At 34.8% G+C, this 72,089-nt stretch overlaps 1 protein-coding gene across 2 annotated transcripts; it reads left to right on the forward strand.

Moving 5' to 3' along the window:
* The first annotated feature begins 14,394 nt into the window (after window positions 1–14,394).
* On the forward strand, window positions 14,395–44,077 carry LOC139863066 (signal recognition particle 14 kDa protein-like). Of its 2 annotated transcripts, none has more exons than XM_071851711.1 (3): window positions 14,395–14,483; window positions 14,585–14,694; window positions 43,897–44,077. In XM_071851711.1, exons 1-3 carry the CDS (start codon window positions 14,432–14,434, stop codon window positions 44,062–44,064), a joined length of 330 nt encoding a protein of 109 aa, XP_071707812.1. In that variant the 5' UTR covers window positions 14,395–14,431; the 3' UTR covers window positions 44,065–44,077. The 2 variants fall into 2 exon arrangements, with proteins under 2 accessions (XP_071707812.1, XP_071707813.1); XM_071851712.1 differs by having other exon boundaries at window positions 14,466–14,483; window positions 14,596–14,694.
* The last annotated feature ends 28,012 nt before the right edge of the window (window positions 44,078–72,089 follow it).

A 72,089-nucleotide genomic window follows, 5' to 3' on the forward strand; every position in this document is an offset into this window, starting at 1 on the left:
ATAAGTATGTCATCAATGAAAACAATGACAAACTTGTCAAGATATGGCCCACACACTCGGTTCATGAGGTTCATGAACACAGCTGGTGCGTTAGTCAATCCAAACGGCATAACCATAAACTCGTAATGACCGTAACGCATCCTAAAAGCAGTCTTTGGAATATCATCCTCCTTCACCCGCATTTGATGATATCCAGAACGTAAATCGATCTTCGAATAAACAGACGAGCCTTGTAGTTGATCAAATAAGTCGTCGATTCTTGGTAGTGGGTAGCGGTTCTTGATGGTAAGTTTGTTCAACCCTCGGTAGTCGATACACAACCTGAATGTACCATCCTTCTTCTTGACAAACAAAACAGGAGCTCCCCACGGTGATGTACTTGGTCGAATGAAACCACGCTCTAAAAGTTCCTGTAACTGACTTTGTAATTCTTTCATTTCGCTGGGTGCGAGTCTGTATGGAGCACGAGCTATTGGTGCAGCTCCTGGTACAAGGTCTATTTGAAATTCAACGGATCGATGTGGGGGTAATCCCGGTAATTCTTTCGGAAATACATCGGAAAATTCTTTTGCGACGGGAACATCACTGATGTTCTTTTCTTCAGGTTTAACTTCTTCGATGTGTGCTAGAATGACGTAACATCCTTTTCTTATTAGTTTGTGCACCTTCAAACTACTCATAAGATTTAATTTCGCGTTGTTCTTTTCTCCGTACACCATTAAAGGTTTTCCTTTTTCACGCATAATGCGAATCGCATTTTTGTAACAAACGACCTCTGCTCTCACCTTTTTCAACCAGTCCATGCCAATTATTACATCAAAACTCCCTAACTCGACTGGTATTAAATCAATCTTAAACGTTTCATCACCCAGTTTAATTTCTCTATCCCGACATATATTATCTGCTGAAATTAATTTACCATTTGCTAATTCGAGCAAAAATTTATTATCCAAAGGCGTCAATGGGCAACTTAATTTAGCACAAAATTCTCTACTCATATAGCTTCTATCCGCACCCGAATCAAATAAAACATAAGCAGATTTATCGTCAATAAGAAACGTACCCGTAACAAGCTCCGGGTCTTCCTGTGCTTCTGCTGCATTAATATTGAAAACTCTTCCACGGCCCTGCCCATTAGTATTCCCCTGATTTGGGCAATTTTTAATAATGTGGCCCGGTTTTCAACATTTATAACAAACAGCGTTGGAATTACTTGCTCCGACACTATTCGTTTCGGCATTACTTGTTCCGATATTATTTGTTCCTTTAGTTCTGTTAAACTTTGGTCTGTAGACCTCACACTTTGTCGCGCTATGACCATTTCTTTTACACCTGTTGCAAAATGTCGTGCAAAATCCCTGATGATTTTCTTCACACCTATGACATGCCTGTTTTTACTTTTTGTTGCCGTTGTTGTTATTGAGGTTGTTTTTGGGATTGTTATTGTTGTTGAAACGATTGTTGTAGTTGTTGTTGTTGGGCTATTTATTGTAGTTATTGTTAGAATTGCGGTTATTGTTGCGATTGGTGTTGCGGTTGTTGGGATAGTTGTTGCGATTGTGGTTGTAATTGTTGTTGTTGTACTGGTGACTCTTGTCACCGTTTTCCTCCCACTTCCTCTTGAGTTGTTTCGTGTTGGCTTCTTCAGCCGCCTATTATTTAATTCTTCCTTCAATCTAATTTATGAGTTTATGAGCCATTCGACTTGCCTTCTGTATAGAAGCGGGCTCGTGTGAACTCACATCTTCTTGAATCCTAACTGGTAACCCTTTTACAAACGCGTCGATCTTCTCTTCTTCATCTTCGAATGCTCCCGGACACAATAGGCACAACTCTGTGAATCGTCGTTCATATGTGATAACGTCGAACCCTTGTGTTCGTAATTCTCTAAGTTCTGCCTTGAGTTTATTAACTTCGTTTCTAGGACGGTACTGCACGTTCATCAATTGCTTGAATGCCGACCATGGTAGTGCGTAAGCAGTATTTTGTCCTACCTGTTCAAGATAGGTGTTCCACCACGTTAACGCAGTACCTATGAAGGTATGCGTAGTGTACTTAACTTTGTCCTCTTCAGTACACTTACTTATGGCAAACACCGATTTGACTTTCTCAGTCCACCGTTTCAATCCAATTGGTCCTTCGGTTCCATCAAATTCTAAAGGTTTGCAGGCAGTGAATTCTTTGTAGGAGCATCCTACACGATTTCTTGCGTCGTTAGCTGCATTGCTAGATTCAGAGTTATTGTTGGTATGTAGCGTAGCCTGTACTGCGGCTATGTTTGCAGCAAGAAAGGTACGAAATTCCTCTTCGCTCATATTCATGGTTTGTCGAGTAGTCGGTGCCATTTCCTTCAAAATAGCCAACTGAATCGAGTTAATCATATAGAATGTTAAGAGTAGTCAATAGTATTTCGTAGCATAATATGAACTCATTTATAAAAGCTTTTTTTTCATATTAGCATTTTATAAGTTTAAATTCGGGTACTACCTACCCGTTAAGTTCATACTTAGTAGCTAATATACAATTCAACTACTATAATTCCATATGAAAAACTGATTATAATAATATATCACATACAAATATTCTTCAAACTTACAAATTCGCTATGTTACATATAGCATGAAATATAGTACACTTTGATACAGGACAGTTTTGAAGATAAACCTAGTTAATACGCAAGTTGTTCAGCAAAGGAAATAAAGACACGTAATTCATAAGTCCAGAAACAAGTCATGCATTCTGGTTTTACTAAGACGACTTCCCATCCTTGGTCTTGTGGAAAATAACCATTATGACCATTGGCTAGGCAGCATGTTGTAATGTCGTCAAAAGGACGAGGGTTTCGTAATGTCCAACAGCCCCGTAATAATCTAAAAAACTTGTTTCTCACCCCAACTACTGAATCCGTCACTTGTGGGAAGGTCTTATTTAAAAGCTGCAATCCGATGTTCTTTTTCTCACTTTGGTAAGAAGCTAACATCACTAACCCGTAAGAATAACATGCTTCTTTATGTTGCATGTTAGAAGCTCTTTCTAATTCACGAAATCCTATGTTAGGATATGTTGAGTCAAAATAGGTTCTTAACCGGTAGCATAAAATTGCATTTGAGTTCCCCGCATTTAATGCTTTAAAGAAAATACGGCGTAACTTACGGTCTCCCCAATGTGATATACCCCACCTATCAAAGGAAAGCCTTTTATAAACTAAGGCATTTCTGGAAAGTCTTTCAAATGTTTGACAAGTTAATTTCGCCATAACTAAATGTGCTGATGAATTCTGACCGACTCTAGACAAGATTTCCTCAATCATATCCTCTGGTAGGTCTTCTAAAATATTCGGTTGTCTACCCTTAACGTCCATTTTGTTTTTATACTGTAAAATAGACAAGGATTAGATTCGTAAAAGATAATTAACAAACAATACAAGCAATTTTTATATAGAACATAAAAGTACAAGCACACTACAATACATATAATACACAACATGATTACAACCCTCTAATCTGAATCACTGGTTTCTTCTTCTTCGGACTTGGTTCGTTTTCCTAATTTTCTAGGAATATATGGTGTTCCTCTAATACGAGCCGTCATTTTCCATAATGGTTTAGAAAAACCTGGTGGTTTAGAGGTTCCCGGGTCATTGTTACATTTTAGGAAATACGGATGTTGTCGATACTTATAAAGTTCATCGGGGTTGGAATCGGGTTTCTCTATTTTTATACCTTTTCCCTTATTATTTTATTTCGCTTTATTAAATTGGGTCGAGGTAATTTCTATAACATCATCGGAATCCTCATCGGGATCCAATTCATCGGAAAATTGGTAATCTTCCCAATATTTTGCTTCCTCCGCGGAAACACCATTGACCATTATTAACTTTGGTCCGTTGGTTGAGGATTTTCTTTTATTTAATCGATTTACTATAGGTATCAATATTTCTTCCTCCGGAACCTCTTCCTCTTCAGGTTCCTCCTCTTCTGGTTCTTCCTCTTCCGGTTCCTTCTCTTCCGGTTCCTCCTCTTCTGGTTCCTCCTCTTCCGGTTCCTCCTCTTCCGGTTCTTCCTCTTCTGGTTCCTCTTCTTTCGATTCTTCTTCGGGAATTTGTGAATCTTCCCAAAATATATTTGACTCTTCATTATTATTAGGTGAATCGATGGGATTTGTACTAGTGGTAGACATCTATCACACAATATCAAACACATTAAGAGGTTAATATATCACATAATATTTACATGTTAATAATATAGAGTTTCCAACAAAAAAATGTTAAGCAATCGTTTTTGAAGAAAAGCACGGTCAAAGTCCAGACTCACTAATGCATCCTAACAAACTCGATAAGACACACTAATGCAATTTTCTGGTTCTCTAAGACCAACGCTCGGATACCAACTGAAATGTCCCGTTCATATTGATTATAAACGTTCCATATTAATTGATTTCGTCGCGAGGTTTTGACCTCTATATGAGATGTTTTTCAAAGACTGCATTCATTTTTAAAACAATCATAACCTTTATTCTATCGATAAAGGTTTAAAAAGCATTACGTAGATTATCCAATAATGATAATCTAAAATATACCGTTTACACACGACCATTACATAATGGTTTACAATAAGAATATATTACATTAAAAATAAGTTTCTTGAATGCAGTTTTTACATAATATCATACAAGCATGGACTCCAAATATTGTCCTTATTTTAGTATGCAACAGCAGAAGCTCTTAATAATCACCTGAGAATAAACATGCTTAAAACGTCAACAAAAATGTTGGTGAGTTATAGGTTTAACCTATATATTATCAAATCATAATAATAGACCACAAGATTTCATATTTCAGTATACATCCCATACATAGAGATAAAAATCATTCATATGGTGAACACCTGGTAACCGACATTAACAAGATGCATATAAGAATATCCCCTATCATTCCGAGAAATCCTTCGGACATGATAAAAAACAAATTCGAAGTACTAAAGCATCCGGTACTTTGGATGGGGTTCGTTAGGCCCAATAGATCTATCTTTAGAATTCGCGTCAATTAGTAGATCGGTTTACTAATTCTTAGGTTACCAAGCAAAAGGGACATATTCGGCTTCGATTATTCACTCATATAATGTAGTTTCAATTACTTGTGTCTGTTTCGTAAAACGTTTATAAAACTGCATGTATTCTCATCCCAAAATATTAGATTTTAAAAGTGGGACTATAACTCACTTTCACAGATTTTTATTTCGTCAGGAAGTAAGACTTGGCCACTGGTCGATTCACGAACCTATAACAAATATGTACATATATATCAAAGTATGTTCAAAATATATTTACAACATTTTTAATACGTTTTAATGTTTTAAGTTCATTAAGTCAGCTGTCCTCGTTAGTAACCTACAACTAGTTGTCCACAATTAGATGTACAGAAATAAATGGATATATATTATCTTGAATCAATCCACGACCCAGTGTATACACATCTCAGGCTTGATCACAACTCAAAGTATATATATTTTTGGAATCAATCGCAACTCTGTATAGCTAACTCCAACATTACTGCATATAGAGTGTCTATGGTTGTTCCAAATAATATATATACATGGGTCGATATGATATGTCAAAACATTTGAATACGTGTCTATGGTATTCCAAGATTACATAATATATTAGAATACATGTATAATACAATATAAGTTAGCTAGGATATGATTTGTATAGAATTGTTACAATAATTCCAGTAGCTACAATAATCAAAAAATATCCAATCTTGTTTTACCCATAACTTCTTCGTTTTAAATCCGTTTTGAGTGAATCAAATTGCTATGGTTTCATATTGAACTCTATTTTATGAATCTAAATATAAAAAGTATAGGTTTATAGTCGAAAATATAAGTTACAAGTCGTTTTTGTAAGAGGTAGTCATTTCAGTCGAAAGAACGATGTCTTGATGACCATTTTGAAAAACATACTTCCACTTTGAGTTTAACCATGATTTTTGGATATAGTTTCATGTTCATAAGAAAAATTATTTTCCCAAAAGAACAACTTTTAAATCGAAGTTTATTATAGTTTTTAATTATCAAACCCAAAACAGCCCGCGGTGTTACTACGATGGCGTATGTCCGGTTTTACGGTGTTTTTCGTGTTTCCAGGTTTTAAATCATTAAGTTAGCATATCATATATATATATATATATATATATATATATATATATATATATATATATATATATAGGACATGTTTTTAGTTGATTTTAAAAGTCAAGTTAGAAGGATTAACTTTTGTTTGCGAACAAGTTTAGAATTAACTAAACTATGTTCTAGTGATTTCAAGTTTAAACCTTCGAATAAGATAGCTTTATATATATGAAATGAATAATGTTATGAACATCATTACTACCTCAAGTTTTGTGGATAAACCTACTGGAAAAGAGACAAATGGATCTAGCTTCAAAGGATCCTTGGATGGCTTGAAAGTTCTTGAAGCAGAATCAAGACACGAAAACAAGTTCAAGTAAGATCATCACTCGAAATAAGATTGTTATAGTTATAGAAATTGAACAAAAGTTTGAATATGAGTATTACCTTGTATTAGAAAGATATCTTACTGTAAATAAGAAAGATTTCTTGAGGTTGGATGATCACTTTACAAGATTGGAAGTAAGCTAGCAAACTTGGAAGTATTCTTGATTTTATGAAACTAGAACTTATTGAATTTATGAAGAACACTTAGAACTTGAAGATAGAACTTGAGAGAGATCAATTAGATGAAGAAAATTAAAGAATGAAAGTGTTTTTAAGTGTTTTTGGTCGTTGGTATATGGATTAGATATAAAGGATGTGTAATTTTATTTACATGTAAATAAGTCATGAATGATTACTAATATTTTTGTAATTTTATGAGATATTTCATGCTAGTTGCCAAATGATGGTTCCCACATGTGTTATGTGACTCACATGGGCTTCTAAGAGCTAATCATTGGAGTGTATATACCAATAGTACATACATCTAAAAGCTTTGTATTGTACGAGTACGAATACAGGTGCATACGAGTAGAATTGTTGATGAAACTGAACGAGGATGTAATTGTAAGCATTTTTATTAAGTAGAAGTACTTTGATAAGTGTCTTGAAGTCTTTCAAAAGTGTATGAATACATATTAAAACACTACATGTATATACATTTTAACTGAGTCGTTAAGTCATCGTTAGTCGTTACATGTAAATGTTGTTTTGAAACCTTTAGGTTAACGATCTTGTTAAATGTTGTTAACCCATTGTTTATTATATCTAAAGAGATGTTAAATTATTACATTATCATGATATTATGATATATTAATATATCTTAGTATGATATATATACAGTTAAATGTTGTTACAACGATAATCGTTACATATATGTCTCGTTTCGAAATCATTAAGTTAGTAGTCTTGTTTTTACATATGTATTTCATTGTTAATACACTTAATGACATGTTTACTTATCATTTATCATTATTAAACATAGTGTAACAATATCTTAATATGATTCATATGTATTTAGTAAGACGTTGCTATAACGATAATCGTTATATATATCGTTTCGAGTTTCTTAATTCAATAAACTCAATTTTATGTATATAACTCATTGTTAAAATACCTAATGAGATACTTACTTATCATAATATCATGTTAACTATATATATAATCATATATATGTCATTATATAGTTTTTACAAGTTCTAACGTTCGTGAATCACCGATCAACTTGGGTGGTCAATTGTCTATATAAAACCTATTTCAATTAATCAAGTCTTAACAAGTTTGATTGCTTAACATGTTGGAAACACTTAATCATGTAAATATCAATTTCATTTAATATATATAAACATGGAAAAGTTCGGGTCACTACAAAAGACTTGGGTTTATTTTTTAGCACATAAAGGTGAAACCTTTGAACATTTCAAGCGCTTCAAGACACTTGTGGAAACCGAGTGTGGAAGCCGAATTAAGAGCCTGAGAAGTGACAGGGGAGGGGGGTGAGTTCACCTCACATTTGTTCAATGAATTTTGTGAGTCAAATGGCATTAAAAGGCAGCTAACGGCTTCGTACACTCCTCAACAAAACGGAGTGGCGGAACGTCGAAATCGTTGTATCAGTCGAAGCTTGGATAATAAGGTACCTGAAGAATTCTGGATGGGTGTGAAACCAAGTGTCACACACTTTCGGATATTTGGATGTGTCGGTTTTGTGCATATACCTTCCCAGGTGAGAACAAAACTTGATGATAGAAGTCACAAATGTGTTTTTCTGGAAATTAGCTCTGAATCAAAGGCTTATAGGCTATATGACCCTGAAGCGAAAAATATTATAGTTAGTCGGGATGTAATGTTTGATGAGGATGCTAAATGGGACTGGAAAATGGATGATTCTGAAATTGGAAAATTGGTAATTGAAAAGAAGAGGGTGGTGGTATTATGCATATAAGTGATGGCAATAACACTCCCCTAACAGATCAAAATTCAGCTAGTAGTGCTCCTGCAGTCAGTCCACCAACTACAACATCTGAGGATGAAGAGTTTGCTAATGATAAAAGTCAGGATAACACAACATCCATTGAGTCCCAAACTGCTGCATCACCAACAACTGAGGAGCCTGTACAAGCAGAATCATCTACCCGTCATAGAAGAGAACCTATTTGGATGAGAGATTACACTTCGGGTCAGGGTCTTTCTGATGATGATGTTCTAGAAGATGAGGTAGGCTATGTTATGTACAGTTCTATTGATGATCCAACAACATATGAAGAAGCGGTTAAAGAAGAAAAATGGGTGAAGGCAATGGAAGATGAGCTCACTGCTATCCAACGAAATAACACGTGGGAGCTAGTTGATGCACCAGAAGGAATCAAGTCTATCGGTGTTAAATAGGTTTACAAGACAAAACTGAACGAGCAAGGAAAGGTAGATAAATATAAAGCAAGACTGGTTGTGTAGGGTTATGCTCAGAAAAAGGGTATAGACTACAATGAGGTTTTTTTCCCGTGGCTAGATGGGATACCATACGCGTATTATTGGCAGTTGCAGCTAAAAGGGGTTGGAGTGTGTTCCAACTCGATGTAAAAATGTGTTCCTACACGGTGAACTCAAGGAAGTGGTGTATGTAAATCAGCTTGATGGTTTCATTAAGAAAGGAGAAGAAACGAAGGTTTACAGGTTGAAAAAGGCGCTTTACGGGTTGAAACAAGCTCCCCGGGCTTGGTTTCATCATATTGAAGGATACTTCAAGCTTGAAGGATTCAAACAGAGTAGCTACGATCATATATTGTTCATCAAAAGGGTATGGCACAAACTTCTTTTTGTAAGTTTATATGTTGACAATTTGATCTATGTAGGAAATGATCCGATGATGTGTGAGAGTTTCAAACGTTCCATGCAAAAATAATTTGAGATGGCCGATTTAGGTCAAATGAAATACTTTCTTGGTGTCGAAGTACAACAAACTGCAACTAGCATTTCATTATGTCAGAAGCAGTATGCGAACTATGTGTTGGAACAATTCCAGATGTGGGAGGCTAACCCTGTGGATAATCCAATAGTGCCCGGGAATGTGCTTACCAAGATTGGATTAGGGGAGGAAGTTGATGCTACAAGTTACAAAAGGTTGATAAGTTGTCTCATGTATATAACAGTAACTCGTCCCGATTTGATGTATGTGGTGAGTTTACTGTCACGTTTCATGTCCAATCCAAAAGATGAACATTTGCTTACTGCGAAAAGGGTTTTAAGGTACCTCAAGGGTACATGTGATTATGGTTTAATCTATGAAAAATACTCTGATCAAATGCTGAAAGTGTAAACGGACAGTGACTATGCTCGAGATTCGGAGGATCGAAGGTGCACTTCAGGCTATGTATGTTTGTTAAGTGGTGCTGCAATATGTTGGAGCTCTCGTAAACAAAGTATTGTCACACTCTCGTCTACAGAAGCTGAATACGTTGTAGCGACTGAATCTGTGTGTCATAGCAAGTGGTTGAAGGGTCTACTTGGTGATCTAGATGAGAACCCTGGAACAATTACAATCTGGTGTGACAACAGTTCAACGATTAAGCTATCTAAAAATCCAGTAATGCATAGGCGTACGAAACAATCGATGTAAGGTTTCATTATTTGAGAGATCGCGTTAATCAGGAAGAAGTGAAGCTAGAGTTCTGCAAAAGTAAAGATCAGGTTGCGGATGCCATGACCAAACCTCTGAAGCTTGATACTTTTGTTAAATTCAGGAATGATGTTGGAGTTGTGAAGATTAAACAAGATGACTGAGTTGTTCTTGTTTAAGGGGAGGATTTATTGGGCCAAGTTATTCTTCTCTGGGCTTCTATTTGGTTATTAGAATAAATGGGTTTAAAGTTCTTTGTGGGCTTTAATATCCAATATGTTTGCAGTTAGTTTATGTAGTCTTAACCTAGAACGAGTCATATGTATTCTGGAGTTTGTTTCCAGTATTTCAGGTTAGTTTGAGTCATGGTGAACGTGTCTATTGTTTACGTTAGTATGCAGTCGTATTTGCTTATTGTAATCGGCTATATATAGCCTTATCAGTTAATGAATAAAGTATCGAGTGAGTTTGCTGTCTTTCTGATATTGTCTTGTAATCTTACAGTTTTTGCCTTATATTCAACTTGAAAATTGACTTTATTTTTGAGTCAACGGCGAGAGACCGTTGATTTATTAGCGTTGACTGTCGTTTAAAGTCTAAATTAAATTCCATGCAAGATTTAAAACCCATGAAAATTTGATTCTACCAATTTCATGGCGTCTCAATTTTATTTTAATTTTATTTTACTATTTAAAAAAAACTATTTGTTGGCCGGAGGTCCACTCGGAATCAATCTCTTTATCCGTCGAATAGAGTGTGATGACTTTCTCTACTTGTGAGAGTTGTTTCATTCGGGGTAGATACATGACTTGTTTTTATTCTAAGATACTGTAAGGATTGTCTACATCTCACCTCCTCATACACCACTCATGTGGTATTGGGTTTTGTTATTGTTGTTGTTGTTGAGAATTTTAGGTTTTCTATATATGTCCAATACCAAGTTCAATACGGTTTAGACCGACTTTTTAAGATGGTGATTGTTTTGATTCTATCTCTTTGATTCAATTGAATGACATGTACTTTCGAGTATAGATAAGTGCATTGAAATACCTAATCATTATTTTCGCTTTTTCTTCCTCATCATCTTCCACTCTAATACTCTATGTTTCAATTGTATCAACATGAATCTTAACCCCTGTTGATTCAATTTGTAAAAACCACATTAATTTTTAGAACTTGGCTTTTTGAACAACCATTTAGTTGTTGCTGCTGGTAGAGCACCACAAACCTTAATACATGAGGAGAAGTTTGTGTTGTTTATGTATTTGTTATATTTTACTTATGAATACTACAGAAATGTCAACAAAAATTGGTGCCAGAATTAAAATCATTGAGTAAGATTTTTTTTTTTAGGCATATTAGAACTAGAATATAAAGGCTTAAGAGCCATAGTTTTTTTTTTTTTAATCAAAATGTAGTATATATTTATTTTACAACAATATATCCCTTTACATGGTATTTGATTTTGACTGCATAGTTGTACATTGCATTATAGTTTTTATATTTCCCCGTCATACTTACAAGTTATTCGATGGTCTGTATATGTATCTACGTATATCTGTACCTATGAATATATGTATACGTGTATTTGCCTTTGTAGCTATGTATATGTATTTAGATTTTATATATATATATATATATATATATATATATATATGTTGATATCTTTATATGTATGTATGTATCTAAGTGCATGTATCTAGGTATATGTATGTATATGTACCTATGTATATGTTTGTATCTATATATGTATATATATGTATGTATGTTTTTATGTGCATGTATCTAGGTGTATGTATGTATGTCTGTACCTAGGTATATATATTTATGAAAGTATCTATATGTATATATGTTTAGGTATGGGTATTTATACTTGCTTATGTGTGTATGTATCTAAGTGCATGTATCTAGGTGTATGTATGTATGTCTGTATCTGTACCTAGGTATATATATCTATGAAAGTATCTATATGTATATATGTTTAGATTTGGGTATTTATACCTGCTTATGTGTGTGTGTGTGTGTGTGTGTTGGGGGGTATATATGTGTATGTGTGTGTGTGTGTGTGTGTGTGTTGGGGGGTATATGTGTGTGTGGGTGTGTGGGTGGGTGTGTACTTTGCTTGTTTGTACGCCTACTTAAAATTACATGTCTCTGCGCACTATATTATCCATGCTATATGTCCCACTGCTGTGCATTACTGCTATATATGTCTTCTTTGTTTGGATACTTTGTATGGTTGCATCTTCCTAGGCGCACATAACTCTTACAGGTACGTATCATTTGCCCTCACTATTTCGTTTTTACGAGCATTTCTGGCCGGAGGTCCTTTAGGAAGCAATCTCTTTGCTCTCGAGTAAAGAGTGGGACGACCTTATCTAGTTGCGGGTTCTATACTCGTGGATGGAGTAGTGACTTCCTTCTAATCTAGGGTACGAGGAATGATTGTCTGCACCTCACCTCCCTCATACCCTACATTCGTGAGATTGGGTATTGTTGTTGTTGTGGTGATATATCATCGGTGGAAATGCCATAAATACTCGACGAGGCTTCAGTCATGATTAGACTTAAAATGCATGTTTTTATGTATGATGAATATGTTAGATAACATGTAAGGCCCAAGTCTATTATGGGCTTAGGGTCTTTAGGGTTTGATTATGTTATGCTGATGTACTCTATAAATAGGGTTTACAATTATCAATAAGAGATATGAGTTCTATTCTATAACATTGTATCAGATGTCAGGTTCCTACCGTCCCGTCAAATAACCTAATCCCTCTATCACTCCACCACAGCCGTTATTATTATCATTATCTTTTTGTTTGTTCAGCCGCATCTAACACATCAGAACTACTCTGACTACAGCCGCTCAACTTTGGGCCCACTTGAGCATCGTCGCTAAAAAATAAAACCATATCCACCGTCATATCTATGTGTTAAACCTTCTTCTATTATTTAAAAAAAAAAAAAAAAAACATGTTAAACTTTGATCGGCAGCCTCCACCTTAGTGCTGCACGTGTATGTTCAATGTTTTGCAACACCACTTCAATTCCTACTTCGTAGTCTTGTTTAATCATTTACATATGTTTTTCAACTTCTTTAATTCGAAATCCAATATCACGTCATGTTTTATTGTTCTTTTCTATTTTTTTTACTAGCTAATCTTTAATAAATAATCGGCGTGGGGCTGAGCCGCCTAGCGTGACTAGGTTCCAAACTCCGAAAAAAATATATATAGTCAAAAATCTTATTTGCAGCGTTGATGAAGATTCTGATCGTCGACAAAGTTCCTTGCCAAGTCCTGCTCAATCCTTAGGCAAAGCAAACGCCACGACGTAAAAAAAAAAAAAAAAAAAAAAGACGTTACGGAAAAGGAAACGCAGTCAAGCAAGACGCAACGATATCAGCGAAATCAATCAATTCGGTGCAACAAATGAGAAAAAAAAAGTTTCTTTTTATGTCTTTATTTAATGTTTATTATTTTGTTCCAATCCGAACTTTCGCGATTTCGTCGTTCGGACTGCGGGGGAGTGTTAGATAACATGTAAGGCCCAAGTCTATTATGGGCTTAGGGTCTTTAGTGTTTGATTATGTTATGCTGATGTACTCTATAAATAGGGTTTACAATTATCAATAAGAGAGATGAGTTCTATTCTATAACAGAATAGACGTTATTCAATTCACATCCCATTTGGTTCTATAACTGAGTTTTAACTAACTTCAGAGAATGACTCTGCTTTTAGAGTGAGCACTCTGATGGTTTAATACGCCAAATGAAAGCTAACATTGGAATTCATTATACAGACATATATACTCTTTGATATTATGCATATGGATATCCATATATTAAAAGCCAACAACTTATTTTGTTAAATTATTTTTTGGAAAGTTGGGTTTGGAATCACTCTCAGGAATTCTAAACTTATATAATACGGAGTATACAAAATAAAGGACTTAAGGTTATTGATGGAAGTGCAAAATCAGAGCTCAATGATCAACAAGATTTGGTTTCAATAACCTATATATATTTTACTATTAGTTTTTAAATTTAACTTTTTTGTCTTACATAAAATAATCGTACATACATTAGTTATGGATAGAAGATTTTGAACAATTGGATAAAATGGGTTGCAGATTAACCTGATCCATGTTTGGCCTATTATCCAATCCCCCAGTTTGTTTATTTGCTTATTGGTATGAGATTAGTAGCTTTTGTACCCTTAATTGACCCGAATGGCTTGTTATGTGTATTTGTAGGTACGCTTACAGCTCGACTCATTTCTAAATGAACTGACTAGCATGTTTGAGCACACCACAGAAAAAGGTTCTGTATGGGTTACTCTCAAACACTGTAAGTTTATTCTTTATGTTTATCTGATTTCAAGTATGTTGCTTTTATTACTTTGGCCATCTCTGTTATTGATTAACAAAATTTTGTTATCGATCCCTCAACATCTGACAAGTCATTGGTCCAAAGGAATAAGATGGCAAGTGCTGGTAAGGAACTTGAGTACAAATGTCTTATTAGGGCAACTGATAGCAAGAAGAACATATCTACATTGGTAATAAGTTTAAACTTATTATTTTATCTTCTGTATTATTGTCGTTTTCAATTGCTAACTTAATTTCGTCTTGCAAGCTATGTTAGTTGTCTATTTTGTTTGGTTGTTGTTTCTTTGTTTGAGGCCCCCTTAACAGTGTTGCAGAACCTGGAATTACTCGACGAGTACTCGGTTTTTGCATCTCGGGTAGTACTCGGTCAAACTTGGTTAATCTCAGTCAAACTTGATCAAACTCGACCAAAACTGGGGAAATCAGTCAAAATTGGTCAAATTGGTCGAAGTCAAACTTAGTCAACATCCAAGTACTCACTGAGTTTCCGAGTGCTCCCTAAATAATCCATATCGAGAACTCCCCGAGTAGCGATGTTTGCAACCTTGCTCCTTAATGGCGGGGGTTTGAGTTTAATCAATCTAATTATCTATAAAGTTGGTGGTGTATTGATGTTAAAGCTAAGGGGTACGTGATAGTACTATATTTTACTACGAAATACGTTACAAATTACACAAGTTTTAATTATTTATTTACAAATGGGATATACCTAAACCTTGCTACAACACTATAGGCAGTGTACCTAATCGTACAGTAGTGTAGTTTTTAGTAAGTCCGTTTCGTTCCACAGGGAGCGGGCTTATTGCACACTATATTTTTAAACAACTATATTTGTACAAAATATATATAATTATATATAATAATATATAAAAGGGGGTTTACCGTTTAATGACCGGTTTGTCGATTTATATTTTAAGCGAAGCGTATAGTAAATGACGATATTTAAATAACAATATAAAATAAATAACAATAATTAAAATGACAATAAATAAAAGTACGAGGAAATATGAAATAAAATATATTATGCTTATTTAAACTTCCGTAACCATGATGGTTGACGTGTTGATTTTAGTTTTATGCCCATGGGTTAATTGTTCTTTGTCCTGGATTATTTAATATGTCCATACGGATTTGCCCATAATAGTCCATCAGTCATAAATATAAAGAGTGAAAGCCTTCGTCAAATTATTCTTATTCCCGAAGTCAAATATTCCAACTAATTGGGGATTCGAATTGTAACAGGGTTTTAATACTTTGTTTAATGAATACACCAGGTTATCGACTGCGTGTAAATCAAGGTTTTACTACTTTGTTAACAATTACACCAATTACCCTTGAATGTAATTCACCCCTGTTTCAACAAGTCTATTAACTATTAATTCAGTTCCGTGTCCGGTAAAATGAATAATTATTGGTATTTATAGATATCCCGCCCACCGTACCCAGTCAAGCGTATGTGGTTATATATAAATACGTCAAATTATAAGTTTGTATATTAAATTAACAAGGTATTGTTTAGTTAATATAAAACTGTGACGATCGCTCCAAATCCATATGGACGAACACGTCATTCATTGATTTCATTGCGAGGTATTTGACCTCTATGTGATACGTTTTGTAACATTGCATTCGTTTGAAAAGGTATTTCATAAATGAATATATAAATTCCAGTTTTTTTTTACATCTGATGATTCCTACGTATAGACAATCACCATTTAAATGGTTTACAATAATACATCTGTTGACAATACAGTCAAAATAAGATACATGGTAATGGTTTGATGAATGCAAGTTTCTTGTATATAGCATGTATGACTCCAAGCACATAACTTGTATCACGTATGAGCAAACAGCGGAAGACTTCTAGAAACCTGAGAATAAACATGCTTCAAGTGTCAACACAAAGGTTGGTGAGTTCATAGTTTTAATATTACACATAATCCGTATATCAATGTGGATTACAAAAGTTCAGTTGTTTTATTCAAAACGTTTATCAATATGTTTTAAATAAAAGGTGGACCACAAGATTTCAGTTGTTTCATCCGAAACGTTTATCAATCGGTTCTACAAAGTTGAGCACCCTGGTAACTAAACTTTAATGTTTATATAATTTGTACCCTTTGTATAATCATCTTAATAATACACGCAAACTAACGTGTACGCTTCTCAAATAGCATACGTCCGTTAAAAGGCTAGTGCTCTAGCTCGGACGGGGATATCAAGCCCTATGGATCCATATACTACTACTCGCGCCCACCAGTTCTTATAACTGGCAGTTAACAGTTACCAAAGCTAAGGGATTTTCGGTTCAAACTCGGTGTAGAATTTAGTATGTACTTGTATCCATTGCGTTTAAAATAAAGTGCATGTATTCACAGCCCAAAAATATAAATAAAAAGGGATCGTATGAAACTCACACATATAAATATTGTATATCGGTTAATAAAGCATTTGCATGTATTCTCAGCCCAAAAATGTAGAGAGTAAAAGGGATCATATGAAACTCACTGTTTAATATTGATATACATTATTGCAGGAAAGCACGTAGACGCATCGGAGATGATAAATACGAGGTTTGATTCACAAAAATACCCCCGAACATTACCCATAACCTCCATGGCAATAACCCATAATTTCCTTAACTCTATCCCGCTTGAAAACATATTTTGAAAGTGACACGCTCATGACCTCGTCGTAGTATTTTAGGTATAATACTAATAATAATAGATTAATATTAATCTTAATAATAATAATAATAATAATAATAATAATAATAATAATAATAATAATAATAATAATAATAATAATAATAATAATAATAATAATAATAAATAAATAATATTACGGAGTATATATATATTTGTGTATGTGTGTGATTTAAATCGAGCAAAAACACTGGAATTTATAGATGTGGCCTGAAATCTGGAGTCATGCGACTCGCATGGAAATGGCCTTCTGGCCATGCGACTCGCATGAGGACCAGGGACAGCTCACATTGTTTTGGCTCCTAGCTTGTCGACATAATATAAATATAATATATATTATATTTAATTTATATAATTATTTATATATTATATTATATTTACGTGTATAGTTAACTTGTAACTTTTATTCCGATAAGTCGTACGTTGTTACTTGACTTATGTCCCGGTTCCGGTTTCTCGAATGTCCTTTCGTACGCTGAGAAAACTTGCATTTTACATTTCGTGACTCGTACCTTCGTTAAAATATAGCCTTAAATTATTCCTAAACTATACCACTCAAAGTATATCTTAAACTTTCGAGTATTTTGGTCATTTACTTCTATAAATCATCGTCTCACTATTTGTTAAAATACATTTTTAAAATAGTGTTTTACTGTAGCAAAGTAAATTTTACTGTAGCAAATAGTGATTTTCGAAAACACTGTAGCATTTTGGGTACTGTAGCAATTTGAAAATACTTTATCAAATTAGTGTTTTACTGGTTCATCTTAAACGTTTTAGTTAACTTATCTAAATATCAATCAAATCAATAATCGAATGTTACTATCGTTTACTAAATAACTTGAAATCATATATATTCAAATAGATATATAAACCAATAAGTTTAATGTATGGTATCATGCAATTAAAACTTTGTTACGTTTTCAAGTTATAGTATATATATGTATCTATTTACATATAATGGTTCGCGAATCGTTGAGAACAACCGAAGGGTAATTGAATAGTTCAAAATTTTGAGATTCAACTTCATAGGCTTTGCTTATCGTGTCGAAATCATTAATCATTTAAGATTAAGTTTAAATTTAGTCGAAATTTCTGGGTCATCACAAAAACTCATTAATAGCCCATAGTCTAATTTCCACAAGTGTCGTGCTTTTATCCAAACCCCAATTATGGTACAAAGCCCAATTACCCAATTTTAATATTTTCAGCCCAACATCATGATTACTTCGGTATTAAATAAGCATAATAATAACTTAAGTATGAGACATTAATTTAAAAAGGAGAACATAACTTACATTGAGTATTTATCGCGTAGTGTTACACGGACAGAATTTCGACTTCAAAAACCCGTAAACTAACCTTTACATAACCCGGACTAATCTAATATAAAACTACCCTATACTATATATATATATATATATATATATATATATATATATATATATATATATATATATTATATATTTATTTATTATTTATTACAGAGTATTATTATTATTTTTTTTTTTACTCGGCAGAATGCATGGCCTTTTATAGGGATTTCTGATTTTTCAAACTCCGCGAGTCGTGGAGTTTTTGGCCTTCAAACTCCGCGAGTCGTGGAGTTTGATTTTCCAGCTCACATCAATTTGGATCTTAGCTTTGCCGACATAATATATAAATAAATATAATATATAAATAATTTTAAGAATTATTTAAATATTATATTATATTTATGTGCATAGTTGACTTGTAATTTTTAGTCCGTTGCGTCGAGCGTTGAGAGTTGACTCATGCCCCGGTTCCGGATTTTCGAACGTCCTTGCGTATTATTTTATATCGTGTACTTTGCGTTCCGCAACTTGTACTCTTGTCATTTTTAGATGTTTCTCATCAATAAATTGAACCACTTGGATTGTATCTTGTACATTTGAGCTTTTTGGTCATTTACGTCTTCAAATCGTCGTTTTCGCCTTTTGTATTCGCACTTATTTAATATAAACGATTACAACTTAAAATAGGACAATTACAACTAAATAATTTACATATTGGGAGGATATTGCTACTAAATATATGTTCATTTAGAGCACTATCAAATATCCTCACACTTAAACGTTGCTTGTCCTCAAGCAATACATAACTTGAAATAATATGATACATCACACAAATCACTTCTTTATTCTTCACACTTTATACATCAGTGATTTTGAGATGGCAGTATAAACAATGATAGTAACGATAGAACCATGGTTAAAGGTGGGTGTGTCATCCACAGTTGCCTCGGGTTTAGGTCAACGACACTTGCAATCAAATAGCCGATTTACTTTCGGTTTCCAAAGCAAAGTGCACATTTGAAAGGCGGTTTACAGTCCCACATGACTATGAAAATGTAGATCCTTAAGGAAATTGGATCTTTATGAAAATATTTGATCTTTTGAAAATTCAATCTAGCTTTTACCCTAGATAAGTTTTCCGGAATAACCCTTCACCGGTGTTGCAAAATATTTTTGTGGGTTTTGTGGGTTTCATATTTGAAAATTTTAGCTCAACACTTGCGGTTTTGTGTTACCCACTTGCTAACCTTGTATTAGGAAAGCAACACGTCCAGTATACTTGCTCCGTATATTACCTTTCGGTAAACTACCGTCCGGTTGTAAAGGAAAGCAATGAACAAGCAACTGTTAAGGCAATGTCTAATGACATGCTTTTGATTATGGTCTATAAACGTGTCAGATGCTAGTACTATCCTTTGTAGGAGCAATAGTAAAGATCATCCTATGATTTTTCGGTCTGGCACAAGGTCCTGTCTTCGACCATGCTATGCAACCACCGTTCTTACGGTTGACACCCGATTTGGTTCAGGTGACCTAATGAATTCCAGGTGAATTCCTAGGATTTTACGTTCAATGGTAATGAACGCATTGAAAATAGGTTTTCAGAAAACAAATCGGTTTGTAATTTGATCAAAATATTTTCTCGTTCAAGCTCGACATTGAATTCCATGAGTTTGAATTCTCAATCTTTAAGGCCAATCTCAAGGATTGAGTAATATCAGGCTTAAAAGCTGATTTTTAATCTTTAAGGAGATTATCCTCTCCGGGGGTCTGATTCATTAGTCTTATCAAGCTAATTTTCACGGCGCCCTCCCCATTTTACGAGACAGATCCTCTCATGGTTAGGATAAGTCTGACCACTTGGCGACCCTGTTTGATGCTGAGGTCCGTGGATTTTCTGCTGATTTTAGTGATGACTTTTCTAGATTTTTCGTCAACCTACAGCTGGTCTGGACGACAACTTCCTGACCTAAATCAAGAAGCGCGTGTCTTTTTCGGAAGACTTTACTTCCTTTTAATGATGGAATTGATTCATCGTGTAGATCCATCTTTTCTTTTCTTTCATCGGATAAAATAGTTAATTTAGTCCAAAACAAAAGCACCTGCAATAAACTTTACAGAAACATGTGCTAGATAGTTTTTAATTGAATAACTAGGTACATTCTCCCCACACTTAGTTTCTTTCTTTGCCTTTTTATTCTTAAATAAATAAATTCAAGCGTTTTAGGGTATTTCTCAATTTATGTCCTTTCCGAGGTAACGATAATTTCGGTATTAACACCTAATTTTCACCGTTCATAAATATATATAAACATGATTTTAAATTCATTTAGTTGAAAATTTTTCAAATTTTCATAAAATTTGGCGTATAAACCCGAGAGAATTTATAACCCTTCCCCACACTTGAGATCATGCAATGCCCTCATTTGCATGAAATCAGACTCTAATTATAAATTCATGAGGGAGATTAGTGTAGAAAAGTGATTGAAAATACCCAGTTTGTAATTACAAAGCTCGTCAAATGATAGATGGCGCGCCTTATCGTTTATTCCTTCTTGTTTTATCACACATATTTTTCTTCAAAAACGGTTGCTTTTCTGAACTGTTTGCTAATCTTTGAATATACGTATTTTACCCTAAATTATCATGCATTTTTATTAACGAGTTATGCACTAACCCGAACCCCGAATTTAACGTTAAGTGGGGTTAGACTTCCCCACACTTAGCTGACGACATGTGAAGTCGGTAGAATAAGTTCCACGAATTAAAATAGTGAGCCAGTTATTTACATCTCGGGTGGTATAAAATATATCAATGGGTTTAAAGTTTAGACCCACCCGAATATCACTACTTAATTCTTTTTTAAGTGTAGCTTTTAGTAAATGGATATGTCTCTTTTCTGGTTTTTTGGTCAAATGGATCGATATACACCGACATACTTATTTCTATAGGGTGGACAATTCCTAATATTTCCTTCCTTTTATTCTCAGGATCAAAGTTTTCACCTCTATTACCCAATTGGGTGAAATTCGAGGTGTCATTATCTATTACAGCTCGTAGTTCATTTCTGGTGGATGACTCGTCTATTGAGAATATTGGGTTGGAAGGTTGTGGAATGGTGAAGTTCGGTTTGGCCTCGGGGGTAAAATTTTCAGCGTTATCGTATTCTCAAGAGTACCAATTTGTCACCCTTACTTCTTCTTTATCCATTGATGGATCGATGATTTCGTCAGTAGAGACTAATGTGTCGATATGTTGTGAAATTTGTAAGACTGAATAAAAAGTATCATCGGGATAGTTGGTGATTTCGGAGCTCTCGAATTCATCAAAATTCGATGATATGAGATTTTCTTGCACACGACTCCTCAGATCAACAGTTGTGTAGTCTGATAGAGTTTCAGCTTGCCGGTTTACAAACTCTCTCATTTGTTCATTTTGAGCATTGAGTTCTTCGAGTTTGATTTTCATATTGTCTAATAAATTTTCAGACACGTAATTTTCCTCGTCTACTGGTTGTTGAGTTTGGAAATATTCTTGGGAATAATCCCAATTTGAATTGTATTCTTCATAATCATTCCATTCAGGTTCCGTGGGTGCGTAATTTTCCATAGGAACGTAATAATAACATTCCCATGTTGAGTGATAATCTTCACAGATTTCACAACCAGTTATTGTTTCGTCATTCGTGATCCAAGATTGACCGAACGAATTGTCATCAACACCCGTTTGAGAGTATTGATTTAATTGATTTTGGATATCAAAAAGAGTTTCCATAGCCTTGTTTTCAAAATTTTCCATTTTATTGCGATGGCCAAATTTTAGCTACAATGTGGTGCATTTACTAATTATCCTATTAATTATAAAAATAGAAAAACTTATATAAGTTGTCCAATTAATAGACTTTTCTGCTTTTGCCCACGTTTCGAATAGCCAAAAGATGCAGCAGGGAGCCAGAACCCTTTAAATCGGAAGCTCACAACTCAGCCACTAACAAATCCAACTATTACTACGAAGCAGAAAATTGTCAACGTCCATTAATTTAACCACTTAAATAATTTTTCTTTCCGTTTGAGATATTAGCTAAGAAATAGAGAAATTTTCTAAGTCCTAAAAACTAAAGCGTCGAGAAATAAGAAAGAAAAAGAATGCGCGTCGAAAAACGTCGAAAAATAAAAATAAGAAAGTAGCGAGTCGTTACTTAAAAGGCACTAAAATTTTAAAATCGTCGCAAAATTCTAAAGCACCTAAATCTTAGTCTAAAGAAATAGCACTTAAGAGATTTAACGGCAAAGCCTAAAAATCTAAAAATAAAAATAAGCTACGGCAAAATACTAGAACTTAAAACTAGCTACGAACAATAAAGATACAAATACTACACTAAAAAAAATACAAAATATAAAAATAAACTTAAAGTTGTAAAAAGTACAATTTTTATAAAAATATTATTTTTATATTTTTATTTTATAAAAGTATTAATTTTTATATATAATAAAACTAATTAAAAGTAATTATTACAAATTTAATTAAAACTAAAAATTAAATATTAAATTAATTAAACCTAATTAGGGTTTTAAAATAATAATAATTAATATTATTCCGTAATAAATGCGAAGTAGGGTTCCTGGGTGCGCCTGTCATGGTGGCTCCGCGAGTCGTGGAGTTTTAAGCCTGCAAACTCCGCGAGTCGTGGAGTTTGAAAAAGGTGTTTTTTTTTTAAATTTTATATTGTTTTTCTAAAAATATATATAAATATATTTATACAAAAATAAATTAAAAATATAGCGTTTCGCCGAGTCCCCGGCAGCGGCGCCAAAAAGTTGATGTTAAAGCTAAGGGGTACGTGATAGTACTATATTTTACTTCGAAATACGTTACAAATTACACAAGTTTTAATTATTTATTTACAAATGGGATATACCTAAACCTTGCTACAACACTATAGGCAGTGTACCTAATCGTACAGTAGTGTAGTTTTTAGTAAGTCCGTTTCGTTCCACAGGGAGCGGGCTTATTGCACACTATATTTTTAAACAACTATATTTGTACAAAATATATATAATTATATATAATAATATATAAAAGGGGGTTTACCGTTTAATGTCCGGTTTGTCGATTTATATTTTAAGCGAAGCGTATAGTAAATGACGATATTTAAATAACAATATAAAATAAATAACAATAATTAAAATGACAATAAATAAAAGTACGAGGAAATATGAAATAAAATATATTATGCTTATTTAAACTTCCGTAACCATGATGGTTGACGTGTTAATTTTAGTTTTATGCCCATGGGTTAATTGTTCTTTGTCATGGATTATTTAATATGTCCATACGGATTTGTCCATAATAGTCCATCAGTCATAAATATAAAGAGTGAAAGCCTTCGTCAAATTATTCTTATTCCCGAAGTCAAATATTCCAACTAATTGGGGATTCGAATTGTAACAAGGTTTTAATACTTTGTTTAATGAATACACCAGGTTATCGACTGCGTGTAAACCAAGGTTTTACTACTTGGTTAACAATTACACCAATTACCCTTGAATGTAATTCACCCCTGTTTCAACAAGTCTATTAACTATTAATCCAGTTCCGTGTCCGGTAAAATGAATAATTATTGGTATTTATAGATATCCCGCCCACCGTACCCAGTCAAGCGTATGTGGTTATATATAAATACGTCAAATTATAAGTTTGTATATTAAATTAACAAGGTATTGTTTAGTTAATATAAAACCCATTAATAGCCCATAGTCTAATTTCCACAAGTGTCGTTCTTTTATCCAAACCCCAATTATGATACAAAGCCCAATTACCCAATTTTAATATTTTCAGCCCAACATCATGATTACTTCGGTATTAAATAAGCATAATAATAACTTAAGTACGAGACATTAATTTAAAAAGGAGAACATAACTTACATTGAGTATTTATCGCGTAGTGTTACACGAACAGAATTTCGACTTCAAAAACCCGTAAAATAACCTTTACATAACCCGAACTAATCTAATATAAAACTACCCTATATATATATATATATATATATATATATATATATATATATATATATATATATATATATATATATATATATATATATATATATATATATTATTTATTACAGAGTATTATTATTATTATTATTTTTTTTACTCGGCAGAATGCATGGCCTTTTATAGGGATTTCTGATTTTTCAAACTCCGCGAGTCGTGGAGTTTTTGACCATCAAACTCCGTGATAATGCTAAAAACGAACATATATTTCATAGCATTATTCCCCAAGAAAGACAAGCTTTTAGTTGCAATTGTTCTATTTACAAGTGATATTCGTTTAAATATTAAAAGGTGAAGACAAAAGACAGATTCGACGAATTAAAGACGCAAACGACTAAAAAGCTCAAAAGTACAAAATACAATCAAAGAGGTTCCAATTATTGATAAGAAACGTCTCGAAATTACAAGAGTACAAGATTCAAAACGCAAAGTACAAGATATTAAATTGTACGCAATGACGTTCGAAAATCCGGAACCGGGACCAGAGTCAACTCTCAACGCTCGACGCAACGGACTAAAAATTACAAGTCAACTATGCACATGAATATAATATAATATATAAATAATTCTTAAAAATTATATATATATTATATTTATAAAATAAATCGTCGGCAAACAAAGAGCCAAATGTGGGTGAGCTGTAAAAACAAACTCCGCGACTCGCGGAGTTTGAAGAAGGAAAGGGCCGCGAGTCGCGGAGCCCCAAATATTGAAACTGCCTATAAAGCTCGCGCATTCTGATCGTAAAAAATATCAAAATTCAATCTCTCTCTATATATGTATACGTAAATATATTTATATTTATATTTTAATTTTAATTTTAATTTTAATCCTAATAATAAGGGTATGTTAGCAAATGTTGTAAGGGTGTAAGTCGAAATTCTGTCCGTGTAACGCTACGCTATTTTTAATCATTGTAAGTTATGTTCAACCTTTTTAATTTAATGTCTCGTAGCTAAGTTATTATTATGCTTATTTAATCCGAAGTAATCATGATGTTGGGCTAATTACTAAAATTGGGTAATTGGGCCTTGTACCATAATTGGGGTTTGAATAAAAGAACGACACTTGTGGAAATTAGACTATGGGCTATTAATGGGTTTTATATTAACTAAACAATACCTTGTTAATTTAATATACAAACTTATAATTTGACGTATTTATATATAACCACTTACGCTTGACTGGGTACGGTGGGCGGGATATCTATAAATACCAATAATTATTCATTTTACCGGACACGGAACTGGATTAATAGTTAATAGACTTGTTGAAACAGGGGTGAATTACATTCAAGGGTAATTGGTGTAATTGTGAACAAAGTAGTAAAACCTTGGTTTACACGCAGTCGATAACCTGGTGTATTCATTAAACAAAGTATTAAAACCTTGTTACAATTCGAATCCCCAATTAGTTGGAATATTTGACTTCGGGAATAAGAATAATTTGACGAAGGCTTTCGCTATTTATATTTATGACTGATGGACTATTATGGACAAATCCGTATGGACATATTAAATAATCCAGGACAAAGGACAATTAACCCATGGGCATAAAACTAAAATCAACACGTCAAACATCATGATTACGGAAGTTTAAATAAGCATAATTCTTTTATTTCATATTTAATTTCCTTTATTTTATATTTTATTGCACTTCTAATTATCGCATTTTTATTTATCGTTATTATATTTAATTGCACTTTTAATTATCGTACTTTTTAATTATCGCAAGTTTATTTTATCGCACTTTTATTATTCGCAATTTCATTATCGTTATTTACTTTACACTTTAAATTAAGTCTTTTATTTATTTAATATTTTACATTTTGTTTTAACTGCAACTAAAGTTTTTAAAATCGACAAACCGGTCATTAAACGGTAAAAACCCCCCTTTATAATAATAATATTACTTATATATATATATTTGTATTTTTATAAAAGTAACTAATATAGCGTTAAGCTTTGTTTAAAGATTTTCCCTGTGGAACGAACCGGACTTACCAAAAACTACACTACTGTACGATTAGGTACACTGTCTATAAGTGTTGTAGCAAGGTTTAAGTATATCCATTCAATAAATAAATAAATATCTTGTGTAAAATTGTATCGTATTTTATAGTATTTCCTGCTAAAATTTTATAGTATTTTATACCCCTTAGCTTTGACATCAAGTACTTTTGGCGCCGCTGCCGGGGAAAATCTAGCTTAAAAGCCGGAAGCGCAACGCTAATAATTATAAAAAAAAAAGATTTTTATTTTTAGTTTACTTTTATTAAAATTCACTTTTGTAAAAATACGTTTTAAAAATTCGAAAATATAAAAAGAAAAACAAAAATATAAATATTTTTAAGAGTTTGTAAGTTATATAAAAGTTTCTTTATTAGTATTTTATAAAAATATAAGTTTTATTTAAATATTTTGTGTTTATTTAGAAAATAAAAAAAACTGAAAAAAAATTAATATCTATATAAATTTATTTTTAAGATATTTTTAAAATTATAAAGTAGTTCTATTTTTATTTTAGTTTTTAAATATAAGTTTTTATTATATAAATATTTTTATTTAAACAAAAAAAAAGTCGAATTTTAAACAACATGTCATTTGAATTTCGGAACCCCGCGACTCGCGGAGTTTACTGCTTCGGGCACCGCAACTCGCGGAGCCACCCTGACAGGCCAGACCAGAACCCTAATCTCGCATTTAATACGGAGTAATTAATTAATTATTATTATTTAAACCCTAATTAGGGTATTATTAGTATAATATTTAGTTTTAATTTTCTTATTTTATTTAGTTTTAATTAGTTTAATATATATAAAATTAATAGTTTTATAAAATAAATAATATAAAAATAATATTTTTATAAAAATTGTACTTTTTACAACTTTTTGTATATTTTTATATTTTGTCCCTTTTTAATTGTTTTAGCGTAATATTTGTATTTTTCGCTAGTTTTTAGTTTTAAACTTAGTTTTTGCCATAGTTATTTTTTACTTCTAGATTTTTAGGCTTTGCCGTAAAATCCCTTAAGTGCCTTTTCTTTAGACTAAGATTTAAGTGCTTTAGAATTTTGCGACGCCTTTTTAAGTTTTAGTTTCTTTTTAAGTTATTGCCATTTGGGATATAGTTTTTCTTGTAAGCTTTAATATTTTTAGACACCTTTTACTATGTATCAATTATCATTCCAATTAGTAATCTCAATTTGCGATTATAATTTTAAGTTAGTGATAGTAATAAGGTTGGGTTAGTCAAGTGTTTTTAAGTTTTATAAGTTTCTTTTATTTTTCCGTCGCCTTTTATTTTTCTTTCTTATTTTTCTTTTTCGATCTTTTTCCGACGCACTCTTTTTCTTTCTTATTTCTCGCTATTCTAGTTTTTAGAACATAGATTTTTTTTTTTTCTACTTCTTATCTAAATTTCTTAAAATTACGAAAATTTATTTTAAGTGGTTAAATTGATAGACATCAAAATTTTCTGGTTCGTAGTAATAGTTGGATTTGTACGTGGACCGGGTTATTGGAGCCAAACAGTCCTCAATTATATTGAGACCAAACGAATCCTGCCCCTCTGCTGCATCTTTTGGCTATTCAAAACGTGGGCAAAATCAGAAAAGTCTATTGATTGGATAACTTATATAATTTTTCTTTCCTTTTAAAAACTAATAGGATATTCAGTGAATGCACCGAGCAAGACGTTCACCACCTTTTGTACGTTCACCACCTGTAACTAGATCAAGACATTTAGCAAATATTACCGTCGTTGATTTTTCTTTAGAATCGTCATCCAGTCGACCAAGTACTCCAGTTCAAATTTCCGATAATCCATTTTTTGAACCCGACCTCACAATTGAGAATCCGGAGAATATTCAGGGATGATTCATAGATCCTGAACCATTAAATTTTCCTCCGGAACTACCAATCATTCAAACAGAGATTGTTGAGGAACGAACCATTAAATCAGAATCCTCTAGTGATTCCGATTCAACAAATTTAATTATGGAAGTAACAGAACCATTAAGTATGGAAGACCGAATGAGAGCTAAATGCACTGGCCAAGGTCACGCAATTACTCATCCAGAAATTAATGCGCCAGATTATGAAATCAAAGGACAAATTCTACACATGGTGACTAATCAATGCCAATTTAGTGGTGCGCCAAAGGAAGATCCAAATGAACATCTTCGTACCTTTAATAGGATCTGCACACTATTTAAAATCCGAGAAGTGGAGGATGAACAGATATATCTCATGTTATTTCCCTGGACTTTAAAGGGAGAAGCCAAAGATTGGTTGGAATCGTTACCTGAAGGGGCGATCGATACATGGGACGTTTTACTTGAAAATTTTCTTAAACAATTCTTTCCGGCATCTAAAGCCGTAAGACTTCAAGCAGAAATTGTTACGTTTACACAGAAACCGAATGAAACTCTATATGAGGCGTGGACTAGATTTGGAAAGTTGTTGAGAGGATGTCCGCAACATGATTTAGACACCTGTCAAATAGTACAAATATTCTACCAAGGATGCGACATCACTACAAGGAAAGATATAGATATAGCAGCTGGTGGTTCTATTATGAAGAAAACAGAAACTGATGCTTACAAAATTATTGATAACACTGCTTCCCACTCACATGAGTGGCACCAAGAAAAAGATATCGTTAGATCATCTAAAGCAGCTAGAGCCGATTCTAGCCATGACTTAGATTCCATTTCCGCAAAGATAGATGTTGTCGAGAGACGAATGGAAAAGATGACTAAAGATATTCACTCAATACGAATTAGTTGTGAGCAGTGTGGAGGACCACATTTGACAAAAGATTGTCTCAGTATTGAATTAACAATGGAACAAAGAGAGAATGTTTCATATCTAAACCAAAGGCCTGGAAATAATTAGCATAATAATTATCAACCGCCAAGACCTATTTACAATCAAAATCAGAACTATAACCGAAATATTCCATACAACAACCAACAAGGTCCTAGCAATCAACAAGTATCCAATAATACTTACAACCAGCAAAGACCTAATTTTCAAAACAAACCACCACAACCCGATGATAAAAAGCCGAATTTAGAAGATATGATGACGAAGCTAGTTGAAACTCAAACGCAGTTTTTCACATCTCAAAAACAAACCAATGAACAAAATGCTCAAGCATTTAGAAATCAACAAGATTCTATTCAAAATCTGGAACAAGAATTAAGTAACCAAGCAAGGTTAATAGGTGAAAGAAAACCGGGAAGTTTGCCTAGTGATACAAATGCTAACCCCCGAAATGAAACAGCTAAAGCCATTACCACAAGAAGTGGTACAACACTTAAACCACCTGAAATACCTGTAACTTCTGATGAAGCTATTCCTACTCCACAAGAACCACAACCTGATCAAGATAAGGAAACAGAACCGGTAGTTGAAAAGGTAAATGAAGATAACACAGTTAAGGCTAAACCTTATGTTAAACCATACCAACCACCACTTCCTTACCCGAGTAAAATGAAGAAAGAGAAACTTGAAGCCGAGCAATCCAAATTCTTGGATATGTTTAAACAGATAAATGTAAATCTTCCTTTCATTGATGTGATTTCAGGAATGCCTAGATATGCTAAATTCTTGAAAGATCTAATCTCAAATAGAAAGAAAATGGAAGAACTCTCGGCTGTTACTATGAATGCTAATTGTTCAGCAGTGCTGTTGAATAAGATACCAGAAAAACTATCTGATCCAGGAAGTTTCACAATTCCATATTTTCTGGGTAGTCTTAGTTCAATAGAAGCATTGGCAGACTTAGGTGCTAGTATAAATTTAATGCCATTTTCACTATACACTAAACTAGACCTTGGAGAATTGAAACCAACCAGAATAAGTATACAACTAGCCGATAGATCAATAAAATATCCTAGAGGGATAATGGAGAACATGCTAGTTAAAGTTGGTACTTTAGTATTTCCAGTAGATTTTGTTGTTCTGGACATGGAAGAAGATTCTCAAGTTCCTCTCATATTAGGAAGACCATTCTTAAACACGGCTAAAGCAATGATAGACGTGTTCGGTAAGAAATTGACCCTAAGTATAGAGGACGAGAGTATTACCTTTTCAGTTGATAGAGCAATGCAACAACCACAATCTGCAGATGATACATGTTATTATATTCAAACTATAGATGCACATGCAGAATTGTTAGAAGAATTTCCAGAATTACAAGGAACATGAGAATGTTCTTTAGGAGAAGGTAATGAACCAATTGATGAAGCTGAAATGTTAGCTACACTTATAGCTAATGGATATGAACCAACAACAGAAGAAATTCAAATGCTAAAAGAAGAAGACAGATATCGATATAAATCATCGATAGAAGAACCTCCGAAATTAGAGCTAAAGCCACTTCCAAACTATTTGGAATACGCTTATTTACATGGTGAATCTGGATTACCTGTAATAATATCATCTTCTCTTACTGAAAATGAGAAATCACAACTCATTTCTGTGTTGAAAGCTCATAAACCAGCCATTGCATGGAAAATTCATGATATTAAAGGAATAAGTCCTTCATATTGCACACATAAAATCCTTATGGAAGAAGGTCATAAAACGTATGTACAACGCCAACGAAGACTAAATCCTAATATGCAAGATGTAGTTAAAAAAGAAATTATTAAACTGCTAGACGCAGGTCTAATTTATCCAATTTCTGATAGTCCATGGGTAAGCCCAGTTCAATGCGTGCCTAAGAAGGGTGGCATGACTGTCATTACAAATGAGAAAAATGAGCTTATTCCTACTAGGACTGTAACAGGATGGCGTGTATGTATTGATTATAGAAAATTAAATGACGCCACCAGAAAAGATCACTTTCCCTTACCTTTCATTGATCAAATGTTGGAAAGATTAGCCGGAAATAGTTACTATTGTTTTCTAGATGGATTTTCTGGATATTTTCAAATTCCAATAGCACCCGAAGATCAAGAGAAAACCACATTCACGTGCCCTTATGGTACTTTTGCTTACAAACTCATGCCATTTGGACTTTGCAACGCCCCTGCAACCTTTCAAAGGTGTATGATGGCAATTTTTCACGACATGATAGAAGAATGCATGGAAGTTTTCATGGATGACTTTTCAGTCTTCGGTGATACATTTGAATCATGTCTAGCTAATCTTGAACGAATGCTTATTAGATGCGAACAATCAAATCTAGTACTTAATTGGGAGAAATGCCATTTCATAGTTAAAGAAGGCATCGTTCTTGGTCATAAAATTTCGAAGGAAGGAATTGAAGTGGATAGAGCTAAAGTAGATTTAATTGCTAAACTTCCACATCCCACCAATGTTAGAGGAGTTAGGAGTTTTCTAGGGCATCCCAATTTTTACCGACGTTTCATAAAAGATTTTTCTAAAATTGCCACTACTATGAATAAAATCCTAGAAAAGGATGCTCCATTCATCTTTTCAGATGAATGTATCAAATCTTTTAATATTCTTAAAGAGAAACTCACTAATGCGCCGATCATGATAACACCAAATTGGAATCTACCATTTGAATTAATGTGCGATGCAAGTGATTTTGTAATGGGAGCCGTTTTAGGACAAAGGATTGAAAAACGATTTCAACCTATATATTATGCCAGTAAGACGTTACAAGGAACACAAACGAATTACACAACTACTGAAAAAGAACTCCTTGCTATTATCTTTGCTTTTGACAAATTTCGATCATATCTCGTTCTAGCTAAAACGGTGGTCTATACCGACCATTCTGCTCTTAGATACCTATTTTCGAAACAAGATGCTAAACCACGATTAATCCGCTGGATCTTACTCTTACAAGAATTCGATATTGAAATCCGAGATAAAAGAGGAGCAGAAAATCTCGCCGCTGATCATCTTTCTCGTCTTGAAAATCCCGAATTAGAAGTTCTAAATGAATCGGCCATACAAGACAACTTTCCTGATGAATATCTATTGAAGATAGATTATAATGAAATTCCATGGTTTGCAGACTATGCAAACTACTTAGTTTGTGGATTTCTTGAAAAAGGATTATCGTACCAAAAATGAAAGAAATTCTTCAGTGATATAAAACACTATTTCTGGAAAGATCCACATCTGTTTAAAAGTTGTCCCGATGGAATAATACGCCGATGTGTATTTGGAGATGAAGCTAGTAAAATTTTAAACCATTGTCACACAGGACCAACAGGAGGGCATTATGAGCCTCAACTAACAGCAAGAAAAGTTTACGATGCTGGATTCTATTGGCCTACAATTTACAAAGACGCACACCTTCTTTGCAAATCCTGTGATGCTTGTCAAAGGGTCGGAAAAATAAGTCAACGTGATGAAATGCCACAAAATGTCATACAAGTATGTGAAGTATTTGACATTTGGGGTATTAACTTTATGGGTCCATTTCCAAAATCTCATAATAATCTATATATTCTCGTAGCCATTGATTATGTATCTAAATGGGCGGAAGCACAAGCTCTCCCAACTAACGATGCACGAGTTGTAGTCAACTTTTTAAAACGTCTTTTTGCAAGGTTTGGAACACCGAAAGCTTTAATAAGTGATCGGGGTACTCATTTCTGTAATAATCAACTTGAGAAAGTTCTTAAAAGATATGGAGTAACTCATAAAATCTCCACCGCATATCATCCACAAACAAGTGGACAAGTTGAAAATACCAACCGAGCTTTAAAACGTATTCTAGAGAAAACCGTAGGATCAAATCCGAAGGAATGGTCCATTAAATTGGAGGATACACTCTAGGCTTTTAGAACAACCTACAAAACTTCAATTGGAACCACACCTTTTAGACTTGTTTATGGAAAAGCATGTCATCTTCCAGTAGAAATTGAACACAAAGCATTTTGGGCTTTGAAGACATGTAATCTTGATTTACATGAAGCTGGACGTCTACGATTAAGTCAACTAAACGAATTAGAAGAATTAAGACATGAAGCATACGAAAATTCGTTAATCTATAAAGAAAGAACGAAGAAATGGCATGATAAAAGAATCAGAAGTTCAAAAGAATTTAAAGAAGGAGACAGAGTTCTTCTTTTCAATTCACGATTCAAGCTATTTCCTGGAAAATTGAAATCAAGATGGTCTGGACCATTCATAGTCAAAAGAGTTTTCCCATACGGAACGATAGAATTAATAAATTCAAATGGAATTGAATTTAAAGTTAATGGTCACAGAGTTAAACATTACATACATGGTCCGATGAAAGTTGACAACGAAGTTAATCACAATTTCGACACCACAGCTAACTAAGTGTGGGGAGAATCAAGTCTTTAAAGGATAATATGTATTTCTGTTAGAGTTAGATTGTCTGTTTTTGTGTAGTTCTCGAAAATGGAACTCGAATGGTCTTTCCCTAGCAGACCCTAAAGAACTAGTCTTCTCCCCCCATTCTGAATTTTTATTTTTTTAGGTTTTTACGATATGAAGACTGCCTGTGAACTAAACCATGGTCTAATGCTACACGCTTTGATCACTAAACGTAATAATGACACACTTCCGAGTGAAATAGTATCAGTAATCAGAGAAAGATTGGACGGAGTAAGAAAAGAATCCAGATGCGAAGATAATAAGTTACAATTTGGTAAAGGAAAATCAAAATCCGCAGCGAAAAGAAGAGCACGACACCTAGAAAGATGTCACAAATGCGGAAAATGGTCACATGGAGGTAAATGTTCAAATAATCAAACCTATTCAAATACCGAATTTGTTACTTTATGCAGAGACGGACCGTTCATATGTTTAGAAGAAAAAACACTGAATGCTCGAGGTTACGCCTATGTAGCCATGGAAAACCAATTAAACCGACTATCTTATGAATGAGATAGATCATATAACTAAGAATACTATCTCACAGGTAAGTCTGTACAGTTTTTATTTTTATTTTTATTTTTAACCTTTTGATAATAAACGCTAATTTGTTCGCTATAAAGTATTAAATTGGTATTAAATAAAATTAGGTTTGGCGACCGAAATTATTGATATCATACAAAAATTTATTACATCACTGTGAAATTTAACGTTTATTCTTAAGGTATAAATATCTTTAATCAATCAACCCAAAATATTTCAAAAATTCGTCATGAGTTAAATTAGGTCTTGGAACCGAAATTACTTTACCGAAAAGAGGGGCGCATATTTTTGATAATATTTGATTGATTAAAGTGGGATAAAAAGCCAAAAAGATTTTTTAATTTTATTTTTACCATGTTTTTAAAATTAATATATAAATCTTAAATTAATATTGTAAACTTTGTAAACACAATATATTTAAAATTGTAAATATTTGAAAAATTAATATAAGTTTGGTGTGAATTTATAATATGAATTTTTAAATTAAGTTTGGTGTGAATTTTTAATTTTTAAAATATGAATTTTATTTTTATGCATTTTAAATTTTAAGTTTGGTGTGAATTTTTAATATTAATTTTGAATTTTATATTTAAGTTGTGTGAATTTAAAAACAAAAATTTACTTTATCTCATTAAGTTAAAAATATGATTTTTAAAATTCGTCGTAAGTTGAAGACTAGGTCTTTGAACCGAAATTGCTTTACCCGAGGGAGGGACGAGAACTTTTATTATCATTATTTTTAATCTTATTGAATTAAAGTATAACAAAAACATTAAAAAACTAAAAAAAAAAATCTTAACTTTTAAAACAATCGCTACAAAAAGACAAATTTTAAAATTTTGTCGAAGGACGGACTAGGACATCGATCCGAAACGACCTCGTCCTAAATAACAAGGGAAACAAAATTTTAGAATTAATTACTTAATTGTTTTAATTAGTTAAGATATATAAAAAAAAATACAAACTCCGCGACTCGCGGAGTTTGAAGGGTCAAACACCGCGACTCGCGGAGGGACCGAATTACAGAAAAAAAATAAAGGAGCTGGAACAGCTCAGTCAACCCAACACCCACGAAAACACTGCGATAAAACCCGCAAAAACCCGAAAAAACACCCCCAAATTCACAATTTTTGACCGTTAATCATCAAATATTTTACTAAAATCATGTTGAGAAGGATGCTATCAAGGAATTACTCAAGAAAAACGGTAAATTTCTACACCTAAACACCATTTAATCCGAAAATTAGTGTTCTTGAGCAATTTTTTCCCCAATTTGATTTTGATGCTTTTTAGTGTAATTATGCTTAAATTGTTTATGTATTATGCTTGTATAACCTAGATTGATGCTATTTAACATGATTAGAAGCCTTAAACTTCAAATTTTGAGTAATCTAGGGTTTGTGTTCTTGAGCAATTTGGGGCTTTTTGATATAAACAGGTTATGGCCGATTTTTTTTCATGAATTGTTGCTAAATTAAGTAGTGTAACATGTTTAGGTAGTTAAATGATCCAAACTTTGAGCCTAAACATGATTTTGAGAATTAAAGTGGACTTTTTCAAGTCTAAAATTCATGAACTTGATTTTTGAAAGATAATGCCATTTGAAACTTGTTTAATTGCTAGTAATGATTATTTTGACATGTTATTTGAGTTGAATGCTTATGAACTTGGCGAACATTTTCGTATATGCTTATTTGAAAAAGTGTAGATTTGATGAAAATATGAAAATGAGCTTAAGTTTGATATAAATTGATCATGTCATTGTAATTATTTTGATTGATGATTTTGCTGACACTAATGCATATTTGGATGCACAAAAATTGTGTTTGATGTGTTTTGCAGACTGAAAAGGGTGAATCTTCATCCCAAGCTCGCAATGCTCCTGCTGAGAATGCGAAACAACAGGAGGTGGATAGCTACTACAAACAAGATATACCTCATCCAGTCATGACATTTTCAGATATGCACTTGGAAGATTTGCACCCGAACCTGAGATTTGACAGACTTTGGATAGATTATCCAAAATACCAAAGGGGTTTGTATACTCTTCATTCTAAAGCTGTTGAGGTACCTAGGGTCATAGAATGGGGACCATTAGAAGCTGTAGAATTGGCCGGGCCAATTAGGGAATTACTTGCACAGAGGTATGGTAATTCTACTTTTAACGATTGGGTACGGTTATTCAACATGCGTAGACCTGTATATAAAGTATGGTGTGAAGAATTGTTGTGTAGTATAGAATTAAATGATCGGGTAGCTAGTTTAATCGATCGATCTTTTATTAGATTTTTGTTAGGAGGTTCGATGCGCCACATGTCTTTACTAGACATGGCTCAGGCTTTACGTATATATACGCCTGAGGAGTTAGCATCTGCCGATTGTAGAGGGTTGATACTAAATGGTAGAAAGATAGACGAAAATTTTGAAACGCATGGTGTATGGAGTCAAATGACTAGCCATCACCGATTTAAAGGGGGAAATTACTCTTATTTAGATATAGATAGAGCTGAATTAAGAGTAATTCACAGGTTTTTAGCTAATTCGATTACACAAAGAGGTAAGAACAAGGAAAAGGTAAATGAACAGGATTTGTTTTACCATATGTGTATTCGAGACCCACAAAGCGCTGTAAGTATACCTTATTGTGTGGGTTATTATTTATCAGCTATGGTTAGGGGGATGAGACCGCATAGCATAATAGGAGGTGGTATATTTATTACTTTGATTGCTGAATATCTCGGTGTGGATATAAGTCGGGGGGGATTATTAGTCGAAGAACCAGAACCCCGCGATACAATAGGTTTAAATGTATACCATGGTGCGAAAGTTTTGAAGAGGCAAAATAACGCCGCAGTACAATACCATGGTAGACATCCACAAGTTGAGAGAAACCAACAGCAAGGTAATGTAGGAGGGGGAAATGAAATGGCAGAAATGCAAAAGTTTATAGCTTCACAAGAGTATGAAAATGCTAGACATAGAGCATTTGAAGATTGGCAAGTTCATCAAAACCAAATCATAGCTTATTGCCAACATATAGGTAGAAACTATATTCCTACTCCATCGCCCGTATTCCCTCCCTGGTCTATAGAGATTCAACCACCGTATCCTACATATAACCCAGTCGAAGCATTTTATAGCACCTATGGTTATGCATGGAACCCCTACTGGTATCAGTATCATCCCTAGTCTACTTAGTTTTATTAATTTTGTAATTTGTAATGTTGATACGTTTAATACTTATGTTAATATTGTAATAGTTTTTATAATTTTCTAACTTTTATTCTTAGATTTCAATAATTTTTGAATGTGGGGTAATATACCAAACTTCAAAAATATGTATATATGTTTGCAGTTTATCTTATGTACACAACAGGGTAAAACAACGCATTTTCAAAGACTGGCATTAAGTTCAGCAAAAGCAACTAATTTTGACGACAAGATGCAAAATATATGTGAAATAACAACAAGACGGAATGAACAAATGATGTGCACCATTTATCATTCAGCAAACAAACGCCAATATATTTGGAAACTTTGGTAAAATTTAATCATTTTCACACAAATCACCCTCAATAATTTAAATTGTTACTGATTTCTTGCAAATGAGGGCATTGCAAGATCTTAAGTGTCGGAAGGGGTTAAATTCTTTCAGATTTTTAAAATTTTTTATCTTAAATACTTGGTTACCATTAAAAATACTAGTAAAGCAGTAGTTGTATTAGAATCTAGTGCTCTCTGATAATAAAGAATAGCCCTAGTCTTATATACTGACTACCCAATTCTAGTAAAATTTTTCAAAATTTTCAATTAAATGAACTCAAAATCATGTTTATACATATTTATGAACGATAAAACTAGGTGTTAACACCGAAATTATTGTTACCTCGGAAATAGTGCTCTCTGATATATATATATGTAATTCGATTGAGAGAGTTTAGAGAAATATATTTTCAAGTTTCTATGAAATAATGAAACCTATTGAATTCTATTTATAATAGATTTTTGAATTATTAAAGTGAATTATTAAAGTATGAATTATTAAAGTGAATTATTAAAGTATGAATTATTAAAGTGAATTATTAAAGTATGAATTAAAGTGAATTATTAAAGTATGAATTATTAAAGTGAATTATTAAAGTATGAATTATTAAAGTGAATTATTAAAGTATGAATTATTAAAGTGAATTATTAAAGTATGAATTATTAAAGTGAATTATTAAAGTATGAATTATTAAAGTTAAAGTAAAGTAAAAGTAAAGTAAAGGTAAAGTTAAAGTATAGTAAAAGTATAAAACTATGTACATATAATACGCGTATAAAAATATATATAATATTAATTTAAATCGTTATATATATATATATATATATATATATATATATATATATATATATATATATATATATATATATATATATATATATATTTAATAAAATAAAATATAAATATCGTTATCTTTATCATACTGGTTAAGTAATGAGTTGTCAAAAAAATAGATTTCTTAAATCACAGTGGACCTCATAACATAGGCCCGTAATCATATCATAATGTATCTGATAATTCAATCATTTGATATTATCTCTTAATTCTGTCGATAAATATATAGAAACAAATATGTTTATGTAAAGTATCATATATCTAATACTTTGTTAATGTTTTCAGTTAATATTATATATTATATATACATATCTATATACACATAATTGTTCGTGAATCGTCGAACACGGTCAAAGGGTAATTGATTACATGAATGTAGTTCCAAACTTTTTGAGATTCAACATTACAAATTCTGCTTATCGTGTCAGAAACATATAAAGGTTAAGTTTAAATTTGGTAGAAAATTTCCGGGTCGTCACAGTTGACGAAAAATTAGAAAAGTCATCACTAAAATCAGCAGGAAATCCACGGACCTCAGCATAAAACAGGGTCGCCAAGTGGTCAGACTTATCCTAACCATGAGAGGATCTGTCTTGTAAAATGGGGAAGCCACCGTGCAAATTAGCTTGATAAGACTAATGAATCAGATCCCCAGAAAGGATAATCTTCTTAAAGATCAAAAATCAGCTTTTAAGACTGATATTACTCAATCCTTGAGATTGACCTTAAAGATTGAGAATTACAAACTCATGGAATTCGATGATATCTAAACTCGAGCTTGAACGAGAAAATATTTTGATCAAAATTATAAACCGATTTGTTTTCTGAAAAACCATTTTTCAATGCGTTCATTACCATTGAACATAAAATCCTAGGAATTCACCTGGAATTCATTAGGTCACTTGAACTAAATCGGGTGTCAACCGTAAGAACGGTGGTTGCATAGCATGGTCAAAGACAGGACCTTGTGCCAGACCGGAAAATTATAAGGGTGAGCTTTACTATTGCTCCTACCAAGGATAGTAATTGCGTCCGACACGTTATAGACCATAATTAAAAGCATGTCAGGGGACATTGCCTTAACAGTTGCTTGTTCAACGCTTTCCTTTACAACCGGACGGTAGTTTACCGAAAGGTAATATACGGGACAAGTAAATTGGACGTGTTGCTTTCCTAATACAAGGTTAGCAAGTGGGTGACACAAAACCGCAAGTTTTGAGCTAAAATTTTCAAATCTGAAACCCACCAAACGCACAAAAATAATTTGCAAACACCGGTAAAGGGTTATTTTGGAAAACTTATCTAGGGTAAAAACTAGATTTAATTTTCAAAAGATCAAATGTTTTCATAAAGATCCAATTTTCTTAATGGATCTAAATTTTTATAGTCATGTGGGACTGTAAACCATATCGTTACTACCATTGTTTATACTGCCGTATAGAAGTCACTGATGTACAAAGTGTGAAGAATAAAGAAGTGATTCTAGTATTTCAAGACGATATTGCTTGAGGACAAGCAACGCTCAAGTGTGAGAATATTTGATAATGCTAAAAACGAACATATATTTCATAACATTATTCCCCAAGAAAGACAAGCTTTTAGTTGCAATTGTTCTATTTACAAGTGATATTCGTTTAAATATTAAAAGGTGAAGACAAAAGACAGATTCGACGAATTGAAGACGCAAACGACCAAAAAGCTCAAAAGTACAAAATACAATCAAAGAGGTTCCAATTATTGATAAGAAACGTCTCGAAATTACAAGAGTACAAGACTCAAAACGCAAAGTACAAGATATTAAATTGTACGCAAGGACGTTCGAAAATCCGGAACCGGGATCAGAGTCAACTCTCAACGCTCGACGCAACGGACTAAAAATTACAAGTCAACTATGCACATGAATATAATATAATATATAAATAATTCTTAAAAATTATATATATATTATATTTATAAAATAAATCGTCGGCAAACAAAGAGCCAAATGTGGGTGAGCTGTAAAAACAAACTCCGCGACTCGCGGAGTTTGAAGAAGGAAAGGGCCGCGAGTCGCGGAGCCCCAAATATTGAAACTGCCTATAAAGCTCGCGCATTCTGATCGTAAAAAATATCAAAATTCAATCTCTCTCTATATATGTATACGTAAATATATTTATATTTATATTTTAATTTTAATTTTAATTTTAATCCTAATAATAAGGGTATGTTAGCAAATATTGTAAGGGTGTAAGTCGAAATTCTGTACGTGTAACGCTACGCTATTTTTAATCATTGTAAGTTATGTTCAACCTTTTTAATTTAATGTCTCGTAGCCAAGTTATTATTATGCTTATTTAATCCGAAGTAATCATGATGTTGGGCTAATTACTAAAATTGAGTAATTGGGCCTTGTACCATAATTGGGGTTTGGATAAAAGAACGACACTTGTGGAAATTAGACTATGGGCTATTAATGGGTTTTATATTAACTAAATAATACCTTGTTAATTTAATATACAAACTTATAATTCGACGTATTTATATATAACCACTTACGCTTGACTGGGTACGGTGGGCGGGATATCTATAAATACCAATAATTATTCATTTTACCGGACACGGAACTGGATTAATAGTTAATAGACTTGTTGAAACAGGGGTGAATTACATTCAAGGGTAATTGGTGTAATTGTGAACAAAGTAGTAAAACCTTGGTTTACACGCAGTCGATAACCTGGTGTATTCATTAAACAAAGTATTAAAACCTTGTTACAATTCGAATCCCCAATTAGTTGGAATATTTGACTTCGAGAATAAGAATAATTTGACGAAGGCTTTCGCTCTTTATATTTATGACTGATGGACTATTATGGACAAATCCGTATGGATATATTAAATAATCCAGGACAAAGGACAATTAACCCATGGGCATAAAACTAAAATCAACACGTCAAACATCATGATTACGGAAGTTTAAATAAGCATAATTCTTTTATTTCATATTTAATTTTCTTTATTTTATATTTAATTGCACTTCTAATTATCGCATTTTTATTTATTGTTATTATATTTAATTACACTTTTAATTATCGTACTTTTTAATTATCGCAAGTTTATTTTATCGCACTTTTATTATTCGCAATTTCATTATCGTTATTTACTTTACGCTTTAAATTATGTCTTTTATTTATTTAATATTTTACATTTTGTTTTAACTGCAACTAAAGTTTTTAAAATCGACAAACCGGTCATTAAACGGTAAAAACTCCCCTTTATAATAATAATATTACTTATATATATATATATATATATATATATATATATATATATATATATATATATATATATATATATATATATATATATATATATATATATATATATATATATATTTGTATTTTTATAAAAGTAACTAATATAGCGTTAAGCTTTGTTTAAAGATTTTTCCTGTGGAACGAACCGGACTTACCAAAAACTACACTACTGTACGATTAGGTACACTGCCTATAAGTGTTGTAGCAAGGTTTAAGTATATCCATTCAATAAATAAATAAATATCTTGTGTAAAATTGTATCGTATTTAATAGTATTTCCTGCTAAAATTTTATAGTATTTTATACCCCTTAGCTTTGACATCACTCCGCGAGTCGTGGAGTTTGATTTTTCAGCTCACATCAATTTGGATCTTAGCTTTGCCGACATAATATATAAATAAATATAATATATAAATAATTTTAAGAATTATTTAAATATTATATTATATTTATGTGCATAGTTGACTTGTAATTTTTAGTCCGTTGCGTCGAGCGTTGAGAGTTGACTCATGTCCCGGTTCCGAATTTTCGAACGTCCTTGCGTATTATTTTATATCGTGTACTTTGCGTTCCGCAACTTTTACTCTTGTCATTTTTAGACGTTTCTCATCAATAAATTGAACCACTTGGATTGTATCTTGTAAATTTGAGCTTTTTGGTCATTTGCGTCTTCAAATCGTCGTTTTCGCCTTTTGTCTTCGCACTTATTTAATATAAACGATTACAACTTAAAATAGGACAATTACAACTAAATAATTTACATATTGGGAGGATATTGCTACTAAATATATGTTCATTTGGAGCACTATATTCTCTAAATTTACACTTTACCATTTCATTTTGGGTGAGAATCTTTATTGGCGACATCACTCATGTGTGTCTTTTGGAAAGGGGTGTCGTTATGAGTCATTATTTCCCACCTTTAATTCTCCGTTACTATTTATTATCAGATACTCTCTTTTATTTGTTTAATAATTAATACCCTTTTAGCACAAGTAATGTAGTTGATGTTTGGGCATACAGTCCACATTGACCATGATTTACTTTACAACCCCTTTTCAGACTACTAATCTCTTCTTGACATGGTATCCTATGTTATCTATATTTTTTAAGCATATTCACTTTAGTATGTGAAGCTTGACTATTTAATTATTTTCTGTTAATGTTTGTATGCTTTACTTTTTTAACCCAAATCCTAAATTGTCATCAATAAATTTGTCTTTGCCTATGAGCTGTCTCCGTTTCATAGTTTCCTTTTAGCATGAATGATGCTTCTTGTGACTTTCATGTAGTTATGTCACTTGTTTGCAACCAACATATATGTCAACTTTTGAGGTGGCAATAGAGATGGATTAAGTTACAGTTAAATTGACGAATCGTATTTGGCTTATATTTACTTGGTTGGTATGGGTTGACCCACCAATTTTTGTGTCCTAACATTGTTATGTATTGTCCTTGTTATAATCTTTTTACTAGTAAATGATGCAATAAATCATATTTTACTCAATATTATAAATATCTTTTTAAATTAAATCGATTTTATAGATTTTATTAAATATCTTTTAGAACATTAGAATTACACTTTGTGCCAATCCTCATTTGTAATTGTAGTACTATATAGCATGTTTCTCTTCTTGTTCTAGAAAAGAATTTCAAAAATGTCTAATATTTTTCACTGCTGTATGATATCTTCTTCACTTACTTACAATTGATTTTAAGTTGATTCATTTCAATCTAACACAGGTTGAAGCAAAGGATCATCAACGTTTCCAAGCATCTTATGCGACTATTTTGAAGGCTCACATGACGTCTTTGAAAAAGAGAGAGAAGAAGGACAAGAGAAAGGCTGCAGATGCAGCATATAAGAAGCAAGAAGTCTCAAAGAAACATACTACTACTGCTAAACCCTAATCATATCACTAGGGTCATGTTGTATGTGACGATCGCTCCAAATTCATATGGATGAACACGTCATTCATCGATTTCATTGCGAGGTATTTGACCTCTATATGATACGTTTTGCAAACATTGCATTCTTTTGAAAAGGCACACCATAAATGTATATTTAAATCAAAGGTTTTCGACATCTGATGATTTATACATATAGACAATCACCGTAATAATAGTTTACAATGGTACTTCCGTTGACAATGCAGTCAAAATAAGATACATGGTGATGATTTGGTGAATGCAACGTTTTCTCGAAAAATATGCCATGTAAGACTCCATGCACATAGCTTGTATAACATATAAGCAAACAGCGGAAGACTTCTAGGGAACCTGAGAATAAACATGCTAACAAGTGTCAACACAAAGGTTGGTGAGTTCATAGTTTTAGTGTTTCGCATAATCTGTATATAAAAGTGGATCACAAGATTTCAGTTGTTTCATCCAGAAACGTTTATCAAAATATTCTACGAAATTGAGCACCTGGTAACTAAACTTAACGTATATATAATTTATACCCTTTGTATAATCATCTTAATAATACACGCAAACCAACGTGTACGCTTCTCAAATAGCATACGTTCGTTAAAAGGCTAGTGCTCTAGGTCGGACGGGGATATCAAGCCCTATGGATCCATATACTACTACTCGCGCCCACCAGTTCTTATAACCGGTAGTTACTAGCTACCAAAGCTAAGGGATTTTCGGTTCAAACTCAGTATAGAATTTAGTATGTACTTGTGTCCATTGTTTTTAAAATAAAGTGCATGTATTCTCAGCTCAAAAATATAGATTGCAAAAGCAATTAAAAAGGGAGCAAATGAAACTCATCTTAGCAGCACATAAAGTTGTTCATCGTAATGTGACCGAAACTCGGAATATCAAATAATCGTAGATCTCAAACTAGAGAACATATGTTGGTCAATAAATGTCTATCAAGCTAGGTCAGGTCATAGTGTATCATAATCCTAATGCTCGAGATCGACATACAAAAGTTTATCAAGTCATTTCAAAAAGTCATTTTTGACAATAGTTCAACAAAACGAGACGTACCTTTTATAAGGATTCATTTACTCGGTTGGTAATATTCAAAAATCCATTTTATCAATCTCGTAAACAAGTTGTTTAAATCTTAATTGCAGATTCAAAAGCAATTTCAATTAACGTCAGTCATAATTCAGTTGATCATATCTTTTAATCCGTTCATCGAAACTATTCGGTGTCTAAATGAAAAGTTACTGATTTTTCGCCAGCTTTCCAAAAACATGTATATCATATACCTTTTACCAGTAATATATGTATTTAATTCGTGATTCATTATAAACTGTTTAACGACGAAATTTAGCATACAAACATGTATAAATATATATACTCGAGCACTAGACATGTATACACTATTAATTTATAAAAGATAAAATATAAATGCTTACGTATCAATATTGTGATTCAATATTTCAGAAAAGTACGTAGACGTAACGGAGATGATAAACACTAGGTTTGACTTGCGAAATAATACCCATGAACATTACTCATAATTTCCATAGTTATAACCCATAATTTCCTTAGTTCTATCCCGCTCGAAAACCCATTTTGAAGGTGACAGGCTCATAACCTCGTCGTAGTATTTTATGTATAATAATAATAATAATAATAATAATAATAATAATAATAATAATAATAATAATAATAATAATATAAATAAATACTTACGGAGTAATATTAAGAGTGTGAGAAAAACAGAACTGAAATCGTGCAATTTATAGAATCTTTTCTGAAAAAGCACCCCATGCGATCGCATGGGATTTGTGCTTCAAGGCCATGCGATCGCATGGCCCTCTGATCCAGCTCACAAACTTTTGTTTTCTTGTTTGTCGACATATTTATTTATTAATATATAATATATATAATTTATATTAATTAATTATATATTATATTATATTATATTCTCGTGCATAGTTGACTTGAAATTTTCGTTCCGATGTCTCGTACGTTGTCACTCGACTTATGCCCCGGTTCCAGTTTCTCGAACGCATTTTCGTATGCTTAGAAAACTATCACTTTACGTTTCGTGACTCGTACCTTTGTCAAAATATAGTCTTAAATTATCAATAAACTATACCACTCAAAGTATATCTTAATCTTTCGAGTGTTTTGGTCATTTACTTCTATAAATCATTGACTCGTTATTTATTAATATAATAGTATTTATCAAACGTTTCATAACCAAGTTAATATATATTCTTAATATTTATAAACACGTTTTAAAATACATATCGCAATTTATTCATATATCTAATTATAACAGTTAATATTCCTTATTATTGTATGTGTTCAAATTACGTTATTTAAACAAACACTTTACCATTTATTCCGAATACCGTTAAACATGAATGATTTTCTAAATCAACGTGGACCTCACAAAAGAAACTCGTAATAATATTATAATTCTTAAGGGACTCAATAAATATATTTTAATTCAATCGATTGGCATAATCTTTTAACTCAGTAGTTAAATATATCAATCAGATATTCAAACCAACAAGTTTAATGCACAGTACCGTATACTCAACACTTTGTTACGTTTTCAAGTTATAGTATATGTATCTATTTACATATAATTGTTCGTGAATCGTTGAGAACAATCGAAGGGTAATTGAATAGTTCAAAATTTTGAGATTTAACTTCATAGACTTTGCTTATCGTGTCGGAAACGTTAAAGATTAAGTTTAAATTTGGTCAGAAATTTCCGAGTCATCACATTGTATTTTACATCTTTTGTTGCATGTTTTTTTACTGAAGGATAATGGTATATTTGGAGAGTCATAGATGGAGGAGTACAAAGCAATATAACATTAGGTGGACTCTGGATAGTTCGGTACTTTTACAATGAATTTTTGCTGGTCGGATGTTATCGAATTTAGATTGACCCGATATGGAGCGATGCATTGACTTTCTTAGTTGGTAAAATGTGTGGGTGAGGACGTGAGGTAGCGGGTCAAAATGGGTTTGGTTGGTGGAACCGCTATCACAAAAAATCAGGGGTGATTTCAGGATCATAACTACTCATTGGAGTCCCAAACTTTTTTTCCCAATTTGAATGCTATTTTAGTGGCTGTATACCTTTAAAAATTTACAAATTCTAAAAATATGTGGTCTGAGTAGTTAAATTTAATGTTTTTCTATACAATTCAAAGAAAAGCTGTAAGTTTGAAAAATATACGGGTCAATTTTAACAGAGTTTTTTACGTAAAAATTTTAACCAAAGATGTTCCGTAACCTCACGAGCTTTCAGCTAAATTTGCCCCTGCAAAAAACACTTAGAATACTCATGTTAGTTCTCTTATAGCTCTTTTTTTTGTATGAGTTGCTAGTGACTTGTGACATTTGTGCTGAATATTTTTGAATTCTTTCTACAAATAGTTAGTTTACCAAATATGTTTTTGAAAGCTATTTATTTTGTGAACATAGGAATTAGTTGAAACGAGAGGAGCGATAATCGTGCGTTGCTCTGAAAATTCGTTTGCATTGAAAAATTCGTCGTGAGAGTGTTCTACTTAATGCACTTAAATCGTCATGTTATATATTTTAGGGTTTAAGCTACAAATTGGCTATGTACTTTCACTTTTGTTCAAATGTAGGCTATATACCCAGAAAAATACCAGTGTATGACACATACTTTCAAAAACTGTTATAATGTAGGCTATTGGTGACCGATTACCCGCATGTGCAGTCCCTAAAGCTAACGAACGTTAACAAGAAGCATTCATAGATCGAATTGATTAAAGTTTCAGGTTCCTGATTACCCCTTCAAGCTTCGTGTTGCATCAGATCGTGTTAAAATTCATCTTTGAACAGCAGATCGAAAAGTCAAAGTTTATGAGATTTTGGTCAACAATTCAATTGCATCGTTTCTCGAATTTCCAGGTCTTGATTTTAGTTCTCGGGTGTTAGGTGATGAAATTAGAACAACTTTCATGAAGAAATTGTATCCTAAAAACGTCTAAATCTCAAAATTTTTAACGTCCATTAGCTTTAAAGACTGCACACGTGAGTAATCGGTCACGAATAGCCTACATTAGAACACATTTTGAAAGTATGCGACCTACACTAGTATTTTTCATGGTATATAGCCTATATTGAAATAAAAGTGAAAGTGTATAACCCATTTATAGCTTAAACCCTATATTTTATCCATCTCAATTTTATTTTTCATAGATAAAAAAAAAAAAACCATCCTATTTAAAAAACTTGATCATGAGATTATATTTTTTTATGATTTACAGTTATACACATTAACTTTTACTTATCGTTTATCTCACATCGATAAATAAAAATGCATAAATAACTTCACATCATTATTTTTATCTATTTATGGAATTGTACAATTAAATTAGGACATAAAAAAAAAGGAATTTGGAATCGTTTTTCTAGCAATTTAGAATTCGCTCTATACATTAAGCGTTGTTTCAACCGTTTATAATTAGAATACGCATATCATTAATTCGTATAAAATTTTAGTAAATGGAAAGTAAAAAGTATTTTTTATTGAAAAAACGACTTAAATAAATCCATTATATAAAGATGTTAAAAAAACGTCATGATGACATCATCTAACGAAAAAAATTGGTTGTGAAGAGTAGTATGCCGTCTAAAACAACTAATAGGAGCACGTCCTTTCCCTCGGTCACTATTATTAGTATATTAGTATATAGAGATAAATCATGTGCACTAGGTTTGACATTAAAATTAGATCTTTCTTCACTTTGAACTTTTGACTATTGACTTATGAATTAGTTTTATGGAGTATATCAGGTTACCAAAATGTTTCAAAATTGAAATGAAGTTATAGGTGTAGTGACCCGAACTTTTCCATGTTTATATATATTAATTGAGATTGATATTTACATGATTAAATGTTTTCAACATGTTAAGCAATCAAACTTGTTAAGACTTGATTAATTGAAATATGTTTCATATAGACAATTGACCACCCAAGTTGACCGGTGATTCACGAACGTTAAAACTTGTAAAAACTATATGATGACATATATATGGATATATATATAGTTAACATGATGCTATGATAAGTAAACATATCATTAAGTATATTAACAACGAACTACATATGTAAAAACAAGACTACTGACTTAATGATTTTTAAACGAGACATATATGTAACGATTATCGTTGTAAAGACATTTAATGTATATATATATATATATATATATATATATATATATATATATATATATATATCATATTAAGAGATATTCATACATGATAATATAATAATTTAAAATCTCATTTGATATTATAAACATTGGGTTAACAACATTTAACAAGATCGTTAACCTAAAGGTTTCAAAACAACACTTACATGTAACGACTAACGATGACTTAACGACTCAGTTAAAATGTATATACATGTAGTGTTTTAATATGTATTTATACACTTTTGAAAGACTTCAATACATTTATCAAAATACTTCTACTTAACAAAAATACTTACAATTACATCCTCGTTCAGTTTCATCAACAATTCTACTCGTATGCACCCGTATTCGTACTCGTACAATACACAGCTTTTAGATGTATGTACTATTGGTATATACACTCCAATGATCAGCTCTTAGCAGCCCATGTGAGTCACCTAACACATGTGGGAACCATCATTTGGCAACTACCATGAAATATCTCATAAAATTACAAAAATATGAGTAATCATTCATGACTTATTTACATGAAAACAAAATTACATATCCTTTATATCCAATCCATACACCAACGACCAAAAACACCTACAAACACTTTCATTCTTCAATTTTCTTCATCTAATTGATCTCTCTCAAGTTCTATCTTCAAGTTCTAAGTGTTCTTCATATATTCTACAAGTTCTAGTTACATAAAATCAAGAATATTTTCAAGTTTGCTAACTCACTTCCAATCTTGTATGGTGATCATCCAACCTCAAGAAATCTTTGTTTCTTACAGTAGGTTATCATTCTAATACAAGGTAATAATCATATTCAAACTTTGGTTCAATTTCTATAACTATAACAATCTTATTTCAAGTGATGATCTTACTTGAACTTGTTTTCGTGTCATGATTCTGCTTCAAGAACTTAGAGCCATCCAAGGATCCATTGAAGCTAGATCCATTTTTCTCTTTTCCAGTAGGTTTATCCAAGGAACTTAAGGTAGTAATGATTTTCATAACATCATTCGATTCATACATATAAAGCTATCTTATTCGAAGGTTTAAACTTGTAATCACTAGAACATAGTTTAGTTAATTCTAAACTTGTTCGCAAACAAAAGTTAATCCTTCTAACTTGACTTTTAAAATCAACTAAACACATGTTCTATATCTATATGATATGCTAACTTAATGATTTAAAACCTGGAAACACGAAAAACACCGTAAAACCGGATTTACGCCGTCGTAGCAACACCGCAGGCTGTTTTGGGTTAGTTAATTAAAAACTATGATAAACTTTGATTTAAAAGTTGTTATTCTGAGAAAATGATTTTTATTATGAACATGAAACTATATCCAAAAATTATGGTTAAACTCAAAGTGGAAGTATGTTTTCTAAAATGGTCATCTAGACGTCGTTCTTTCGACTGAAATGACTACCTTTACAAAAACGACTTGTAACTTATTTTTCCGACTATAAACCTATACTTTTTCTGTTTAGATTCATAAAATAGAGTTCAATATGAAACCATAGCAATTTGATTCACTCAAAACGGATTTAAAATGAAGAAGTTATGGGTAAAACAAGATTGGATAATTTTTCTCATTTTAGCTACGTGAAAATTGGTAACAAATCTATTCCAACCATAACTTAATCAACTTGTATTGTATATTATGTAATCTTGAGATACCATAGACACGTATACAATGTTTCGACCTATCATGTCGACACATCTATATATATTTCAGAACAACCATAGACACTCTATATGTGAATGTTGGAGTTAGCTATACAGGGTTGAGGTTGATTCCAAAATATATATAGTTTGAGTTGTGATCAATACTGAGATACGTATACACTGGGTCATGGATTGATTCAAGATAATATTTATCGATTTATTTTTGTACATCTAACTGTGGACAACTAGTTGTAGGTTATTAACGAGGACAGCTGACTTAATAAACTTAAAACATCAAAATATATTAAAAGTGTTGTAAATATATTTTGAACATACTTTGATATACATGTATATATTGTTATAGGTTCGTGAATCAACCAGTGGCCAAGTCTTACTTCCCGACGAAGTAAAAATCTGTGAAAGTGAGTTATAGTCCCACTTTTAAAATCTAATATTTTTGGGATGAGAATACATGCAGGTTTTATAAATGATTTACAAAATAGACACAAGTACGTGAAACTACATTCTATGGTTGAATTATCGAAATCGAATATGCCCCTTTTTATTAAGTCTGGTAATCTAAGAATTAGGGAACAGACACCCTAATTGACGCGAATCCTAAAGATAGATCTATTGGGCCTAACAAGCCCCATCCAAAGTACCGGATGCTTTAGTACTTCGAAATTTATATCATATCCGAAGGGTGTCCCGGAATGATGGGGATATTCTTATATATGCATCTTGTTAATGTCGGTTACCAGGTGTTCACCATATGAATGATTTTTTTATCTCTATGTATGAGATGTGTATTGAAATATGAAATCTTGTGGTCTATTATTATGATTTGATATATATAGGTTAAACCTATAACTCACCAACATTTTTGTTGACGTTTTAAGCATGTTTATTCTCAGGTGATTATTAAGAGCTTCCGCTGTCGCATACTTAAATAAGGACGAGATTTGGAGTCCATGCTTGTATGATATTGTGTAAAAACTGCATTCAAGAATCTTATTTTGTTGTAACATATTTGTATTGTAAACCATTATGTAATGGTCGTGTGTAAACGGGATATTTTAGATTATCATTATTTGATAATCTAAGTAAAGCTTTTTAAACCTTTATTGATGAAATAAAGGTTATGGTTTGTTTTAAAATGAATGCAGTCTTTGAAAAACGTCTCATATAGAGGTCAAAACCTCGCAACGAAATCAATTAATATGGAACGTTTTTAATCAATAAGAACGGGACATTTCAGTTGGTATCCGAGCGTTGGTATTAGAGAACCAGAATTTTGCATTAGTGTGTCTTATCGAGTTTGTTAGGATGCATTAGTGAGTCTGGACTTCAACCATGTTTACTTGAAAAATGATTGCTTAACAAATTTTGTTGGAAACTATATATTTTTAACATGTGAATATTATGTGATATATTAATCTCTTAACGCGTTTGATATTATGTGATAGATGTCTACCTCTAGAACAAGTCCCATTGACTCACCTAATAATAATGAAGAGTCAAATGTAAATTGGAATGATTCGTGGACTGATTCACAAGTTCCCGAAGAGGAACCGGAAGAAGAGTCAGAACCGGAAGAAGAATCGGAACCGGAAGAAGAATCGGAACTGGATGAAGAAATAGAACCGGTGGGGGAAATAATAAAACGGTTAAGTAAAAGAAAATCCTCAACCAACCGATTAAGGTTAATTATGGTCAATGGTGTTTCCGCCAAGGAAGCAAAATATTGGGAGGATTACCAATTCTCCGATGAATCGGATTCCGACGAGAATTCCGATGATGTTTTAGAAATTACCTCAACTGAATTTAAAAAGGCAAAAGAAAATAATAAGGGAAAGGGCATAAAAATAGAGAAATCTAATTCCAACCCCGATGAACTTTATATGTATCGTCAACCCCGGAAGTCCTTAAGTTGTAACAATGACCCGGGAACCTCTAAACCACCAGGTTTTTCTAAACCAATGTGGAAAACGACGGCTCGTATTAGGGGAACATCATATATCCCTAGAAACTTGGCAAAACGAACCAAAACCGAAGAAGAAGAAACAAGCGAGTCGGAATAAGATAGTTGTATTCGTGTGGTGTAATATATGTAATATAGTGTGCTTATGCTTTATGATATATGTAAAAATTGCTTGTATTAATAAGAATTTTTTTTTTATGAATCTAACACTTGTCTATTTTACAGTATAAAAACACAAAATGGATAGACAACCCAATATTTTAAGAGACCTACCCGGAGACATGATTGATGAAATCTTGTCTAGAGTTGGTCAGAATTCTTCGGCACAACTATTTAAGGCGAGATCAGTTTGTAAGACATTCGAAGAACGTTCCAAGAATGCCTTGGTTTATAAAAGGCTTTCGTTCAAAAGATGGGGGATATCACATTGGGAAATCCATAAGTTACGATGTGTTTACTTTGACGCATATATTGCGGGGAACCCAAATGCTATTTTACGCAATGGGTTAAGAAATTATTTTGACTCAATATATCCGAATATTGGACTTCGTGATTTAGAAAAAGCGGCTAACATGCAACATAAAGAAGCATGTTATGCTTACGGATTAGTAATGTTCGCTTCTCACCAAAGTGAGAACAAGAACATCGGCCTACAACTATTAAACAAAACGTTCCCACAAGTGACGGAGTCGGTAATTGGGGTAAGAAATGAGGTTTTTAGATTGTTACGGGACTGTTGGACTGTAACAACCCAAACCAACCCACGACAATCCATGTTAAATTTTACAAAAAAAAAATTTTTGCTGGTGAGAGGTATTGCGCGGCGCGCCATGCTTCCGCGCGGCGCGCGAAATGAAGCTGGCCGCCGGCTGTTTTGTAAGTCCCGAAATGCGAAAAAGATCGAGGTGTTCCCGACACCTTTAGCCAAAACGCTTTTAACCGTACATTAATATAAGTAAAACTAACACGATTAATTAATTAAAGCGAGTTTTACATCGCGGGGCCCACATATGCCCAAAATACCCTTTTTTATACAAAATACAACTTCGACCCAATGAGTTTAAGTTCCAACAAACTACGAGCATGATGTTGGGGATAAACTACCCAATCCTAGGTCGAATCCAAAAGTAATCCAAGCAAGCATCAAAATGGGAAAATCATCTAATCCCGAGCATACCCTTGCCACGTCCGCCTTCGAACCTAAAAATGTAAACAACGAGAGGGTAAGCTAATGCTTAGTGAATGCAATACTTATACGCATACATACATAATCCAATTACTTGCATACACCTACACAACAACACAATAACATTAGCAAACCGCAATAACGAATAAGCGATTAATCGTACGTACAACAAGTCAACATCATTAGCATAGAGATCTCAACAATAATACATGCCAAAAACGAATACGTACAATGCTAATAAAATTACACATCCCAATATACCCAATGTCGACATTCGACTCGATGGAGGCCGACGAAGAGTAGTAGGTCAAAATCGTTAACTACTCACCACCCATCGCACGCGTAAGTGGCCGACGAAGAGTAGTAGGTCAAAATCGTTAACTACTCACCACTACGCACCATGAGGCCGACGAAAAGTGCAACCGAAACGTTAACACTTACCTCAATCACAAGGATGGCCGACGAAAAGCGGAACCGCTTACCATCCCACGATAAGTGGCCAACGAAGAGCGGATCCCCAAACGGATAACACTCACCACTTACCCCAACACACATATGTGGCCGACGAAGAGCGATAGGTCAAACATTAATCACTCACCACATATCTAAACATACACATGTAGCCGACGAAGAGTGATAGGTCAAACGTTAATCACTCGCTACATGCCCAAACACACACATACACACGTGGCCGACAAAGAGCGATAGGTCAAACGTTTATCACTCGCCACATACGCAAAACAAATATAGTCAATGAAGAGCTATCCACGCGGATATCACTCACTATATTTTCCAACCCCATTTGTGGTCCCCAAAAAGTGAGTCCTAACGGATGTCACTTACCACACCGCACACAAGCAACCAAATTATATACATAAGCGTATAAATATTTCACTCACCTCAATTACTTGAAAAGCAATCCCGCTTGAGCTCCTAATTGTCCAAATGCAATTACCTAAGTAATTCACAAATAAATAAGCTAAACACTCTAGCTTATGCCCAAAACACCAATAAGTGCAATTTCGACCCATTAGCACTTACTTCCACTTTGACTAAGTCAAATCTCGCCCAAAACACCCATAATCACCATTAACTAGTGATTATGTTCCAACAACCTATTTTACTCAAAGTTTCATCATCAAAACATCCTACTTGCATCAATTTATACAAAAACCCATTTTGACCAAATTTCAAGTCAAACACCCATTTGCAAGTTTTCACTAATAATCACTTTTCATTAAGTTAACTAGTGATATTAACACCCGAAAATGATTATTAACTAACCAATTTCATCATCCACCCAAAACCCACCAACAATGGTCTTCAACACCATTTGCTAGCTTAAACATCCATTCACCAACTAGTGGGTCTTATTCAAGAACACATAATCAAAACCCTAACTTTGAATATCAAATCCAATCAATGAAAATCGGAGTTAGAGCTTACCACAACAACCACGACGTAGCCGTGAACGAGAGGAACAACTTTAACACTCGGGCCTTTGATCGATTCAAGCTCCTTCTTCCCTTTCCCAAGCTTTCTCACTCTTCTCTCTCTCTAGAACTTGAGGTTGAAGATGAGAGTGTTTGTGGACTTGAAAATGATCCAAAAGTGGATCTAAAACAGATCTAAAAGCCACAAATCCGTCCACAAGTGAATGGACCATAATACCCTTCATTTAGACACTTAAAATGCTGAAAAAAACGCATCAGACCCATTCGGCGCGCCGCGCCAAAAGGTCGCGCGCCGCTCCACACTGCAGGTCAGATTTTAGAAACTTGTTTTGGCCATAACTTTTTGACCGTAGCTCCGTTTTCGATGAACCAAATATCGTTGGAAACGTAATAAGATTTCATTTCCAATGGTAAGGCTTTGAAACATCAACTCAAACTTTATTTGGGGTTGAAAAGATTCGTACACACCTTGTACCTCAAACAACGTCCAGTTTTCTTCGACATTCGAGCAAGCAACACGTACTTGCTTCGTACACTTCATATACGCATCGTACACCATAAATACATTATGTAAAATAAATATTTGGGTCTTACAACTCTCCCCCACTTAGAATCGATCACGTCCTCGTGATCCTCGTCACTTAAATTAGCAAGTACCAAAATCCATGGTCCTTCGACATACGTCCAAACTCGATGTCCACAACATTTCCCCCAAATTCGAAGATTTCATACAAATCCTTTAGGCGACCTTACGCAAGGTTACCTTTCCGTTTAGAATCATCATCCGTGATTCACCAATTCTACCAAACCGAGCACTAAGTCTCGCTTCGTCCCCGAACCGGGACAAACTCATGCCTCGACCGCATGACATAAACAAGCTAACATTCCGTATCCTCGTACCAAGTTAGCAATCCCTTTAGTGTACCCTTATCACGTACATCGCTAAAGTAACAACACACCAATAACATGGCCAATAAACAACACAATGGAGCCGACGAAAAGTGAACCCTCATGATTGGATACCACTTGCCCCACATCCTTACGCGTACGTGGCCGACGAAAAGCGGTAGATCAAACGTTAACCACTTACCACTACGCAACAAGAGGCCGACAAAAAGCGCATCCTTACGGATCACACTTACCTGTAACAACCCAAACCAAACCACGACAATTCCCGTTAAATTTCACAACATAAAAAAAAAATTTCTGGTGCAGTTCATCTGCGCGGCGCGCCAGGTGGGTGCGCGGCGCGCCAAACCACCTGGACAGCCCGCTGTCCCCGGAAGTCAATTTAACGAAAATGTTTGACTAGTTCCCGACATTTTTAGCCAAAACGCTTTTAACCATAAATTCATATATATAAAACTAGCACGTTTAATTAATAAAATTGAGTTTACGAAGCGGGTCCCACAACGACCCATTTTACCACCTTAAGTACCGAAATACAATATTTGACCAAAAGACTTTTAATACAACAAAGCCGAGCATGGCGATTGGGAATACGCTACCCAATCCTAAATGATCCAAAAGTAAGTCACTAAAGCAACTATGCACGTCTTCTAGTCCTCGCGCTTACCCGAGCCACCAATCCACATGCGATCTATAAAAAGAGTCAACAACGAGAGGGTAAGCTAACGCTTAGTGAATGATAATATACTACATACATATATATGCATAAAATGGACACGCCACATAAATAAACAAATACCGCATACCGGAGCGTCCAAGCCTAAAGGCAAGCTAATCTAAGTATACCATACGATCACTAAGCAACAAGCTAATAATACCATCAATAAGGTAAGTTCACCAACGTCAAAGTGAACAACGCCAATAACTACACCCGGAGGGTTAACTACATCACGACAATACAACATTAATCACGAATTAGCAATTCGACAATCATGCAACATATCGTGCATATACCAATAACCGCAAATCCACATTAGCTAGCAATACCAATAGCATATAGTTCATAATTAAATATGCCAATACATAATTCATACAACCATGGTTAACCAATTCGAACAAGGGAAACGGTACATACAAGACCGTTGGAGTTCATAACATCCGTTAGTGCTACTTAATCAACGCGTAGTCACTAATCCCCCGGGTGATGTCTTAAACAACGCGACTCACTCACCCTTTCCAATGTGGCGTCTTAAACAACGCGACGATTCCACATGCCATTCAATACGATGGGTGGTGTCTTAAACAACGCGACATCCACTCCAATACATTGTGGTGTCTTAAACAACGCGACATCCACTTCTTTACCATGTGGTGTCTTAAACAACGCGACATCCACTTCTTTACAATGTGGTGTCTTAAGCAACGCGACAATGCCACATTCATACGACACAAATAAATACATTATATACACATACGCATAATTATTCCACTCACAACCACGTGTGATAACGTACACCCAAAATGTGTACTTTGCTAAAGGTAGTCAACCAAAACGCACAACCGTGACAATTGGACCTATGCACAAGTCCATCAAATCCACCTATATGTGAAGTGAGCTCTAAAGCCGAGAATCACTTCACTCGACCCGCACCCATCCTACACATACATATGCATATAGGATATTAACACTCACCTTGAAGTCTTGAAGAAAGCTTCCAAGTAAACCGCAACTCGCCAATGGAAAATACCTATTCCATTATCACAATTACAACAATCCACTTAGAGTGGATTCACAAGTCAACCAAATTCGACACTTAGTGCAATTTGACCCAAATGCACTACCAAGTACAAACCGCGCCCAAACTAACCAATAATCACTAACACAAGTGAGAATGGTCTTAATACGCCAATTAAACCCGATCATAGGTGTTAAACACCTATCTTGCCCAAAATGACACTTAAACCCTAATTTTGACCCATAAAGGTCAAAATCTCATTCTTTACAAGTTTTGACACCAAAACACATTTAACTCGGTTTTATACTTCAACTTAATCCATTTTAAGTTTATAAACTTCATTAAGTCGCCAATTGGGTCATAATCACCACCAAACCCTAATTTGACCCAAAGTCAAAGTTAGTCAACCAAATAACCCTAAATAGGTTTCAATACTTCCACAATCACTAAACCTAGTGATTAAACCCAATTTCAAGTTCTAAACATAACCAATTTGTTCACCAAACCGAAATCCACCAACAATAACAATAAACCCGATTACTAGCATCACTAAAGTCACTTCATCACCTAAAAGGGTTTTACAACAAATTAACTCAAACCCTAACTTGAATATCAAATCAAATAATTGAAATTCGGAGTTTGAGCTTACCAATACTATCACCGCGTAGCCAAGAACGAAAGGAACAACTTTAGAACCCGAGCTTTGGTGAGAAATCGACTCCTTCTTCCCCAAATCAAGCCCTCTCTCTCTAAACCCTTACTCTCTCTCTAAAAATGGTTGAGAGTGTTTTTGGTTGGTGAGAATTTGATCCAAACTGATCAAAGGATCAGTTTTGATGACCCTAAACCGCCCCCAAGTGAAAAGACCAAAGTACCCTTCATTTAAAGCCTTTAAAAAGGCTGAAAATTGCTTCTGACCCATTCGGCGCGCCGCGCCACATTGTGGAGCGCCGCTCCACTCTGCAGGTCAGATTTCAGAAACTTGTTTTGGCCATAACTTTTTGACCGTAGCTCCGTTTTCGATGAATCAAATATCGTTGGAAACGTAATAAGATTTTCTTTCCAATGGTAAGGCTTTGAAACATTAACACCAACTTTATTTGGGGTTGAAAAGATACGTACACTCCTCGTCACTTCAGACAATGTCCAGTTTCCTCCAACGTTCGAGCAAGCAACACGTACATGCTTCGTACACTTCATACATGCATAGTACACCATAAATACATTATCTACAATAAATATTTGGGTCTTACAACTCTCCCCCACTTAAACTCGATCACGTCCTCGTGATCTTCTCCACTTAAACAATCCGGACCTGCTTAACGATCCTCAATCAAGTCCCAATACGAACTTTCCTAGACCATTCTTCCCAATGGATCACTTTCAACAACTAAAGTCGTCAACCGTGATTTATCAAAACCACAATCCGAGCACTGAAACCTGCTCAATTTCCCATATCGGGAAAAACTCGACCCATCTCGTACCGAGATATCAATTCCTTAGCGTACCTTTACCAAGGACAACGCTAAAAGCAACCAAGTCTCAACTTAAAGTCAACAATCCGAAACGATGAAGACCGAACCAAACAAATCCTTACGGATAACATTAATCACTAACATCCCTTGTAGTGCGCAATACGACCTATACGCAACTACCATAGCATCAAAATCCAACGGCTAAAACCAAAAGCGCCCAAAACGACTATGGCAACGCTAAACCTAAGGTGTACAAAATCGACTATTGTCACACCCGTAACAACATGTGAGCGAAACACGGCTATCGCATCCCTAATCACACAACATGGTCCTCACGATCCCACCATCGGTGTATAAAACAACCGATAGATCACTCAACACCCGATGAAGTCAGCGGACCCCGTCAACGGTCATGCTTCACCGATATAATCCCATGATGAAGTCAGCGGACCCCGAAAGTCATGCTTCACCACTATAACAATACCTCATGATGAAGTCAGCGGACCCCGAAAGTCATGCTTCACCACTATAACAATACCTCACACAACGAGTAGTGCAACATCGCGCTCCGCTACACTATAGTGAACCCTAACGGGTACCGCTAACCGTCTACACTATCGAGCAAGAACCACCTATATCAAACATAGGCACAAAACAATATTTCTCTAGAAGAGAATCCGATACGCACATCCCTTAACCGAGGGATTTCACCTTGCTCGCCAAAACACGTCCATTATCTCTCGACGAGATTCACCAAACTTACCACCTCGGTGGTAATTTACAAATCCAATATCATAAGTACCAATGAGCCAAAAATTGTACTCTACCACCAATTGACCAAAACTAGGTCTCGACCAAATTTCCGGATCTAACAAAAGCATCATCCGAAATCTCACACTAAAACCTCCTCGTGCGGGAGTGCCACTCCCTCACTTGGAACTACGTTCCATATCCACAACTCGTACAACCGTACAATGCTACCAAAGGTAGACTTTACAAACAATTGGGTTCACACGACCCGTTACCATACCTTGCTCCAAACCTTGAGCACACGAAGGACTTGACCAATCCTTAAACACTTCGAACGAAAAGTGTACCACAAATACCCAAACTATACCCTCACAATCATCCAATTTCATTAGTTTGTCAAATTCCGCCTAGTCACTCATGTATCTAAGGGTTTTACTCCGGTACCCTAAGTACAATGCAACCACAACCATAACCTAGTCGGAGTCGAACACCACGCTAGTAGGTATTAAAAGAGGCACCTAATGTCGCGTCATAATGACTCCATTACCAACATACATCGAGATTTCAAACACTCGATCTCAAGGGTTCCAACCACCCGACGAACCTCATGGTTCATCACTTCAACATAAAAGCGAACACGCGCTTAACAATCGAACACCAAAACCATTTCCGTGGCTTGGTAGAAACATTTCTCAAATATCAAGGAATGCTTGGTTGCTCCAAGTCTTACGCCCTTCGCCCGACAATCAAACGTCACCATAGGGTATTTCCATTAGGAACGTCACCCATAACAACAATATGCACAACACAAGGCATTAACAACTCAAACTCAAACGGCATCGAACATTCCCAAGACTTGTGACTCCTCATGCCACCATTGTAACATCTAGACGCGCTAGAATTCGATATACTCGTCCGCGTACCACCCGTGCTCACACTCGGACCCTTAGTCCTCTTACTCGGAGCACCATAAGAAACAACCCTTCTATCCCTTGAAGGCTCACCCTTCTTCGATCGTGTATGCGACTCGAAACCCCTAGCCAAGTCGAATAATTCCGAAAACGATTTCGCTTGACCACGTCTAATTTTTTTCTTTTCAAGTCGTCATTCAAAGTCCGATAGAAATCCCCCATTAACAAACGATCACTTCCCAAATACTCCGGACAAAAACGAGCCTTCGCCATAAAGGTCGTCTTGAGAGTATTTAAATCCATAGATCCTTGTCGCAAATTTCGCAACTCATTACGCAATTCCCACAAATCGGCCGAAGTCCGGAATTCCTCGAAGAATTCCTCCTTAAATTCGTCCCACGATAAGGCCATAAACGTTTCACCACCAACAAGATCAATCTTACCATCCAACCAATCCCTTGCCCTACCCCGCAACAAACTAGTTACGAGCCTCGTCTTCTTCTCGGGAGGGCAATCAATCGTGCGAAAACGCCCTTCGACATTCGAAATCCAAGTTGTGCTTACCAATGGATCCGGTTTCCCGTCGTACATCGGTGGTTTAGTCCTCATGAAGCTCTTAAGATAACGCTTCATTTCGCCACTACTTTGAAGTTTGGAATACTTCCTATCCATTTCTTCTCGAAACGCTCTCATTTGCTCCGCAACGGCGGCCGCAACTCTAGCGTTAAACTCCACGTTATTCGCCTCGATCTCGTTTCGCGTCGTCATTCAAAAGAATGCAAAACGATTAGTCCACGAACGTATAAAACCGCACGCACAACACCGTCCCATCTTGCTAAACACTCGTCGTACATCACTTGTTAGACACGATTTGTACCCGTAATAAGGTTTGCAAGTTCTTATTACGCACACACGCCGCATCGACTCATTAGTACAACGACCGCCTCGCTCGATGATAAGAACAAACACAACCAAAATTCTACGCGATACAAACACACGCGAGAATTATTACCACAACACAAAAGCATATTAATAATATACGCATTACTAATATATACGTTAGTCGACCTATAAACAAGGCACTAACTAAACCCATTCCGACCCGAAATCCTACAAGTCCCGCAACAATTTAAGCACACACAAAAGTCTAAGTCTAGGCACCTATCTCAAGTCACCTAAATCCCTTAGACCATGCTCTGATACCACTTGTAACAACCCAAACCAAACCATGACAATTCCCGTTAAATTTCACAACATAAAAAAAAAATTTCTGGTGCAGTTCATCTGCGCGGCGCGCCAGGTGGGTGCGCGGCGCGCCAAACCACCTGGACAGCCCGCTGTCCCCGGAAGTCAATTTAACGAAAATGTTTGACTAGTTCCCGACATTTTTAGCCAAAACGCTTTTAACCATAAATTCATATATATAAAACTAGCACGTTTAATTAATAAAATTGAGTTTATGAAGCGGGTCCCACAACGACCCATTTTACCACCTTAAGTACCGAAATACAATATTTGACCAAAAGACTTTTAATACAACAAAGCCGAGCATGGCGATTGGGAATACGCTACCCAATCCTAAATGATCCAAAAGTAAGTCACTAAAGCAACTATGCACGTCTTCTAGTCCTCGCGCTTACCCGAGCCACCAATCCACATGCGATCTATAAAAAGAGTCAACAACGAGAGGGTAAGCTAACGCTTAGTGAATGATAATATACTACATACATATATATGCATAAAATGGACACGCCACATAAATAAACAAATACCGCATACCGGAGCGTCCAAGCCTAAAGGCAAGCTAATCTAAGTATACCATACGATCACTAAGCAACAAGCTAATAATACCATCAATAAGGTAAGTTCACCAACGTCAAAGTGAACAACGCCAATAACTACACCCGGAGGGTTAACTACATCACGACAATACAACATTAATCACGAATTAGCAATTCGACAATCATGCAACATATCGTGCATATACCAATAACCGCAAATCCACATTAGCTAGCAATACCAATAGCATATAGTTCATAATTAAATATGCCAATACATAATTCATACAACCATGGTTAACCAATTCGAACAAGGGAAACGGTACATACAAGACCGTTGGAGTTCATAACATCCGTTAGTGCTACTTAATCAACGCGTAGTCACTAATCCCCCGGGTGATGTCTTAAACAACGCGACTCACTCACCCTTTCCAATGTGGCGTCTTAAACAACGCGACGATTCCACATGCCATTCAATACGATGGGTGGTGTCTTAAACAACGCGACATCCACTCCAATACATTGTGGTGTCTTAAACAACGCGACATCCACTTCTTTACCATGTGGTGTCTTAAACAACGCGACATCCACTTCTTTACAATGTGGTGTCTTAAGCAACGCGACAATGCCACATTCATACGACACAAATAAATACATTATATACACATACGCATAATTATTCCACTCACAACCACGTGTGATAACGTACACCCAAAATGTGTACTTTGCTAAAGGTAGTCAACCAAAACGCACAACCGTGACAATTGGACCTATGCACAAGTCCATCAAATCCACCTATATGTGAAGTGAGCTCTAAAGCCGAGAATCACTTCACTCGACCCGCACCCATCCTACACATACATATGCATATAGGATATTAACACTCACCTTGAAGTCTTGAAGAAAGCTTCCAAGTAAACCGCAACTCGCCAATGGAAAATACCTATTCCATTATCACAATTACAACAATACACTTAGAGTGGATTCACAAGTCAACCAAATTCGACACTTAGTGCAATTTGACCCAAATGCACTACCAAGTACAAACCGCGCCCAAACTAACCAATAATCACTAACACAAGTGAGAATGGTCTTAATACGCCAATTAAACCCGATCATAGGTGTTAAACACCTATCTTGCCCAAAATGACACTTAAACCCTAATTTTGACCCATAAAGGTCAAAATCTCATTCTTTACAAGTTTTGACACCAAAACACATTTAACTCGGTTTTATACTTCAACTTAATCCATTTTAAGTTTATAAACTTCATTAAGTCGCCAATTGGGTCATAATCACCACCAAACCCTAATTTGACCCAAAGTCAAAGTTAGTCAACCAAATAACCCTAAATAGGTTTCAATACTTCCACAATCACTAAACCTAGTGATTAAACCCAATTTCAAGTTCTAAACATAACCAATTTGTTCACCAAACCGAAATCCACCAACAATAACAATAAACCCGATTACTAGCATCACTAAAGTCACTTCATCACCTAAAAGGGTTTTACAACAAATTAACTCAAACCCTAACTTGAATATCAAATCAAATAATTGAAATTCGGAGTTTGAGCTTACCAATACTATCACCGCGTAGCCAAGAACGAAAGGAACAACTTTAGAACCCGAGCTTTGGTGAGAAATCGACTCCTTCTTCCCCAAATCAAGCCCTCTCTCTCTAAACCCTTACTCTCTCTCTAAAAATGGTTGAGAGTGTTTTTGGTTGGTGAGAATTTGATCCAAACTGATCAAAGGATCAGTTTTGATGACCCTAAACCGCCCCCAAGTGAAAAGACCAAAGTACCCTTCATTTAAAGCCTTTAAAAAGGCTGAAAATTGCTTCTGACCCATTCGGCGCGCCGCGCCACATTGTGGAGCGCCGCTCCACTCTGCAGGTCAGATTTCAGAAACTTGTTTTGGCCATAACTTTTTGACCGTAGCTCCGTTTTCGATGAATCAAATATCGTTGGAAACGTAATAAGATTTTCTTTCCAATGGTAAGGCTTTGAAACATTAACACCAACTTTATTTGGGGTTGAAAAGATACGTACACTCCTCGTCACTTCAGACAATGTCCAGTTTCCTCCAACGTTCGAGCAAGCAACACGTACATGCTTCGTACACTTCATACATGCATAGTACACCATAAATACATTATCTACAATAAATATTTGGGTCTTACATTACCTCTACCCACACATGGCCAAACAAAAGCGATCCCTACCGGAAAACGCATTCCACACACCAATAAGTAGCCGACGAAAAGTGAATCTTAACGGATAACACTTACTACTTATCACACTTCAACCGTGGCCAACGAAAAGTGAACCCTCACAATTGGATGACACTTGCCACAGTACATATAAACAAATTAAGTATATGTGCATACTTGGAATCATACCACACATCTAGGAATTTTCGCACACGAAATATCCGCACGCGCGAATATCGCCATCACAACCGAGCAAGAACCACCTATATCGCACATAGGCACAAAGCAATAATTCTCTAGAAGAGAATCCGACACACACATCCCTTAACCGAGGGATTTCACCTTGCTCGTCAAACACGTCCATTACCTCTCAACGAGATTTACCACATTACCACCTCGGTGATAATTTAAGTCCAAAATCATAAGTACAATTTTAACCGAAATTGTACTCTACCGCAAACCGACCAAATCTAGGTCCCTACACAAATTTCAGATCCACTATGAGCATCATCCGAAATCTCACACTAAAAACCTATCCTCAAACACTTCGAACGAAAAGTGTACCATAATTTACCCAAACTTTAACCTTGCAAATTCTCCGATTGCCGTAACTAATCAAAGTTTCACCTAGTCACTCATGTACCTAAGGGTTTATCTTCGGTACCCTAAGTACAACATAACCGCATCACCATCGGAGTCGAACACTACGCTTGTAGGTATGGAAAAAGGCACCTAACGTCGCGTCATGTAGACTCCTTCACCAATACACGTCGAGATCAACACTAGATCTCTCGGGTTTTACCCACCCGACGAACCTCACGGTTTAACAACCTCTACACGAGAGCGAACACGCTCTATCATTCGAACACCAAAACCCACCCATGCGGCTTGGTATAAACATTTTCCAAATATCAAGGAATGCTTGGTTGCACCAAGTCTTATGCCCTTCGCCCGACAACCGGATCAACAACATAGGGTAATTCCATGAGGAACACTACCCCTCATTACACTACGCACTAACACAAAATGCAACAAACAACATCATAAGTACGTTTCAATAAGATAGTCGAAAAATTACCTGAACACCATCGTCAGGTTCTCATGCATCACTAACTAAATCCGGACACGTCGACCTTCGGTGTCCCTCCTTTTGACAATTAAAACACATAACCTTGTTAGACTTTGCATTCGTACACTCGCGCGACAAATGACCTGAAACAACCCCAAACCGTTTAACCAAAAACGGAGTACCTTTTTTTTTTTTTTTTGTTAGGTCCCAATATCACCCAAGTATACAAACCATTTCGAAATAGTTATCCATATACAATTTATCATAATAACACGTTAAACATTTTATCTCGACTCTTGGTTTACAATGACACCATACATCCTTACGAGAATGTATTTCACATACAAGGTTTGACTCGACACAACCAAACGATGCGACCTCGAAACATTTATACAACACCACGGTTAAGACACAATAGCCCAACCCGATACCAAGAGCATAATCCCGAGGATCTACAAAATCCCCAATCCACATCCATATCCGAAAGCTACCCCATAGAGCCCAAGCGCTACTACGCAACTAGTCTATCAACTAGCTAGCTTCACAATCACAATACCTGTAAAAAGGTAAACAACGAGAGGGGTAAGCTAACGCTTAGTGAATGCAATAATTATACATATACATATATAATCTACTTACTTGCAAACACTTACACAATACCGCATACAAGCTAGCAATTCGACAGCCATGCAAACATCATGCATAAACTACTATCCACAATTCACAAGAAGCTAGCAACAACAATAGCATATAGTTCACAATTTAATATGCTAAATACAAATTCACTCAACCATGGTTAACCAATTACACAAGGGAACGGTACTTGAAAGTCCGTTGGAGTTCATAACATCCACTAGTGTTACTTAACCACCGCGTAATCACTAATCCCCCGGGTGATGTCTTAAACACCGCGACTAGCTCACCCTTACGACAATGTGGCGTCTTAAACACCGCGACGAATCCACACATCATTCAATACAATGAGTGGTGTCTTGAACACCGCGACAATTCCACTCCCATGACGATGTGGTGTCTTGAACACCGCGACAATACCACATGTCAATCAAACAATGAGTAGTGTCTTGAGCACCGCGACAATGCTACTCGTTACTTAGAATGTGGTGTCTTAAACACCGCGACACTTCCACATTCATTTTCACAAATAAATACATTATATACGTACACGCATAATTATTCCACTCACCTTGGAATGCCCGCATAAGTCATGTACAACATGATCTTCGTCCTCAAATCCGAGCAAGTAATCACCTATAATACACATAGGCACAATATACACATAAATTACACATTCTCTAAAAGAGAACCCGACACAAACATCCCTTAACCGAGGGATTACACATTGCTCGCCAAAACCCGCCCATTTAAAACCTAATGGACACTAACACATCACCACTTCGGGTGGTAATTCAAACCAACACAACAAAGTACGATTTAACCTTAAATCATACTTTACACCCATTAGAACAAACCTTGGTCTTGAAACTAAATTACTACTTAGGTAGTAGTCATTTCAAACGCCAATTACACAAAAAAACCCCAACACGTGCAATATTGACCCATAACAAGGTTGACCACGTTTGACTTTATGGTTAAAATACCAATTTTAACCCGAAATCATTTCTCACGTTCACTTTCATTCAAAAATGCCATTTAACACTTAACAAAAGTGTTTAACATCCATTTAATCCAATTTAGTGTCATTACCAAATTCGACCCAATCAAAGTCGACCCATTTTGACCTAAGTCTCAAAAACGCCCAAAATCACTAACGACTAGTGATTATATTACCAAAACACCAAATAACACCTAAAACAAGTATTTGCATACTTAATTCACCAAAACTTGACTCAAAACCCAATTTGACACATAAACCCTAATTTTTGACCCATTTCAAAATTAGTCAACTCAAATACACCCAAAAGGGTTCCAACACTTCCAAAATCACTAAACTAAGTGATTACACCCAAAACCAAAGCCTAATCATGGTCAAAACGTCAATCAACTCAAAACCCGCCATGTATCAAAAATAACTAGTTTCCATAAACCCACTTCATCATCTAAATGGGTTTTACAACTAAAAAGCTAAAAACCCTAACTTGAATATCAAATCATAAAGATGAATTTCGGAGTTAGAACTTACCATCACTATCACAACGTAGCCGTGAACAAGGAGAACAACTTTAACTCTTGTGACCCGACCCAAAACACTCTTCTTCTTCCTCAAAACCTTGATTCTCTCTCTAAAACCCTTTCTCTCTCTAGGGTTTGATGAATGTGTGAGAGGAAAAGAAGATGGAAGAATTGAGGTGGAAGTGGTGTTTGGATAAGCTTTTGGCCAGATTTGAGGTCCCCAAGTCGTCCATATGTGAAAAGACATTAATGCCCCTCATTAAACTCATTAAAAGGCTGAACAGCACCAGATCGTGCCTATTGTCGCGCCGCGGAGCAATTTGTCGCGCCGTGGCCCAAAGGGTGATTTTAGAACATGTTTTTCAAGCTTTCTGACCTTCAACATAGGCATTTGTCGCGCCGCGGAGCAATTTGTCGCGCCGTGACAATTGCCTGTTTCATCCGAACTTCAGCAAACTTGTTTTGGCCATAACTTTTTGACCGTAACTCCGTTTTCGATGAATCAAATATCGTTGGAAACGTAATAAGATTTCCTTTCTAATGGTAAGGTTTTGAAATATCAACTCAAACTTTATTTGGGATCGAAAAGGTACGTACACATCATGTAACTCAAACAACGTCCAGTTTTCTTCGACATTCGAACAAGCAACACGTGTACGCTTGGTACACTTCATGCACTCATCGTACAATCATCTTTATACTATTATACAACCAAGTATGAACATTCTAAAGATCAATCAAGTACCTCAGACATGTATGAAGAAAAACGGGATGTTACAACTCTCCCCCACTTAAATTCAATCACGTCCTCGTGATCCTAGTCACTTAACTAATCCGAACCTACACTCTATAGTCCTCCGACACACATCCAAACTCGATGTCTGCAACAATTCCATTAACAATTTCCATTAATCCGAAGTTTTCACCACACGCTAATAATCCCTAGCGTGCATTACCGCAACAAGCGATATTTCACGCGCTCAACGTTCAAGCTGCCTCCATTAAAACTCTGCACTTTAACAGTCCATAACGCAACACTCAACCGGTCAATCAAGTATGTTCTCTATTTCAAGAACCAACCTCCCTCATTTCCGCAACTGGATTATTCCTTCAACGAAGAAATTTCGGTATCACCAAAATAATCACTCTAGGGAACACAAACTTTCCCATCGATCGATCCGCACACGATCACCAGTCTCTGGATTAATCCATGACGACAATAATACACCACGAACTAGGAAAATCATCAACACTCGACACAGGGTTTCTCCTCCAAACCCTACAACGCATCCATACCCTACGGCTCCTTAGTACTAGCATGGAAACTATTCGTGTACTAGAATCCTGTCAATGGCGAATTATTATCCCGACATCCATAACATCTACCGTGAATTTTAAGATCTCAAACTTCACACTTGGTCTCATACTGCACCTTGGTACTACACGACCACCTTACTTAAGAGGTCTTACACTTCACTTGATCTAGTACCACGGGAGCTTCCTCGGGTGGCAGTAAAAACTCCCCCACTTAGGATCTAGCTCCACATTCTTACCGCAAAGATGATAACATCCCGCGGAATTACCATTCCACAACACACATGATCATTCTCATCACTAATCATAAACACCGAATCACTGCAAATTCACTTTAGGCTCTCAGAGCCGTCATACAAAATTACCGGAGGTGTCGTACACGCGACGACTTCGCACCTTCATACCACAAATCACAATCGACTGCCTTAATCGTTCGCAAGGCGAACTCCGCCAAAGTCCCACATACGTCTCTATGCCTAAGCATACGTCATTCCGATTAATCAATCGTACATCTCAGTCGAGATCGCCCGACCTTCCACGCAACGAACCCTTACCAACAATTGCTCACTCCCATGGAGAAGAGTGACCAATCCGACACAATAATTGCATCGACCGCAATATCAACACTTCATCTTAACCTTCGGCCTAACCGTCCATGAACTCCATTACCAGCTCACCGGTTATCTTCACCCATATAACACTTAAGAGCAACAAGATTCGTTCATCAGTCACTTCCCAAGAAGTATTTACCGAAATGCTCTTAAACTCCGACTTTCTTAACCGTCGAATTACAATCACTCGTCGATCACTGTTGTAATCTCCGCTACTTCTAAGGGCATCTCACGGGCACCCTAAGCACAGAGTGATCACACCATCACCGGAGTTGAACATTACACTAGCAGGTATAAGAAGGCACCTGACGCAGTGTCATGCAGACTCCCACCACAATCTACCGAAATTTAGAAACTCGATCTTTGGGTTTCATACACCCGATGTCACCCATTTTACCACAATAATAACTCGAAGTCACACCTATCCGATAAACCTTACAGTTTATTGTCTTCTTGAAAGTTTCTAGCGATCACACGCTACACACACCACAAGGCCAAAACAACATAGCCTAACGAAACCTTTCATCCAATCACTAAGGGGATGCTTGGAAACACCAAGTCTTACATCCTTTCTACACCTCGATAAAACCACTACTACAAGGGGTATTCCCTTAAGAATGTTGCCCTATAATCAACAACACACTAACGGAACCATCGTCATACGGGTCCCACTCCCATGAGTTTAATGACCCAAGGACTCCCCGATTCGCCAATTCCAAGGCGACACACACAACAAGAATCCTAACACGATTCTCTAACCACACACTCTACCGAGTGTAACTCAAAACTACAATCATTAAACTTGTCGCATTCCATTACGGAATTCAAGTCCTCGTCGCACACACACAAGAGTAATTTCGTCGTCCCAGTTACGATGGGTAACTAAAACCAATAACAATCTCAACAGTGCACCCACTACCCAGGGTGACTAAGCACGCACTAAAGTCGTGAGTTGGCTCACTCACTTAACTAACCGAATCCATCGTACCCTTCCCGACTCACAAAGAACCTGATGTGACAACAAGCACATCACTCAAGACTACTATACCCTAGGAACCAATAGAAGATTCCTAATTCGTCCCGTTCTACCCCAACCATGCCACGTTTCCTCCGTTCGGTACTTGTCATGTCATGCTTAGTGTCAAGATACACTTTCGTAATAATGGTGATCAATCACTATTACAAATGCGTACCTTACCATTTCCACATGGTCATGCAAAGTACTTTACCCGGACTGACGCAACATTCACACAAAATAACACGCGATAACTCCTAGTACCCAAATGACCAAAGTCCTTACCGCGAACTTGATCACTCAAACCGTCAAACATTCGAATCTCTCCAATAGATTCGTCTCTAGGACACCGCACCAATAGATACCTGTATATATACACCTATATACAATATAATAATAAATGTACACAAGTACATCGCAACCACAAGTCAACCTACATCCTAGGTGACTATCACTAAAACAATGTCCACGTTCGCCTACTTACATTAGGCACTAGCTATCTAAGGCACTAATTCACACACGAAATAAGGCCCCACATAATCACACTTTTGACAAAAAT

Source organism: Rutidosis leptorrhynchoides, chromosome 8 (assembly GCF_046630445.1).
Source record: "Rutidosis leptorrhynchoides isolate AG116_Rl617_1_P2 chromosome 8, CSIRO_AGI_Rlap_v1, whole genome shotgun sequence".
Classification (NCBI taxonomy): domain Eukaryota; kingdom Viridiplantae; phylum Streptophyta; class Magnoliopsida; order Asterales; family Asteraceae; genus Rutidosis; species Rutidosis leptorrhynchoides.

What these genes read in the sequence shown, in the direction of transcription:
- LOC139863066 (XM_071851711.1), top strand. Translation starts at nt 14,432, where the DNA reads ATGTTTGAGCACACCACAGAAAAAGGTTCTGTATGGGTTACTCTCAAA. An exon ending in ATGGGTTACTCTCAAACACT is followed by an intron (nt 14,484 to 14,584) that starts GTAAGTTTATTC and finishes TCGATCCCTCAA; the next exon opens with CATCTGACAAGTCATTGGTC. An exon ending in AGAAGAACATATCTACATTG is followed by an intron (nt 14,695 to 43,896) that starts GTAATAAGTTTA and finishes AATCTAACACAG; the next exon opens with GTTGAAGCAAAGGATCATCA.